This window comes from Pagrus pagrus (genome assembly GCF_965226575.1).
Source record: "Pagrus pagrus genome assembly, chromosome: 21".
In the NCBI taxonomy this organism is placed as follows: domain Eukaryota; kingdom Metazoa; phylum Chordata; class Actinopteri; order Spariformes; family Sparidae; genus Pagrus; species Pagrus pagrus.
Window position 1 is genome coordinate 20,625,199 of NC_140208.1, and position 58,698 is coordinate 20,683,896.

A 58,698-nucleotide genomic window follows, 5' to 3' on the forward strand; every position below is an offset into this window, starting at 1 on the left:
ACTAGACTTATTTTGATCATATATAAGGGTGATTATCATAAACAAAACAGATGCCATTACATACATCCAAAAGGGCATTGACCCTGTCTCCATCCTGATTGTCAGCAAGCTGGGTGTCATTTTCTTCAGCTTCCATGACCTGTTTGTTGTGAGAAAGATTATTATAATTAAAATCTCATACTGTCTGCAATTTCGTAATGATCTGCTGTAAATCTGGACCATAAACTGCAGAGATTGATGCCCTTTCCAAAGAATATAGAACATTCTAATTGTTGCATTTACATTTACATTTAGGGCATCTAGCAGACGCTTTTGTCCAAAGCGACTTACAATATGTTGCATGTAGGGCTGCACAATATTGGAAAAAAACTTGTGATACCTTTTCTTTCTGCAATATATATTGCTAGATACATGCAGTGTGATATTCATGTACAGATATAAAATTAACAATCATTTGGGTACTTTAAAAGTCTATCCTCTTCTTACAAAACAAAACAAACCCCTTCCTACTTCTACCACACTTGGTTCAACTCTCTGCCTCCACCTCCAGAATTCATCTTGGACTTTGGTTTCACTCTGGCGATTCTGACTCTTGCACTGACAAGTGGAGAAAGAATAGGTGGATAGGTATTTGGGGGAAAGACAGTTTATTAAGAAACATATGTTTCTTAATAAACTTTGCAAATAGACTTATGCGTCGTAGTTGTGTTATTTACAAGTAATCTACGGTAGATTACTTGTAAATAACACAACTACATTATCTACCATTTCTAACGATGTTCAAATGTATGCTTAATTGGCATTGTGGAATATAAATAGGCCTCCAAGCGTACATGGTATATATACATGGTATATGTAAACAGAAGGCGAGAGCAGCTGGAGAAGAAGTCTGCGGTCCTCCCGGCTCAGTGAGGCTGCAGCGACCTCGCGCGCCTCCTCTCTCGAACTGCAGCTCGTGGAGGCAGATTAGAGCGCGCGCTCCGTGCCTCCTGCCGCAGTTGAGGAGCGGATGAAGCCCGTGTCTCAGAGGGATGGCGGAGTACTAAACGACTGCGAGTTTGCTCGGAAACACCGCGGAGGAGCTGCACAAAGTTATCCGCTTTAAGGAAATTCTCCTATAACAAGGTCAGACTCAATTTTTTGTCCGTAAAACGCCAATTTTGACGGAGAAAATCGGTTGAACTATGCCGCCGCCTTGGGCGTAATTAAGTAACCTGAAATAGCCTAATTTGTGTGCCTGATAGTGATTGTTGTCCATTTTGGAAAACCTAGCCTCACGCTCACGATGGTAGTTGTATTTGTTAATTCGTGTCATAAACATTTAAAAATGCTCAATTTTGACGACGGAGGACAGTAGAGAATAACCCCTAAATTATGCAGTCATTTTATAGACGTTCTTTCAGTTATTATAAAACACTGCTTTTCCTATTATTTGACGGTTGTTGTGTGCGGTACACTATGTTTTGATGCTGACTGGCAGAGGTTGCTCTGTCAATGTCCCAATATAGAAAGTCACTACCTGCGTTTCTACAGCAATGGCACCGGTGATAATCCCTGGATTTCCTCTAATCTTCAAGCTCTTATCCAACACACACAGCTCCTCTACCACTTACACCCAGAGCTTTCACTACCACAAATAAACCTCCTGTACATCCAGGAGTGAACATATAAAGATTTCTATCCCAAATTTGATAGACAAGCCACGTAAAGGAGTATTTTTCCCTCTTATCTGAATGTATTTCAAATTGAGCAATAATGTATCCACTTAATTAGTTAACAGGCTCAGTGGCACATATCTGCATGTCCTCTTCCTTTCCAGCACGTGTGATGGCCTCAGTGGGTTTAAGTTAACGTGGACTGCATGTATTGACACAAGACTCATTGGGGCTTATTCAGTTAGGTGCTATGGTTCACAACAGTGTGCATTTTCAAGCAATTGTTTTAAGTGCTCATCATCATTAGCAAACAACCAACCAAAATGAGTTATGTTTTAGAAAATCATTCACTTCTGTATCATCTTTCCTCAAAGAAAAGTCTGTTGTGAATTAAATTAAAAGGCAAACTTTCAGTCCTGACTCTAAGCCCTGTATCTTCTTTGTCTAAGTCCTTACATATAACTACCATATATGTTGTTCAGTCCTTGGAAAGTCAGTACCAGCATCCTTTGACTCAGCTGCCACCCCTACATCACAGAAAGAACACCAAATCCCCTCGGTGCATCAAACTGGCGTGCAGGGGCGGACTGCTGAATCAACAGCAAACCGGTCCAACGCTCCCCCGCACCCTCCGCAGTGTTTTAAAAAGGGCTCTGCACTGCTGTCTCAGATCTCCTTGGGAATTAATTTCCTATTTCAAGGCCATGATCGAGATGCATTGAACTACACGCACCAGGAAATCCTGTTAGCTTGCAATATTTTTTGCCTGATTCTACATTGTTTCTCACTTTATGTCTGTGTGTGGGAGTGTTGAGTAGGTGGACTGTCTCTTTCCTCTCTTCTACCAATGTGTGGGTCCTTTTCCCCCTCCTCCTCACCTACTGATAGCTCAGAGTGCTTAATAATGGGCTCTCTGTGGACTTGCAGTGCAGAGCAGTGATGAAAGTTCTGCAGTGCTTTTCTCTCTCTTTACACACAGACATACCTTTTGCCACCTCTCATAAATTACCGATTTCTGCGTCCTCATCGATTTGTGTGGCTGATGGGAGCCCAGTCAGCTGCACTTCAGCTCCAGCTCTTGACAGAGTGAGTGCCAGCGCACTAAAGCTTTTTATTATTGTACCACAGGGCATCTCCCTCACTCTACAGCTGCCAGCATGATGAAGGACTGCCTGCAGTTCCTTATCGAGCCGGCCAAAAAGCTCAAGATTCGACTCAAGGTATGGGTATAAGACTGCTCTCCTCTGATAGCACAAGTTTGCTGCAAGTGCTACATTTTGTACACCTGGCTCCAATATCAAGTCATATTTTTCCCTATTTATCTTTTGTATCTTTGCTCCAGGAGTCTCGTAAGCGGGTGAAACTTGAGAAGAAGGAGCCGCTGGTGGAGAGTCAGTTATTTATTATGGAGCTGGCTCGAGAACTCAACAAAATTTGCCAAGTAAGCTCTCCTTCTATCCCCTCTTTCTCACACAGACAAACATGAATCTACTCTATATATCTCATCAATACTATTTATATATTTACACTAGAGGTCGAGCATTCTTGGCCATATCTGGACCAGTGAGGACATCTGGCCGGCCAGTGTGTGTCGGGATTTTATTGTGGAATGGGCTTCTGTGTTGGAGAAGAGAGTGCAGGTAGGTGCAGTCTAGAGCTCGGTTAGTCGGCAACTATGAAATTAAGCAGCATCTGTTTTGATATTTGATTAATAGTTTTTGAGTAAATTTTTTGGGGAAAATAAGTCAAAATTCTCTGATCCCAGCTTCTTCAATGTTCTCAAAACAAGACATTTGGGGATGTCACCTGGGCTTTTGGAATGATTTTTCACAATTTTCTGACATGTTATAAACCAAACAACTAATTGATTAATCAAGAAAATAAAAAAGATTAACAGACAATGAAAATAATCATTAGTTTCAGCCCAATACAATGCTTTCTGGATGTTGTGCTTTTGCTTTTTCATTGATTAATCAGCTGAACATTTTCTTATTTAGTCATTCAGTATACAAAATATCAGAAAATAGTGAAAATTGTCCAAGGTGACTTCGAGTCTTCGTCTTCAGATGTCTTATTTTGTCTGACAAATAGACCAGATGGATATTCAGTTAAATATGATATAAAACAGCACTTTACATTTTTGCATAAAAAATATTTTAACCAATTATTAAAACAGTCGCGGATTAAGTGCTTTTCGATTGATTAATTCTTGCACATCCACTTCTTTTTCAGCCAAGGATCATCCTGTCTGACTACCAGTATGACAAACCAGAGAAGAAAGACTGGAAGGGACACCTCCTTTGCATGCTGGAGGCAGGGGGTGAGTGCGACATGGGCCCCCACAAGAGAGTCATCATGGACTGGACACGGGAGATTAAAAGCAGACCTCAGGTGACTATAGGATGGTGGATGTTGTGGATAATGTGTGCCAGTTTTTTGTTTCGTGGCTACCAGGTGGCTGCTTGGTGATTAAAATCTGACCCAGTTCCCTCCTTGCATCTGATAAAGATGATTAAGATAAACCCTGCCCTTGACAATCATCCCATCATACTCAGAGCTGTGCTGGAGCTGTGATCACAAGAATGAGTTAACACCATGTTCATTGTTTCTTACTCATTTATTCCAGCCCACCGTCTGGCCAGGTGAGCCTGTGCTCATGATGCTGGACGACCTGGAGTTCCAGTGGAAGAGGGGTCGCCTGCCCAACCTGCTCCCAGCCATGGAGCTCGTCTTGCTGGCTGTGCTGAACGCTGATAGCCCCGTCAAGGTGTGGACATCTGTCATTATATTTCCTTGATTATATTGGGTTGAATCTTCATCACTTTCAAGGATCAAAGCTTTTTCTCTCCTTGAATCTATCACAAATGATGAGATAATCAGTATAAGCAGCTAATTGAATTTGATTTAAGAGTTAAAAGGATTGAAACATGATAAATTAGCATGATGTTGTCAGCTCAGTAGAGTAAACAATGGGAAGCATTATGTATATGTGCTGCATGACACCCAGTCAGGCTAATCTCTTCATGTTATTGTTAAACTCACCTCGGCCTGCTTTGTCTTTACTGTTGCTTTATGTATGTGTGTGTTTAGGAGGACGTGACAAAGCAATGGCTGTTGAGAAAGCAGCGGAGCCAGAAAATTGGTGAGTTCATTGAAAAACAGTATCTCATGTTAATTTTGTAAAAGTTTGAAAGATAACGAAACCTTAAAAAAAAGAATATGTGTATATATATATATATATATATATATATATATATATATATATATATATATATAAATTTTTTAAATATATATATATTTTATATATGAATTATATATATATATACTGTATATATATATATATATAAAGATGTTAGTCAGCATTTCAGATGATTACAAGCCATCCATAATGTGTTAATTGCTATTGATTAGAACAGCATGTCTGCTTACAGTAGTGCTATCGACTGCATCAACATCTTTAGTTGGAGTGAAAGTTGATTAGTCGTTTCTGTTAGAACTTATCAGGATCGATAAGTGATTACAGGATGATGCAGGTGGGGAAAGTAGCATGTGGAAGCAGTGTTGGAAGAAGTATTCAGATCCTTTACTTAAAGGAACAGTTCACCCAATAATGAAAATGCTGAAGGAAAGTCAGGTACAGTTTTGTAGTCCAGAAAACACTAAACCCAACCCCAACCCACAGCAGGAAAAACAGAAAAACGGCCTGCTTTCAGCCTACTTTAGCTTAAGAAGTAGGAGAATTTACTCAACACAAACGCTTCATCCTTTAGTTTAAATTAATGAGATAAAATAAATGAGATATGTGGTTTTCGATGGACATGAAGGGTATGACAATTTGTAAACTGAAAAGTAACTAGTAACTACATCTGTCAGACAAATGCCAAATTTGACTCTGATATGTAGTGGAGTTGTGGTATAAAATAGCATAAAATCGAAATACTTAAGCACACTGAATTTGTAACTGTACTTGAGTAAATCTACTTAGTTACATTCCACCACTGTGTGGAAGGATTTGGGTGATGAATGAAAACTTTTGATTTTCTCCTTGTAATCATAGTAATCACTTTCTTCTTTCAGATGCTGTCCGCTACATCCCCCACAGTGGTGAGTAGAGATCCTGACTGTCATTGAAATGCATTACAGTTTAATCATATGGAATTCTGAAAATGTATGGAAATCAGCATCAGTAGAAAATGTGGGTTGGTAGGAGATCCATCATGTCAATAATTTGATATCTTATTTTAGGGTCCAGTCCTACCATCATTTTTTAAAATGTTATTTATCAAATAAACTACAGATAAAAGCAGCACATCTTCACAACAGAGAAGCTGAAATGACTAATTGTTTGGCATAATTGGTTTAAAAGCAGTATTAATTTTAGTTGATTGACTAATTTCAGAACTAAAATTTTGATGGTTAAACCTGCGTTAAATTACTTTTTGGCCACTTGGGGGCAACAGAATAAAGGTTACACCTAAAGTTGATGTGGTGAACTTGCCAGCAATCATTTGCCTATTTACACATCCAGCAGACATGGAGTAACATTGTTATTCATTTGGAGTCGTGTTTGTGCGCAACTGATTAATTTAGGTTCAATATTCACTCTCATTTTAGTGCTGATTTTGGTCCTTGCTAAGTTCTGAAGTAAATGTCTGTCTCTTTAGCTGCTAAATGCTTCACCGTGTTCAGTAGCTAGTTTCTAACTGTGTCTTCTGTTTGCAGGTAGTGTACTTTTGGTTTAATGAGTGTCTCTTCTTTTTCTTTACAGTGTGGAATTGGATTTGTGATGCTGCAGGTATGAACACCAAATCCAATTAAATCATCTCGGTTCCTCATCATAATCTGTTACAGATTTTGTCATCTTTTCCTCCTGGTCTGTTTCTCCACAGAGGATGTGACTCTGGACTCAGACTCAGCCAACCGAGACCTGCTTATCTCTAGTGATGAAAAGCGCATGCGGTGTGGCCTGGAACATCGTGAAGTCCAGCAATGTCAGCAGCGCTTCAATGGCTGGTGGTGTGCCGTGGGCCAGGAGGGCTACACCTGCGGACGGCATTACTGGGAGGTGGAGGTGGGTGAGCGGGACTGGCGGCTTGGTGTGGCCAAGGCATCTGCGGTGCGGCAAGGCTTCCGCTCACTCAACACAGACACAGGCTACCTGACCCTCCGTCTGGAGAGGGGCACAGATCTGAAGGCCCTGACAGTTCCTCCCACCCTGCTGCCACAGAGCATGTTGCCCAGGAAAGTTGGGGTATACCTGGACTATGAGCAGGGCCAGCTGTCTTTCTACGATGTGGAGAAGCGCTCCCACCTGTACACCTACAACGAGAAGTTCACAGAGGAACTGTACCCCGTGTTTGGGACTGTGGAGGTGGTCAAAGACCTGGTGATCAGGCCTGCAGATTTCAGACAGCCGTGCCTCTGTCCCGGGCCCTGCCTCTGGAACTGAACTTGGTAGGGGGAGAGTTCACCCCAAAATCTAAAACATACATTTTTCCTCTTACCTAAATTGATGTTTACCTATCTAGATGGACAAACAGCACTACAGGTAAGAGGACAAATATGTATTTTTTGATTAAGGGTTGAACTGTCCCTTTAACAGACATCAATCACTCCTCAGTCCCGGTCCTCAGCAACCCTGAGTCTGTTCTTTTATTCTTGTCCATTGTTTAGTGAGTCTGACTCTTGTGTGCTGTTTCTAGAATAAAGGTCTGACTCTTTCTGCGGGTTGCCCTGTGAGATCAGGAGCAACAGAGGCCATCATTCTGCATTACACTTTGTGTTACTCTGCCTTCATGGAGACATACAGTGTTTGACTATTTGTATTGTAAATATGAATATTTTAAGGCTGTTGCGTCAAAACCAGCTTTGTTTTCAGCTGAGTGGAAATGCTTTATCCACTCTGTCCATTAAGGTTTCAGAGGGTTTAGAAGTTAAAACATAAAAACACTTGAAGTGGGGTTGCAGCAATATGGAAATTAATTTTTTTGATGACTTTTGATTACTTCGGGATGTAAAACCAAGTACAAAATGTACAAATGTTAAAAAAGCATGAAGGCACTGTGAAAGGATGTGCAACTAGCTACTCAGAGCCTCAGAGCAGTGAATCGGTGCAGCTGATGAGAGCTTGCTAACACACACAGGCAGATAATTACAGACTGGGCTGACACATGTGAAGAGTTAATTCTCACTCTGTTTGCTTCTTTGTCTCAAGCTTCCTGCAAACATTTGACAGGCATGAACTTGTTTTGCAGCTGTGTTTTTGTTTACGTGTGCAATATTGAGATATCGATGCTTTTTTTTCCTGCAAACATCAATAAATGAACTGTAAATGCTTCATCTTGTCTTCAGTGGTGACATATACAGATCTAGAAATTAATTCAACTGTAAAACAAATGTATTTATTTTAAATCTTTATTATTAAGTGCAACAATTGACATAACAAAAACAACAAACGATGCAAAAAAGTAAGTGATACATCAAACAATATAAGTACATCAATTCTTAACTGGGTCAGGTTTTGGTGAAAAGTTCATTAACTTATGAACTTTTCTGACAAAAATATCTTCTCAAAGTATTAAAAGCAAAAAATTGGGAAGTCAAAATACAGTAGGGCTTGCATTGAAGCAAATACAATCTTTCTGTCTTTCTCCAAAATATTGAGATCTCATTGTCTGAATCTTTACTCTATACCACATCTTTGAGCAAAAAACATCTTATGAAATGTAAAAAGGTGTAATAGAGTTTAGATCATTTGTCTGTATTGTAAAATCATGCCCCTTGCGTGTCAGCAGGAAATGTGTGTATAAATGAGCAACACAAGCGCTAACCTGTGTTTGTGGAAGTACCCCTGGGTCATTCCATGCCAACTCACACAGGCCCACCCAGTTCATTCATGTCATGTAGTCTTGAAAAAAGTCACGTAAAAACTTAATTTCATGGATCCTTGCAAAAATCCTTTTATCCTATATAAAAGTTTTCACATAATTTTTTTGTGAAAATCCATGACATGAACTGGGAAAAGTTCAGAATTCCGGGTGAGTTGACATGGAATGACCCCTCTATATTTGGTATTAAATATAATGTAAATCTGCATTAAGTAAAAACCTTAAAAGCATTAAATATGCTTCGAAAAAGCACTTTAATATAATACAAATCTATGAAAGTCCAAAGACACCCCTTCTATATTCTCAATCACTCAGGATAAGACCACTTTGGTGAAAATGATGGACATTTATCAAGAAAGACCCACAACAATGTCAAGCCAATCTCTCAAAGTCAGAGAGAGAGTTGAAATTTGGCCGGTCTAAGCTGAAGCAGTCATAACACCAGACACACATATCTCTAACAGAGAAGAGGAGGACAGGAGACAAGGGAAAAGGTGACTTTGGATTACTGTACTGCAGTCAGATTACTGCGCCATGCTGGCCTGATTTGAAGCCCCAGTGTGTCCTACCAGATCTGGGCCCACAGAGGGAGTTGAGTAACAATAAATGATTCTCTTAGTGGGCAGAAACTGGAATGAAACATTAGAGGCAAATATGTTAAAATTACCCTCATCTATGGAGGAAAGTGTCCAGATTTTGTAACAGGCACAAAAGAGCGTCCTCCCCTCTGACCATTTATTATATTTAATGGTTTTTGGCTGCAGAATCTCTCTCTCTCTCTCTCTCTCTCTCTCTCACACACACACACACACACACACACACACACACACACACACACACACACACACACAAACACACACACACACACACACACACACACACACACACACACACGTATAGGTATAAAAACAATGGTGTGTGAGTGCTCTGAGGATGACTCTTTTTATAAGAGAATCTTAGATATGATTCCTCATCACGTTGGCCCCGAGTAGATAATTAATTGACATAAGATCTTTAAGATTCGTAAAACATCTTCTTTGTGACAGTGGTTCCTCCCATGACGCTCCTCTGAACCACTTCCTTGGTGATTTGGGTCATCATGCCACTGGTCTCAGTGTGCTGCGAGGTCATCATCATCCCATCTGTTGTAAAGAAGCAGTTGTTATCTATGTGTAAATGTCTTTTATCAATGTTTTTAGGAGAACAGAAGAAGGAGAAGTGACACTGAAGCTACATTTGTACCTGAGAAGTAGGGGTCATTGAGCATGGTGTGGGAGACGTTGGTTCGCGTGCTGACCTCTGTTGGCATTTGGAAAACTTCTCTCCTCACCAGTGATTGGCTGTTGTACTGAGACAAAGCGCCTGCGAGGGGCAAGAAAGTAAAGAAATACAGACATCAGTACACTGCTGGAATTATTATTATTACAGCATATTAAAATCTAAAGGCCAGATTTCCATGAAATATTCATGAACACCAGGAGATCAACCTATATGTTTTCTTTAGTGCCAACATAAGGCCAGAATTTTGCACTTGCCTTGAAATTTACTGAGCACATTCATGCCCATTCACTGTACAAGTTTTGTTCTGGCATCCGCTGAGGCCAAAATGTCAACCTTATACAGAGAATGTCTCAAAGTTTAAAAGAAAGATTGGCATTTACGTTCATGCTCCCAGAGGATAAACTGTCTTGTTTTAGGATAATGATCTTTTCCCTCCACAAAGTTTGAAAGTTACTGTCATACTGCTGGGAAACAATTTATCATGTATCATGGCTTTTGTTCTTTCCCACTGTCGAATTGTGAGACATAATGAACATTTCAGAGTTTCATTCATCAGAAGGATTCATCTTACTTCCATCCTGAGACTCAATGGTGATGATGCCCTCCCTCTCAGGACCGAAGCCCTGTGTGGTTCGAGCCTGGACTTTAAACTTGTAGGGAACGTTCTCAGTCAGATTTGGGACGGTCAGACTGGTCTCAGCACTATCGCCATTCACCTGGAAGGAACGCACATCTCCTGGAGGAAAAACAAGAAACAGAGGTGAGAAAATATAATACTTTCACAACAAAGACTAGCAGGCTTCTGGGAAATGCACAAAACCAGCTGTATGAATATGTCGTAAAAGCCTTACCTCCACCATGCAACTGTTCACAGGTGACAACATAGCCCAGGATGTCTCCGTTGGGTTTACGAGGTTTATCCCAGCTGAGCTGCAGGGAATCAGGACTTAGTGCAGTGAAGACCAGGGGGCCTGGAGCACTGGGGGTGCTCAGAGTAAATGGTGAGCCTTCAGTGAAACATGAGACAGACAAAAGCATTAGAAGGGACATTGTATTTCTGGTAAAAACACGGTGATTGTGTCTGTGGGTTAAACGAAGAAGTTGTGAACCAAGAGCCACAGAATGAGTACCTGGCATGGGGCTGAGGGGACTCTTAGGGTCGACAGCAGACTCGATGGTGATGACTCCCTCTCTCTCTGGACCCCAGCCCTCCTGGCTCTGAGCCTTCACCTTAAATAGGTAGGAATGGTTGGGCAGCAAGTCCTGAATGATCACAGAGTTCTCCGCTGGGTTTGTTACATTAATACGCTTCACCTCACCTACAGGAGGGAACAGAGTTTGTTGAGTTTCAGCAATAAATCATCATAGAAGTGATGTTTTTAATTTCCTGTTTTTAGCTGTATGCAAAAGGCCCAATCTAAGAGCACCTTGATCAACTGCTTGCATGTACTACAATCCAGGACATGCACTTGTGATGTTTGTGTCTCAGCTTGATTTCTTTGACATGCTTGTTAAAAACGGTTTGTATTCTGATGTAACAGAATGTTCTTTAATACAGAAAAGATGAAAATAAAAACAATAACTGAAGCAGTAGTTAGTCCTTGGAGGCTTAACTTACCACCGTTGAGCAGCTGGTAGAGAACGCAGTAGCTCTGGATGTCCTTCTCACAGTGGGGCTCCTGCCAGCTGACTTTGAGTGCAGTTGGTCCCAGAGCAGAAAACACCAGTCTGCTGGGGGTGTCTGGAACACCGGGGGAGAGTCGAGCATCTGATGGGTGACACAGAGAGACAAGACTAAAAATACCGTTGGACATAATTTAATGCCAGGTCTATCTTGTTTTAGACAGAGTGTAAAGAGTGAAAAACACAGAGAAGGTTAGATATGAATTAATAAACAATTATTAATACATATTGCATATACATTACTTTGCAATATTTCTGACCATTTTTTAAAGTATATGATTTTTAAAGATTGTTTTATCAAAGTTTTGATTGTTCCCATTATGTTCAGACAGCCATTTATTTCCACTGATTATCATGTTTGACTCATTGTCAGTTACATTTTGATTGGTTACTAATGCAGTTGTGAGCAGAGACTGACTTGAAAACTCCTCTCGTCAGTAAGATCAAGGATGCTCTGAAATCTAAGAATTCTAAGGGCCCAGACACACCAAACCAACATCAACGATTCAGCTGCCACGAAAGGCCGCTGTTGTGTCACCTCACGTCGCCTGTGTCTCGGACAAGAAGCTGCACTTGAACACACCGCTAAGGCTACAGCCGCTGCCAACAAGCTTGTACATTCTGGGCCTGCATTAGAAGAAATAACTCTTCATACCAGCAGGTGGAGATAGTTTATGTTCATCAGTCAAAAAGGAAAACTGGAAGACAAATATACAAACCACTGTTATGATGAAGCAGCGTTTCTTTTTTTCACACCATTTTGCTAATATAGCCACTTCTAATCTACACATCCAGCAAAAAACAATAATAATAAATAATGCACAATGATAATGCAGTTGCATTTCTGTCACCTGTCGAATAAAAATCCATTGACTCCATTTTAGTTTTCGTTTTTTGGTCTCTACCAACTCCTATAAAAAATAACTCAATATTTAGCTGCTAAACACTTTACTACGTTCACCAGCTAGTTGCTAACTTTGTCACGCGTTTGGTGCTGAGCAGGTAGCATACAGTGATGTTATCAGAGCTTTTCTGATTAGTTGGTTAGCACTGTGAGACTGAACCAAACACTGAAGTTGTGAAATCTAAAACAATGAGCTGAAAGATGCTAAAATGCTCCATAGAGATGGACTGCAGAGTTTGCTGGTAATTTTCTGTGGGTTTTGTCATTACAACCCTAGTCTGAAAAATGGTCTCAAGTATTGTAATATGTAAGTGATTTGAAGTAGATAAAACACATAAAACAGCAGGTGAGGTCTTTAAGGAGATCAGTGAGGTAGATGAGGTATGAGACAAACATTAGGCACAAATACAGATGACAGAAGAGGGGTGCATCATGCATAATACCTAGCAAACCCATCCAGTGCCTTCATGCTTGGATGCCGCAGACTTACCCTGGAGCACCCTGTCCAGATTGTACAGGGCTTCATTGATGTCTGAAGACTGGCTCCTGGCCCTCGGAGAACGAGGCAGGTTGTAGCTGAACTGGCTGTGAGAGCTGCTCTGCATCCCAGTGTAGCCGAAACCACCTGATGGCGCATTGAGCAGGGGGGCAAAGGAGAAGGATGTAGGGAGGGTAATGAGGAGAGGTAAAGAAGATGATCGAAGTAGAACAGTGGGAGGGGGAAGTTGGCAGGGAAGGAGTTTGATAAAAAAGAGGCAAAATGAAACAAAAAGGGTAAAGTTGAGACAAGGGAGGGACAGAGAAACAGCGATAGTCAGCATAGCAACGCAGCCAACAGCCCCAAACCTGCTAAGCCAATGGCCTCATGCGCCTGCACAGTTTACCTGCTGAGGCATCTCAAACATTGCACTCCAAAGTGAAGTCACTGACCAGGAAGACAAAGCTATATCTTTTAACATTTACTTAGGAACAAATTAAAAAGACTGCTGAGGTCTAAAGCTTACTTAGATCTGGGAACTTGCTTGACACATCTCCCATGACGATAGAGTCCCGGATGTTTTCATCTGTGTAACCCCTGTTCTCTGAGCGCTTCCTCATGATCACTTCTGAGGTGTGCAGTCCTCCAACCATGTCCTGTCTACGAGAGCCTCCTACAAGAAGACAGAAAAATAAAGGATAATGAAAAATAATATCTTGATATCTTTTTATATGAATCAATATAATTACTGGCATCCATTTTACCTGGTCCGGACATGTAGGTGGTGGTTGTTTCTGTGGTGAATGAGCCGCCTGCCCCTCTGTAGTTGGAGCTCAGAGTGGACATAGGAGAGGACGATGCTGACATGTTGCGTGTCCCTGATCCACCTGGGAAAAGGAAGTTCTGCTCCCACTTCCCATTCATCGTGTAATCTGTGAAACACCAAAATAGGAGCCAGAATTGTCAACAGACAGATCATAGGAAACTTTGCAGTTACCATTCCAGCTTTCTGACATGGATTGGAACAACACAGTGCCATTGATTGATGTCAAGCTCCCAAAACTAGGCTCAGCCAATCTATAAAGGAAGCACCAGCAGTGTCAGACCTGTGACTCCAGTCCAATTTGAGCCATTTAGAGGTGATAGAAACAGCAACAACTGTTTAGACAGGCAGGTGTGCTCCATCTACAGGCAAGGAACATAATAGCTCCAGGAATTGGAGATTATGGGGACGGTCATGCATGTGCAAGATTAAAAGTGGTGCTTTGGTGAACTATGGTTGGCAAAGTCACAAACTTAACCAACAGCAAAGACTTGCATGTGGATAACATGGATAGCAAACCAGCAAACTTCCATCTGCCTCACATACAGCTTCGGCAAGTGATGGTCACTCGCCTGTATTCATATTTGTGTGACTCTACCCTTAAGCTGTTATTGCTGCTCTTTCTTTGGCAGATGGGAAACTGGGTAATACTGGCTGAACGGCTCCCCTTGTGGAAAATCTGCAGCTTGCTAAATGTGAAGAAGTGAGTTTTTACAAACCAGTTCATAAGGTGCTTCACATCTAAAAATGTACATCTGAAAATAAAAACAAACACAGCTGCAAGAGAAAACAATTAACCGCTACAAGGAAAGGTGTCATCAGTGAAATTGCCCTGCAGAGGTGAGACGGTATTTCATTAAGAAGCCACAATTTCCATATAGCTGCACAGTGACTCAGCCTTTACACACAGCCGACAAGCCTCCTCAAGATCGCTACCTCCGCAGTGGGATGGAGAGAGGACAGACAGAGACAGGCACCTGGAAAAGCCTGCCCCCGATCATCAACTGGAGGAGGAGCAGTTGATGCCAGTGCTCCTCTCTGGGCAGGTGGCGGGAGGAGAGCTGGGATAGGTGCCAGCTAGGGGCAAGGGGACAAGGACTGAAACCCGAAACTGAATGATCAGACAAATGTTGATATTTCTGACAGGACCAAATCGCGAAGGCAGAGAGAAACGTTTTGGTGGCTTGCAGGGCACCTGGCAGGCCGTGCATAATAGCTGGCATGCTAGCTTCCTGTCTGTCTATCTGTGGGTCTGATGGAGTGGTCTTCACCTGGCACGCGTGTTTGGGTGGAGCTGGGGCGGGGAGCCTCATCTGAACTCGCCTCTGTGTCTGTGCTGTGCCGACTGGGGATGATGTCCACTCGCTTTTTCCACGACACCTTACGGAGATCCAGGTTGGATCCCACCAACTTGACATGTTTCCATCCTTGTATTCAGGGTCATAGGGGAAAGCAAGCAGGCCATGGTAGGATTTGAAGCGAAGTGTGAAAGAACTGATTTTACTATACATAATGACCTAAAACTATTAAACACATAAATGGAATTACATCATGTATATAGTCCAAATTGTCTTGGAGGCGAGGAGCAACACTGGCTTTATCATCCAGTGAAATCGGAATAAGAGCACAGAAACGGCTGCAAAAAGAGAGTGACAGCAGATTGAATGAGGCCTTGCGGTTTGCAATCGCAAAGCACTTCTATTGCAGATCTGCATCTGGGGATGCATTGGAAGCACATTTTGTTGCTGCCTGGATGGGGCGTTGCCTGCAGGAGAATTTGCCCGACAGATGGAAGTGATCAAAAAAAGGCAGAGCCATGACAAAAATGCCAGCCATGAACTCTTACCCAAACCCTCACCCTTAATGTCACTCTTCTAAAATGAGGGAAAATATTAATGTCACAGAAAAAGTAAGAATTGGAAAGTTGCCAGAAAAGAGGAGGAGAAGCCGTCTTAATCTCACTAGCTGGGTGATTTTGTACAGCATATATCTGATCAACATTTCCAGCTCCTGTTGTCAAGTCTCTCTCCTTCTGACCAGGCAATGACACCACATCACACATCACATAAACACTTGGTTTAACACTTTGACTACAAAAACAAAACAAGATGCCTTGAAGCACTGACACTGTGGACTGAAATAATTGAATGTAAAGCAGGAGCACAATGAGTTTACACTGTAAGCTGTTGTGGGTTAGCTTGTGGTTTCGGCTCTGGGTACCCACCATCACCAGAGACGCTGGGTGTCTTGGAGCCTGCAGGGGACTTCATCACCTCATTGCTGTACATCAAGTAGCTGTCATACTCGTCTCCTGCCTCTGCATCCACAATAGGGACATCTGGAATGATAGGAACTAGGGGCAGAAAGAGAGGGAAATTAATTTACTTTCAGAACAGACCGGAGGTGTTCTACCAGTGTGTTGCCCCTGACTTACTTGACAGAGGTCTGGCAGGCTGTGATGCCAGATTGATGGTGGCATCTCTGAAGGGACCCCAGCCCACGCTGTTCTTGGCACGGACCTTGTACTGGTAGGTCTGTGCGCTCTGGAGGTTCTCGATCAACAGCATTCGCTTCTTGGGGTTGTCAATCTTTACTTTCTTAGCGGCGCCCACTGGCTCTGTCAGAGGAGAGTTGGGACATGATGACAACCACATAATGCAAATATTTGTACATTATTTCAGTTTTTAAGGTTGGCCTCTGCCTCTTACTCATTTCATCGTCGATGGGTGTGTAGATGACCTCATAAGCTGTAATGTTGCCATTGGTCTCTGCAGGCTCTGCCCAGCTGAGCTGAGTGACAGTTGGACTGATGACATTAAAGGCCAGACGTCCAGGTTCACCAGGAACTGGAGGAAAACAGAGCAGGAACTGTTAATTTCAAACTTAATGAAAAGATCACAAAAAAAGCATGCACATCCCAAAACCCAATGAGATTGGTTCATAAAATATGAAGCAGTCTGAGGAAGAGCCTTGTGCTCAAAACGCCATGTAGCAAACTGCTGAGTTCAAACTTAGCTTAGTTATAACAAAAGTTTTACTAAGTGGAGATGCATTACTAAAGTTAAACTGGTTGCAATAGGTGACCTGTACTTGTACCTAACGGAGGTTATATAGAATATGGTGGTTGGCACTAGGGCTGCAAAATTGATCGCAAAAACAGTGTTTTAATGAAATGTTGTAGTGCTGCAGAGATGCTCTGGCCTACAAAGCTTGTTCTCCAGATGTAATAAAACATGTTTGTTTGGTACAGACCGGGAGAAATGCCACATCATCATGATTTTACTAGTTTTTCAATGATGATGAAAATTGGGATGTAAAATGTATTATAATCATGAATTGTATGGCAATCGCAATCGCAATATCTGTCAAAATAATTGCAATGTCACTTTTTGACCATATCATGCAGCCCTAGTTGCCACATTGCTGTTTAATAATGAGGTAAACTGTGAGGTTTGTAAATTACATTTCACAAAAATTGACACAACAGAACTCAAAACACAAAACATTATGCTAAGTGTTCACTCCATAGCGAAATAACGTCAACTAGGTTAGCATAATCAGATATTTACCACTCATTCTTAATTGTATGAACACTTCTGATTCTGAAACACGTATTTCCCCATGTATGCATCATGTATGCATATTACAACAGATTGGCAGTTCACTTTAATATCCTTCTTGACACCCTCAAAATGCTACAGTTACTAGATGTCTAAATAGTCAGCACTACAGCAACTGATAGACATTACCAAAGTGTTTCCTACAGTAGCTAAGTACTTAACAGTTGGTGGTGCTGCCCAGATTAAATTAGTCAAAAACAAAAAACACATGAATTCTCTCTACAAGATAATAATGAAGTTCATTAACTGAACTCTCAGTAATTACCATCCTCCAGTGTTTGACAGGTAAGAACATCTGTATCGTAGCCGTCTCCCATTGCATTGTAGCCACACACTCGCATTTCATAGTCACAATAGGGGTACAGGTTGGTCAACTCAGCTTGAGGAGTCTTCACATCTAAGACCTGGGCATCTTTCTCTGGGTCACCATAGATCCAATACTTGACCTAAAATGCAGGACACAAAAAATCCAGCATTTGAGAAATACAGTTCCTATTGTAAATGGTTATTTTGTTGTTAATTCAAATTGAAGCTCCTCAAACATGTAAATTTTGTGTACCTTGTAACCCATGGGATTACCAGGTGGAGGGTCCCAGTTGAGGTGGATGTTTCTGGGTCCAGTGGCTTTGGCCTTAGGGTGTCCTGGGGCAGGAAGGTAACCACTTGGAGAGGAGGCTTTCTGGTTTATGTAACCCTTCTCCTGCATCTGGGCAATCTCTGGAGATTTTGTAACTGCAGGAAGTGGAAGAGGTTAGAAAATGAAACATTTACCAGATACCATGCCTTTGTTTTATGAATGATCCCTTCTCTCATCATATCAAATCTGAAACTCCAGAAACTTAGCAAATGCCATTTTACATTCTCCTCAGTTCCATGTTTTTGCGACAAATGACAGTTTGCCCATTGGGTCTTACCTCCATCAGTGACATTAACAAGGGTGGTCTTCCTGTCTCCGACAGAAGCGTTGCTACTTGGGTCAAACAGTTCCAGCTGGAAGGTCTCAGGTTGGATTGGGCCAGGATGGGACTTCGGGTCGATCACTATGTTCTTCTCTGTCTCCCCAGGGCCAAACTTCAGTGGGCCGGACAGCTCAAAGCGCTGGGCCTTCTTGGTGCGCCATTTCACTGTGGCGGGGCTGTCCTGGTTGCGAGTCCGGACCACTGGGATGGTGTAGGTTGGGTCAGATGTGGTGAAGTTCTGGGTGCCCTTTTTGAACATCATCACACTGGGCTCTGGATAAAATAAGATAATGGGGAGTAATCAGTGCAATCTGTGCTTTAGCTGGGAGCGAGGGGAAAGACACACTGATGTTAAAGCCTCTTGCATGCTTTCACCTGGTTGGTCTGCGATGGTAACAGTAGTTCTCGGGTACCGTCCCAGCTTTGCGCCCTGCCGTGGGTTACTGAGATCCATGACAAACTGCTTGACTTGTTTGTCTTCCAGGAGGCCATCTTTCTCGCCCAGCTCAAGCAGACGAACAGGCACTGTTTTCTGGGTCTCACCAGGACCATAAGTCAGGTCTCCTTCCACAGTCACATAGTCCTAAAATACAGGAAGAACAGGTTGGGACGATAGCCTTGCTTCAGACCTCTAGCCCTCCTACTAGTCAGTACAAATTGTCCTCTGAAGTCCCTTTCACCTCCACAAATGCATAAGCCATTTCATTGAGGGGACAAACATGTCAACATGTATTAAAGCTTTAGACTTAAAGTTTTGGACTTACTTCAATACACTGTGGTGCATTTTTTTTTTTACATACAATAAGAATATTAAAACTGCAAGCAGTGATGAATGGGCCTTGCACCCATTGCGCTCGGGGGTGCGGCAGCTGACTTTAACTGATTATTGGCATGTCGAAGTCTTCAGGCCAGGACATCCATCAAACGTGAAGTCCTGAGCAGATTCAACTATGTACAGTTATTGCAATTTCCTGCTTCATGGCGCCACATCAGCCTTCGTTATTCCACCACGGCCACGCCCTTCCACGAAACTCCCAATGTTTACAATTCAGCATCATCAAGGTCTTAGTATATTTAATAAGTATTTTCTCAGAATACGGTGTCATCTGGCTAGAAGCAGTACCTCACTGTTTAAAAAATGTCACTTCCACTGCCAGTAGGGGATGCTAAGACTGTAACAGATTATTGTAATGTAAATGTGTTCAGGCCAGGACTCTTACCAAATCCGTGAAGTTTGGTGCAGATTCAACCTTGCACAGTGGATTTACAGCAACTTGCTGTTTGCTGACTAAACATCGATATTCGCTAGCCTGCCACTGCAACGCCCTTCAACGCCCTTCAATGAAAACCCAAGCTTTTGATAACTTTTCACCACAAAATTACTAAGATTACCCTTACAAAATTTGTAGTTGATTGGGTTAAAGCTGTAGGACTACACACACTGAAGCACAACACATGCAAATCGCCAAAAATGAGCACTAAATTCACAACGGACGACTTCCTGTTGAGTTTAGGTCATGGCCTCAAGAGACCTTATTGTACTAGCAAGTCATTTTGCCACGCCCATGGCTGACACCCGCTCGGCCCTCATAATCTACACCAAATGTAGGCAACAACCCCAAATGTTTTTGTAGGTGTAAGGATATTGAGCTAAATACAGGGCAGGTATCGGTATACAGCAATCAGCTCACCTTCTTATCCTTGGCTGTGAGGTCCCGTGTACGGTAGGTGACCTGTGTGCGTCCATCTTCTATGATCTCTCTGCTGATCGGGATGTTGGCCACCCCGTCCTGCCTGCTGTAGGTGTAGGCTGGCTGGAGGAATGAGAACACGCTGGAGGCTGGGGAAGAGGAAGGGCAGAGTCCATTGGAGCAATCCAAAGTGAAGATCATACACTTTCCCATTAGTTCAGGTCACAGTAGCTCTGAGTCGATCATCTCGTGTTCTTTGATTGAACACTTTTCCATACAAAGTTAAAATCGGATTTTCAATTGTTAATCTATGAAATCTGAGATTTCTCACCATGCTCTTTGATGATGGTGATGTTGACCAAACGTTTTCCAATCTCAGCGATGCCCAGCGGCACGTCAGTGGCCTCCACCTGCAGCTGTTTCTTGTCATCGTCTTCATCCTTGACGAAGAGTGGCACGTGAACGTCTACTGACTCCACACCTTCTTGGAACTCTATGGCTCCCGTAGCCTCTGCAGCGGAAGAGCAGAGTCAAGATTTATGACAAGACTGACAGATATAAGCAGGCGATAAGAGAATGATTAGCTTAAAACTTCGCTTCAAACTGTACACTCTAATTTTCACACACGAACTGTTAAGACACACCTCGGTCTGTCGCCACAGTGTAGTAGCCGGGCACCACTTTGAGGTCACGTACGTTTCCAGACTGGACGTTTTTCTCAGTGAGTTTGACGATATCAGGGTAGCTGGCACGAGGAGCAGCCAAGACAGTGTCCATAATGGTGTAGTCCTGCCTGGGGAGCACAGGAGATTGATGTGCATGACCTTTGGGTCCTTCAAAAGACAATAACCTCTGGTGTTGTATTGTATTGATCAAAATGTTACCTTTTTCCAGCATTTCTTTGCATTCTGCAAGAACCAAAACAGGAGTTAAAGAGTGACAGAGCAGGCATTACATTTCCATTGTTCTTTTAATTATGAAAATCAGGTCTGTGAAGGAACATACTGTGAATAACTAGATATGTAGTTAAACACATCCTACCTAAATGAGGTCTTTTGCACCTTCTGTGCTCCGGGAATCTGCTTGTACACCTCATTTAGCTGGATGGAGGGAACGAACACAGTGCTCAGTGATACAGTCGTCATTCATACATTCATATGTGCGCCCAACAACAAACACAACAACACACTCACATTGTCAGCCACTTCCTTGCGGAGCAGTTCGGCATCTCTGGAATCAGGGCGAGATAGATTCTCAGAGAACAGCCTGTTTAGCCTGAGGGAGACCGGGAACTGGACTACAAGGCAAAAGAGGAACCATGAAAAGATGAATTGAGGTCATCATCTCTAATCCAACATTTGCATTGCATTGCTCCCAACTTCTTTAGCTTAAAGGTCAGTTTATTGTTGCTCAAACATTTGATCACTCACTCGTTTCTTTAGGGTTGGGCTTTATCAGAGCCTGGGGGTGATTGGGTGCTCGGTGCACATTATCTGTGACCTTCCAGCGAACCACATCAGTTCCTTTGGGTGGGCCAGTCCTCACCATCGGTGTGTCCAGATGGTCTGAGGTGAGCAGAGACTGGCGGAGCAAATACTCATCCTCCTTGAAGCCCACCATGCGACCTGAAGAAAATACAACATATGGTGACTCATATTCAACATGGTCCCAGGTCGGAGGACAATTGATTAAAAAAAGATACAAGTCACAAGTAATATATAAACTTCTTACCTCTCCTACAGCAAGGCAGCAGGGCCAGGCAGCTCTGTGACAAGAGAAGACAGAATAATCAGCATTACTTCCACTAATACTTAAAAATATAGATTATTTATGGCTATGACTGTGAGTGTGAGTATACCTGCCAGCAGGATTTGCAGCAGGCACAGTATTTCCAGCAGCATAGCAGCAGAAGTGCCAACAGTAACAGGAGGAACAAGAGGAGTGGGAGCAACCAAAGGAGGCTAGCAGGGGGACATTCTGAGGGTTTGTCACAAAGAGTAAATTAAGTTAGAATCACAACGGTCATACAGAACGCTGCTGCCAGATATTTAACTGGAATAAAGAAGAGTTCACATCACTCCCTGCCTCCGTTGTTTTCAGGCAGTGAGCAGTTGTGTACAGTTAGCATATTATGCTCACTTTCAGGTTCATACTTTTATTTTACAAAATATCGTCGTCTTTGAGCACTACAGCTCGATTTAGATGAAATATCTTCGAAGCATGAGAGCACAAAGCACGGGTGAGATATATGCAACCTGCAGCTCACCTTTCTTTTCCAGCACCTGAACATCCAAGTCTTTGACTGCCGGATCTTTAGGGTTATCGACAGTGTAGTGGTACGTACAGTCGTCATCTTCATCACGGAAAGTGCACAAATCCAGCACCTTCTCCCCTGAAACACATAGATACACACACATATGAGCTACTATCATGTGTTTTTTGTTTTTACTTCTACAGTGTCAGTGTTATTTGATAAAAAGCAAATCGCAGTCATTTTGCTCCTCTTATGCCCTTACGTTTTTTCAGTTCCTTCACCGTGTAACTTTTGAAGGGGCACGTTTTACACTCTTCATCCTTCTTTTTCTCTCCTGTCTTCCAGGTCTGACACTGAACACAACTCCTTGTAGCCTCACACACTTCAAACGTGGCCTAGACAAGACACACACACACACACAAAGGTCAGGCAGGACTGCACAGAAACATCAACCGAAACTAAGCCAAGCTAAAAGTATGTATGAAAAAATGGAGGTTTGATATGAGGTGTTGACTGTAGTTTAAAAAGCAAAAACACAACTTATGCCGGAACCGAGAATTTATATCGATACACACTCTACCTGAAATCCATTGAGGCAAAAGTATACACATTTATACATTATATCCACACACCAGGAACTGTGGCTCACAGGTTGAAGTCAATTCGAGACCGGACTTTTGACAATTACAGCGACCGCAGACACATGTCCCTCGACCATTGCAGATACCCTGGTACAGATAAAGACACAGTCAGGCATTAATTGAGATTTAAGGTGACATTATAACCTTATCTTCAAACGAAAACTGTTGGCTGCACTTACGCCCTTGCTGTCCTCGCAGGTCTTGTTGCTCTTGGGACACTCACAGGCTTTGCCCTCCCAGCCCTCATTACACGCACACTGACCCATAACACAAGAGCCACGTACTGATAGGAGAAGAAAGAATGAGATCCGTTCTCCATGTACAGCACACATTTTCTGCAAACCCTTCATACAAAATCACATGCATTTGTAAAGAGGACTTACTAGGACTAAGAGGACTAATAAGGCTCTTGTGGCAGGCCATTCCCAACTTGTTTTACACATACATACTACTTTGATCACCGACAATCACAAACTGTCATACCATTGCACAGGAAGCCTCCATATCTTGCACACTGGGTCTTGTCGTACTGACAGTAGGGTCCTTCATACTGCTCTGGGTTGTAGCACACACAGGTTCCACACATGCACTCTCCGCGGTCTGAACAAGGCTTAGTCCCGTCCGGAGCTATACACTGGCTTTCTGACTTAGCTGAATCAGCTTCTGAGCAGTTACAGAATGGACCCAGCCTGGAAAAGACCGATGGACAAAACAAAGAGAAAACAAAGACTTTTGAACCCAGAGGCCTGAAACAGTCCATCCTTGCCTGAGGTGCAAATATGGAATTTTTTAATTCATGATAAGAACTAAAAATTGAAGGTCTCACCAGCCATCATAGCACTGACACTTCCCGCACACCAGGTCTCCTTTGCCAAAGCATCTGGCTGCTTTCAGGCTGGGTGTCTGGAGGATAGATAAAAGAGACACTCAGATGAATTTACCACAAAGAGGTGCGAGTGCTCTCAATTTTTTGTGAACTTCAGTGTTAATCTGTGTTTCTACCTTCTCACATTCGCAGACTGGACATAAAACCGAAGCTGCAACGTTGACGCCAGCGTTAAAGGTTGTAGGTTTGACTTTCATCGTCCCTTCTTTTTCATCCCCAGCCATCTGACAGACAGGCTGCTCATCATTCATGCGCTTAGCTTTGAGCCTCATCTTGAACTTGCCCTGGAGGGATACACACACACACACACACACACATTTTTGTGACAATATATGTGAACATTTAATTTACATAAGCAAAATTTTCCACTGAGTCTTCCAAATCCAACCCTATGTTAGAACAATTTTACCATGTTTACATATTTAACAGACTTACTAAAAGGTATAATGAAAATGTGTATATCTGCTTATGACTGCAGGAGGTACCTGAAGTACTGGTTTTGGATATTTTTTCCATGTAATTAATTAAGGTGTACCTTAAATATGTGTCAGAGTACTGCACAGAAAATTCCTTAGAATGCATTGATTTCATGTGACAACAGAGTTTACTCTAGTGTAAAATTCAAGGATAAATAAGGGTTGAAATGGAAATTGTGATTAGATATTGTCTGTCTTTTTCCCCAGCGATTTTTTTTGTGTGTCAGAAATAGGGAGTGAAGTGTATAGACTATAAGTAACTCCCATTGCTGACAATATAAAAACATTTGCAGCTACGAGAAACTTTCATTTTTGTTGATAGTGGCCATAGGGGCTGCGAATAAATGTGATATGATCACCACTAACTCCTGTCATAAAGATCTTCTAAAGATGTCCTATTCGTGCCTATGTAATACTAATAACTGATGATCATGAAGAAACAAAGTGAACTTTGGAGAAATAGCTCATTTTATTGCTTATGTAGGTTGTATAGGGGCATCAGTAATAAATTGAGACTGTTTCATAGCCAGTTAAAAGTTCCTTGGAGTAGATTCAAGAAAAAAAATATTTAAAAAATTAGAATTTAGGTCAAAATATTAATCTAGGTAAAAACTACCCGTTTATATAGATCGAGTATTTGGGTCTAAATCCATGAATGTTTGTTTTTGAGTTGAATTAGCTGTTTCCATCTTGTTTTTCCTCTTACTGTTTCTCCTGGTTTGAAATTAAAATTCCCGAATTGAACCAATTCTCCGCTGGTCTTCAAGAACTCTGTCTCGAAAGCCTTGGGTTTTTCCTCTGCGCGAATGCTCATCTTAGAACGGATATTCTGAAAGGACATATGACAACATCAGTAAACACACGTTTGCACAGCCATTTGACTCAATTGTCTATGGAGTAACAGCAACTGCAAAAAACACGCAAAAAGAGATCTTTTTCCACCTGACAGGTGTTAGAAGAGGTGGTGTTTTACCTCGAAGGCAGTCTCCATGACTTGCAGGATATTGGATGAGTCTTCTTGCAGCAGACCAACCTCAGCGATGGGGAAATACTCTTGGAGTTTCTACCCAGACAAGCGCACATTGTACAAAAAATAAATCAATAACCTAGATTCTGACATAAAACTTGACACCATGGAGCGAGCAGCATAACAGTTGAATACCTTATAGTATGTGTAGGAGTGGTCGGTGACAGCAAAGATGGGAATGATGTTGTGTTTGCCCAGCACGCGGACCAGTGTGGGTATCGAAGGGTAATCCTGCTTTACATCCTTGGTGTATTTGTCATTTGAGTCCAGGTGGCATTTTTCGTCATTGCGTGGCAGGATGCCGGACAGCACGTTTGCGCCATCGGTCTCGTAGTGAAAGGCTGACTCGGTGGAGAAAACCAGGAGATGTGTGCTGTGGTTGCGCCAGCCGATCTCCTCCTAAAATCAGCATATCAAACAAATGGGAGCAGAAAACACAGTGGTAAGCAGAGAATAAGAAAAGACGAGAGAAGATGCACATTGCAAATGTTTTGTGAGTACCAGATAGTCTTGCCAGAAGTGACAATAATCATTAGTGGCATATTAAATTTCCCTGCACACCTAGTATTCTTCAAATTGCAATAATTAATGATTTGGTCACTTAGAGGCAGCATACATAAGCTATTATCATTACACAGATATAGTATCAAATTTAAGTTAACAAGGAGCAGTTTCCTACACATCCAGCAGATACAGGATTCAGTATATAGTGGCTTTTTAGAGCTTTATTGATAAAATGCTAAGAGAGCAATGGGAATGAACCAAACAGTCGCCGATCTTCTGCAAAATTTAGCCAGATAAGGCAGAGCAACATCTGATTTGTATTTAATATTCTTACTAACCTGACAAACTGCAGCCTGCAGTATAGCATCAAAACCTCCTTCAGGGGCATCCAGGTTGCCAGATATTCTCTCCTTCTGGAGCCTTTTGGTGAAGTCGTCCGAGTTGCTGGTCAGCTTGATAACGTTCTGGAAAGAGAACGGAGGGTCGCTGTTTGGCCAAGGCTGACTGAGTCTGAGAGGGTGGAAGGAGGATGGACAAAAGACAAGAGAGAAAACGTAAACGGCATGTGAAATTAGATTGTAGTACTGTATGTATGTGCTTGTCTTTTCAATGTGTTCATGTCACATTTTCTTTCTTACTTTTCGGGTCTCATGTCCGTCTGGGGCTCGATCACTTTGTCCACAAACTTTCCAAACCCAATGGTGTAGTCATTTGACAGCTTGTCCACCAATGAAGCTACAGGAAACACATTCACCATCAGTATTACTGTACCGCTAACACTTCCTCAACTGTCGTCACAATTGTCAGTACAAAGATGCTCACCCAGCTCTTTGCCCATCCTCTTCAAGTTGTCCAAATCGTCAGCCATGGAGTTGGAGAAGTCCATAAGAATATAAAGGTCCAGAGGGCCTTTGGTTGGAGCAAACACCTCCACATCCATCAGCCTCTCCTCTCCTGGCAGAAGGGCCATGGTCACCTTCTGCGGAGACACTTGAGACTTCTGAAGTGTCATGTCGATTTGTTGATTCTGAGCAGGAAAAACACAGACGTAAAGGTAAGACTTCCCATTTCTGATGAGAAACAACAACATGAATGTAAGCCTCAAGAATGGTGGAATGACTTGGAGAGAAATTAGGTTGATGAAGACTTACGCTGTTTACATTCATACTGCCCTTAGCTGTGATTACAGCCGCCTCACCACAGCCATGAGCAAGAATATTCTTGCGCAGGTCACAGCGAGGGCCATCAAAGGTCTGAGCAAACAAGAGGTTTGATTAGTTAGTTTTGATTAGTACAGATTTTAACCCTAACAAAATAGTTAAAATACTGGGTAGTTAAAAAGGGCAGCATCACTCCTTGGGGAATGCCTCAGCCCTCATGACTTATCTCAGGACTGACAGATTTGAATCCACTATTTTATACTGTTACTGTTTTGTACTCTCACCTCATCAGAGCAGTAGGCGCAGTCTTTCCCAGACTGGAGGCATTCTGTGCAGTTCTTGGCCCTGGAAGCGAAGCAGTAGTTCACTGTAGCAGAGGGCGGAGAGAGATCGAGGGGAGTGTCAGGAAGAGACGGGGTCACAGAGACGCAACACAGTGTGAATCAAACCCACGAAACATAGCTAGAATATCTGCGGTACCACCCAACACACTTTGGCAAAACATCTTATTTCCACCTGATAGTTCAAATGAAAGCAATACTGAAACCAACAGCTTCCTAACAGTGTAGTAAACGAAGAGGTGGAGAAAATAAAAATATACGAAGGTCCTGATCTTTAGGAGGTAAACCCTCACAAATACAAAGCCATCATATACTGTAAGTACTAGTCATCAGTAATATAATATTAGGTTAGTCTACAACAGTGGATCAACTGAGCTTGGTTAATTTAAGGAGTCTGACTATTCAGAGCATTTCAATTAAGGAATATGTGCGCTGATTAATCAAACATATAACTTATTTAGTTGATATAATGACAGAAATTAGTGAAAAAATCAAATCATAATTTTCCCAAGGTCCAAGATAACGTGATCACATTTCTTGTTTTTTCATTCAGCAGTAAAAAAAACCCAAATATTCAATGTTAAATGATACAAACAGTATCAGGAAAGTTTACTGTTCACTACATCTCTGTTTCACCATTTCAGTGACCCAATCAGTATTTACTGAAAAAAGGCAAACCACCCCTTATAACACTACAGAGAAATCCTTAAAACTAAAACTATGCTAAGATATTGATCGTGATCTATCCTATATAGGCTATTAACATACAAAATAATATGTCAATAAATGACTTGTAGTGAAACAGAATCATTAATTATGACTCTGGGCTTCCTCACCTTCAGCATAACAGCAGGTCAACAGGACGGCTAGAAGCCCAAGCCCCACTGAGAGATGCAACGCCCTTCTCCCCATCTCCTTCCTGTAAACACACACAGACACATTCATATATGCACATCATGTATAGTACAGCCAAAACTCACTGTTACAGAGAGAGAGAGAGAACGAGGGAGGAAAAAAAGGCAGCGAGAGAGACTTTTATCTCTGCAGACTTCATTGTAACTGGAACCACCTGTACTTTCCCTCGGTCAAGCCTCCAGGGAAAGTTAACAGGCCCGGCCACTCCCCTTACCATCACCTTAGTTTGTAAAAAGAGCAGCTAACCAAGAGTCATTCAGAGCAGGAAGAAACTTCTCGAAGGAACACAAACATCTTTTATACCTGATTGTAGGCATAAACAGTGAACATACACACAAAAGGGTCTGTTCAACCGAATTACATATGACATGTTTTCTCACACACCTCCGTTATCTCGCCATGCAAATTGTTTAGGTACATAGGTTTTGAGATACAATGGAGGTTAATGGATTTTTTTTCCTCCTGCCAAACGCTGTCTACAACACGACATATTAAAAGAACAGTTCATCCAAAAGAAGGATGGAAAGTCAGGTGTAGTTGCATAGTCTACGAAACATTTCTGGAGCTTCACAGCAAAACAGCGTTACAGCATTCTCCTAAACAACTGAAGTAAATGGAGACTTGTTTTAAAACACAAAAAAGCAACTGGAAAAAAACATAAAATGGCCCCATAGCTTGTCAGGTGTAATCCAAGTCTCAGTGAGCCCCAAGATCTGAAAGTGACTTGAAAAAACATTATTTACACCCTTGGCAGGCAGTCGAGCTCATGCACCCACTTCAGATGGTGTGTGCACTAAAAACTTTAGCTTAGCAGGGACAGTGAAGATTTTGGCTTGAAAAAATTGTGTAAATATTTTTTTCAAATCAAGTCCCAACTACTTCAGTTGATTAGGAGAATGCTGTGAAGCTCCAGAAATGTTTTGTAGACTACAAAACATCCCCCGACTTTACAACGGCACTGGGGTGTGTAGCTAATGACTCGAAAACTGTAAAGTTAAAATGGTTGGAAACCTCATATTTTTAACCCTTTCATTTCATTCCTCTTCTTAAATTATAACATAAACATGCTCTTTATACCTGAATATAGGTGAATAAGTTGTGCTTTTCATGAAGTTTGGAAGTGGTATACCACCTGCTATTCTCAGGTAGCCTAGGTCAGACAGAGCCATATAATATATAGCCAGCTAAGGCATGACAAAATGTGATAGAAGAATCACGAGCTGTGTAGATTTCACAATAAAACCACTTTATAATTCAACGCTGGAGTCTTGGACAGAAGACAATCTGATAAAGAGGAAGCTGCAAAAACAATCTCCACTAGAGACAGGAGGTGGAGAGTGAACAAAGGCCACTATGTGGCATGAAATGCTTCAGTAATTGTCATAGTGGGCAGTAAAACTGAATACTGCATGTGTCACCACAGTGCACAAAAAATGATGATTTGGCTTCTGAAGATTTACAGCTCCAAGAAAGAATTTCTCCATGAGGTGAGAGAATGACCTTTCCAAGCTAAAAACACAGCCTGAAAACACATGGGAAAGGCACCTTAGCACCTCGCTGTGAACTAAATGTGAATAAAGGTGTGTGTGCGAGTTCATGCCATGAGGCACACATAAATCACTGACCAGGAGAGGTCAGGGAAAAGACAGAACAGACCAGCTCTTATGCTCCAAACTTGATCATCAGTCAGGGCATATGAGCTGAGTGGGGAAAAAGCACTGTGTTTTTCTTCCGTCTCAGACGAAATCAAAGGCACGCAGGCGTTTATGACACTGACAGTAAACTGGGTGACACAAATTACAGCTTGAGAGACAGAAAATAGAACTGAGTCATTCGTGTTGCTCTTTCTTTTGTCTGAATGACACCGTGGCACGAAGAAGAAGGGACATTTCAACGGGGTTGAAAGCCACAGTTGTTGTCTCTACAGTGTGCCTGCCAGGTGAGCATACCACCGCTGGGTGTGGGTCTGACCCCTGTACTGACATCATCAGTAAGGGGATGGAGGTCTTTAGTAACAGATTTACGGGTCATGGCAGTGAACCTGTCTTTGACACTGAGTTAATTTGCAGCTTCACACACCTGGAAAATTCCAGCTTTTGACACTATCACCTCAAAAGCCCAAACAACACAAGGTCAGGGCCGCAGGGAATTCTATCTCCACTGCTTGTTCAGATCCAGTTTCTGTCACCTGTGCTGCATTGTAGTCTCTGCTTTGACGCGGGCAATCACGCAGAAACTAAGAAGAAAATAAGAGAACGAGTACTAAACCAAATCCAAATCTGTCCACAGCTCAATCTTCAGCCTCGCATGCAATTTTGAAACCAATGGTGAGATATAACGTTACATAACGCACACTATAGCTATTCACCTCGCTCAAAAGTCACACAAATACGAACCAGCAGAATAATCAGTCGATGTTGCCAGGCTGAGACGAACGGGTGAAGGGCATTGAAAACAATGGAGACGTTAGCCAATTTATGACTGGATACAAAGAGATTACTGATCAAACAAACCTCTTACTGTGATCTCGCCCAGTCCAAGTCCAAAAGTCCAACACTAAATAAGAAGAAAAAAAAAAATTCCCCTTTTGCTTTGTTTGGCCCAAGAGTTTTGGAAAAGTTTGTATCCACCTGCAAAAAGAGAAAAAAAAACTTCTTCCTCCTCGTGTCCAAGTTCAAAGTTCCAGAGAAGACTTCCACTTAGTCTCTTCTCTCCTTTGTTTCCTCCTTCCTGTACAGCTCAGTCTGGTCAAATATTGACTTATTTGCCCTCAAACTCTGTGTTGTGTGTGTGTGTCTCCGTGTGTGCAAGAGTTTTAAAGTGTGTACAGGAGAGAGATATGAGAGACAGTGAGGCTCAGAGCGACTGAGTGGATATGAATGCGTGTGCTGTGACTTGATCCCTCCTTTAGCTTCTGCACACACACTCTCTCTCTCTCTCTCACACACACACACACACACACACCCACACCCTCCCTTCCCTATCCAGGTGAGTAGCTGTGACGGAGAGGGTTAACTCCCTTCCTGTACCTCAAACTCTTCCCCACCCTGTTGGAAATTAAAAGCTCCACACCTCTATGTGTCAAGGCCCCCTCCCTGCTGCATTCCACCCCAACGAGAGTTCACCTGTGTGGGCTTGAGAGAGGGATGCCAGGCCCCTCCTTCCGTGGCCTCCTTCCAGGCTCCTGGGAGTGGCACTCAGAGCAGAACACTGCCTGGAGGCTATGGGAAACAGCTATGTGACTCTTGTGTTTGCACAATCGCGAGCTCACACTAACGGGCACATTTTTTTACTAGTCAAACATTTGATGTGAACATTATGATCACCACATGTATTTCTTCCTTTTCTGGAGGGGAAGCCACTTCCTTCACTCTGTAGAGGATGTAAAGTACCAATATGGGAGTCTGCATTCCTGAGCAGAAGAACCAGGGTGGCACAGTGACCCTGGCATTCAATCCTCATGCTCACTATGTTTAATTGTGTTTCCACAGTCTTTTACAAGGGAGCTTACAAAAGACTACATTGTGGAGAGCACAGGATCCACAGGTTTAAATACTATCTTACCACTGTGTATCCAACAAGTCCTTTGCAACGTATCATCGCCTTCCAAACAAATCCATGTACAGTGTGGTAAAAAGCACCAAAGAGGCATACTTAAATAAAAGTTTTTTAAAAATTAAATATCGGCCACTTATATGAATAGTAGAACTTGAGTAATAGTGTCTGATATTAAATGTTCTTAAGTATCAAAAGTAATTTTCTTGCAATAAATTTACTTATACGATTATAATCATTGGATCTGATATTCAGCATTTTTCTGATCGATGGAATCTGTTTGTTCTTTTTTTTTAAAATCCCATCACAATCACTCTGAAAGTAACTAGTAACTAAAGTTATCAAATAAATGTAGTAAAAGTACAGTATTTGCCTCCAAAATGTAATAGAGTAGATATAACATAGTAGAAAATGGAAATACTCAAGTAAAGTATAAGTACAGTATCTCAAAATTTTCCTTAAATGTACTTAGTTACATTCCATCACTACCGATATGTGAGTATTTTCTGATTTGGCCTCGTCAGTGCATGTTTTGTGAGCGTCTTACAAATCACCACTATAACTGTTACAAACGAAATTAGCGTTTTCTGATATGCCACCACAAGGTTTGGTTGAATTCAGACAACTAACTACAGACACTGAACCCCTACATTACAGCATCGTTGCTTGCTGTTGTCGATAGAGAAAATGTTCAGATAAGAAATTAAAAAACAGACGCCCTAAACCGGCATTCTTTCTTCTTAATCATATTCGTCTCAACATAGTTAGGTGGTGAATCATTTGCCCATTCATCATTTTCACTCTGGCTGTGATAGCTGCTATTTAGAAACTTCCTTTTGAATACATTACAATTTAAAGCCAATTTGATATAAAGCAAAACATAAAACAAGACAAACAAACAAAAAATGTTTGCTGTATGCCAGAATTATTCAAATCTGCTTCAGAGCTCATCACAGCATTAAGAAAACTGAAAATTAAATAACCCAGTTTTGATACATTTTGAGTGGCTTTGTGCATATTCTATACAAAGATGTTATGGCTTTTCTGACAGCGACAGATTTGTCTCCCTGTAAATGAACCAATAAATGTTTGGTAAGTTTGCATGAACATGTATTAAAACATTTACGCGATTATCCAAATAGTTGCTGATTGATTTTTATGTCTATTGACTAATAGATTAATCATTACAGCTCTTATTCTAATTTACCCAAGAAAACTGACAGGCAGCACTTACCCCTTATAAAACTCCAAGGAGAGAGCCTGTTATTCCTATTTACAAGTCCCATCATCCCAGGACATCTGTTTTGGACAACACATTCTCACTTTCAACTCGTCAAATATGGCAGCTTGGTCAGTGGCCTGAAGCTTCAAATTGTGATCGTGTACCCACTCCTCTGGTGTCAGTTTTGCACGTGTCCAGTCCAGTCTAGTCTAATTAGCAATGATAACTTATACAGAATGAAAAGTTTGTATATTACATATTATGACTTTATGATTGGTTGAGCTAGGCTACAAAACTAATTGGTTAAGGCCACACTTTAGGTTAAAATAAGTATGTTCAGTCTTCCAACTTATGTAAGTTACTACATTTAGGTTGTCAACTTACTTAAATTACACAACTTAAGAACAAATCACTCTTGAATCTTGGTCACAAATGGGACACAAACTTTGGTCTTTGGAGGGACAGTCCTGTGCATGACTCATCTCATCACCCCAACCACCCCCCCGACTCTGCAACCTTCAGGCCACTGGGAGCGAAACAAACAAGTTTGGAAAAAATGTTGTTTTTGGCCTTTGAAACCTTTTACAACCCTACATTCCTTTTCTTTGGCCCAGCAAATTCTAGACATTGGTTCAGGTCAGGTTTCACATTCATTATCAGACTGATTTTAATTTGTTTCATATTGTCTCCTCTAGTTATTCGCCCTGTTTCCTAACTGTAGCCCTTTTTTAAATTATTTATCATACCTTAAACAACAACTGTTGCATTGTGTTGCATGCTTTCTTTCCTGATAGGCACTGTTTGAATAGAGTTTCATAATGAGTGCAATAACATTTCCAAAGAAGTAGTAGGAGTTCCGCATAGGGCCAGTGTCAGTGTGAGCTGTCCTCTTGGCTCCAGCAGACCACACATCAGGTGTTAAAGGGTCATTTCAATCACGGCCTGTCGCACAGTTTATAACTGGACTTACACAGACTCACATGTCACACAAATCTGGGATTTAAGGAGTTAACATGACTCAGGAGAAAACAGCCTTTTCCTCTTCACTGTTCATACCACACCGGGCAGTCTTGAACTGAGACATACACAGTCATGTATTCGCAACCACATCAGATTTAATACAATGTCTAACTTCTCTCAAGGAGAACAAAACTCCTGCAGAAACAACTCTTCCCCCCTCTCTGCTTTCTTGGCTGACACTTTGGCAGTGATGCCAGTCTAAACAGCCCTTTCACTTTGTGGAGGAGGAGCTGGAAGGGAGTGGCCCACCTACTGAATCATTTTTGTGTAAGGTTTCCCTGAGTGCAAGAAATAAAGCACTTTTCATGCTTGATTTGAGCTTTCGGTGAAAATTAAAATTGAATTAAAGAAATTCTACAAAAGGCAACCACAGCGTTTGAAATGATAATGAGCAAATGCTGTCAGAATCGTAAGCTAACTTAAAAAAATGTCCTGTTTTCTACAGTTGTGTGTAGTTTTTCCGGTTTGTGTTGCCATAGTTAACTGTCCAAGGCAGCAGACCCATCGCACATGCGCTACTCAGATTGGGCAGCTCCTCCATTGGGGTAGTGACAGCAGTGTTCTTGGTCTGCAACAGTAATTGGGTGGGTGGTGCATCTCAAGTGGCACCCACATGAACAGGGCATTATATTATATCGAAATGATCAATGTTATTCATGACACCTGTCATCGGGAAGAGATGAAGAGAAGGTTGGGCAGCTGGAGGAGTTGAAGAAAGCATTTTTTTTTCTTGACTCTCTACACTACTACAATACTACTTTAAGATGTTTTCCTCATAACAAATAAATTATCTACTTTTCTTTGTCATCTTAAACCAGACTAGTTGTATGCATCGCAGTGAAGTAGTGATTTATTTAAAATAGCCTTAATGTGTTCCACATCCCCATTTAAAAGTATTCATTAACTTCTAAGTGCTGTATCGTAGGCAGCTGGACGTGTTCCAGTTTGTTGAAGACGTTTCACCTCTTATCTAAGAGGCTTCTTCAGTTCTAACTAACTGGAGGAGTTGGCAGGCTTTTAAACTGTGGGAGTGTCCTTACAGAGTCGTTAAGGACGCATGTGAGCTCTGAGTTTCAGAGTCGTTAGGGCCAATTATGGGTGGTTGACTTAACTGGCCTTCATGTGGGTAGTTAGTGCCAGGTGGGTCCAGGTGTGAATGGTTGTTAAGCTGTCTGGGGAGAGAACTCAGTACAGCATTGTAGGTGGGTGATAAGTAATGTCTTAGGCCTTCTCCTCTGTTCAAAGATGGTTGTTCCAGTTTGACATAGATCGATTTTTTTTTACTCCTCTTTCAAACCATCTGTCTTCTCTGGACAACACGTTAACATTGTTGTCCTCAAAGGAATGGTTTTTCTCCTTCAGATGTAGGTGGACAGCACAGTCTTGACCTGACCTGGATGACTGAGAACCATCATCTCTATTTATCTACCTTTATTTAACCAGGAAGTCCCTTGATTTTTGTTTTGAGAGATACCTGGCAAAGCCAACACACCATTACAAAGCTACAAAAATGATGAAATAGAGCATATCACGGCATGTCAAAAACCGTTGTTCCTCAGTTCTCATATCATTTTACAGTATTTTGGTAGGGAAGATGGTAGTAGGCAGGTACATAGGTAAAAAAAAACATCAGTGGGACATCAGTGCAAGTAAAGAACTCCCATACTGTATAAGACCACAGTTACCTGCTTACTGTACCAAATACACATTTAAAACAGTTGCTTCTTTCTTTCAACTAAACTACTACTCAACAAAATAATTAGTCTACACTTATAAACATGTCGAAAGTTAGATTAAACTGTTCACTGACAGCCTGAAACTCTTAGGTTGACCACCAAAACAAACACATTACTGTGCAGCTGTAGCATATTTTGCATTTATCTCATTACCAGTCCATCATTTGCAAAGATGTTAATTGTAACTGAGGACGTTACTTACTGTGAACAAGGTGCTGCCGTGGTGAACTGGACTCATTAGCAGAAAAGTCTGAGCTGCTCACTCCGCGCACTGTTGAGAAACCAAAACAATCCAAAAGAAGTAGAATTGCACACCCTTTAGACACAGAGGGAAAGCCAGACAAGAATGTCTCCACTTTCAGCTCCACTGTCCAGTCTGTGCCGAGCTGCTCGCCAATTTACATGACAAAAACTGCTCTTTTTGGATCAGTGAGTTCATTCAGTGCCTGCAGTATAATGGCGTCTCTCTTTTTTTCCACCAATAAATCTGCTGGAGTGATGCAGACCTCAGCACATCAGAGAACAGTGTCATATAGAGCAGTTCATATATGAATAATGATAAAGACATTTGACTTTGACAAGACAAGACTTTGATAACAAAAATGCCATTTAAGGTAACAGTGACAAGGTGTTTGTTGGTGTGGGTTGTGTGTGAAAATAATTACCCCATAACAACTGTAACCCTTTACCATGTGTTGGAATGCAACAGAATGCAATGCTAACTATCTCTAAGTTTAATGAGGTAACAATGATAACAAACATGTAATAACTTAAAGGTGATAATGACGACAGGTTATGAAGTTCTCATTAAGTACCTAGTTACAGTAGAGTTAACAATGCCATGGACTCAACCGACACACAAAGCGCCAACAGGTCTAATTCTATCTTTTTATTTTGTTCACATTTCTGATAAATGCTATATAAACACCAACTGAGTCAAGTCTGCGTGACGATAGCAGATGGATGGAGTCTGTTGAGGGGATTGTTGTGACCTGTTCAGCGCAAGATGAACATTGGGTGTGTCTCGAGCTCGCCTGCACGAATTGACGCACCCCTGCAGTGATGCGGATCTCATCACGATGAATCATCTCCATAACATTCCTCCAGGGACACAGTCGAGCACCGTTTACGGTTTATACAACATATGGTAGTTTTTGTATCATATTTCCATAGCAGCTGTTCTCCAGTGTGTAGAAACGAGAAATATAAAAAAAGTTACTATTACTCAACGCAGCACTCATCTTGTAGTTAGAGATGTATATAACTTTATATGCTGTCCAATTAATGTCTACAGCTTCTCCATTTCAGTTTTCAGAGTATCCTGAACATGCAGTAGCCAACTTGAGCATCTTCACATGGTTGTAATTCACATAAAAATTAGATAGGAAAATTATCTATTTTTATAGGCCAGTTCTTTATATGTTACCTAAACTAATAATGTTTTAAAGGAACCATGTAATGGCTGGCAATAATGTATGGATGCACACTCATCGTTCAGCAATGAGGATCTGTGAAACCAAATGTGAATGCCACCTGAGCATAACATGTAAGACAGGTGTCTTGAGGGAATGCACTTTTTTTTTAGTAGTCTATTTGAATTCCAGGCTCTGCAGAAACACGTTGAAATACAAGAACATGAACATTTGTTCATCTACTGTACCGAATGTATGACTACTGTAACCGCTCAGTGGCCAAATGTGTGTATTATTCAACTGAAATCATAAATGACCATGGGCTGTGCCATAATCTCTTCTCTAAATTTTTTTTTTTTTTGCGCAAACTCCTTAATCGTCTAAATAGCATCTTTTATAAAATGTCCAATTAACCAAGTCATAGCTATTTGCCGACCATCATGCATCTTTTACAGGACCTTAATCTCTGGGAATACAGGGTTTCATTTAGATAAATACAATGTGAGCATAAGGAAGAAATCCTCACATATTTTCAGTGCTTGGTTAAGACTGCACAAAAAATGTATAATCTTACAGTGTGAAAGGTAAGATAGAAATATTTATAGCCTGCAAAAGAAAACAGTGAGAAGGGGTATAATTTTCTTTCTTCAAGTCTTTTTACTTCAGGGACCTTTGGCCTACTCTACCCTGAGAGCTTCAGAAGTACGCCGAACTCCTGACGCAAACAGAAGTCAGATGTCAAGACTGAGCTGATGAAGAGCATCTGCCAAAACGCCACCTGGATAACACATGTATCCCAGATGCATGTGTTATCCAGGGCCTGTGTGTGTGTGAGGAAGAGAGAGAGGGATTATTCAGTCGAGATTAGGGCAATGTCTGCAGTCAACAGAGCAGTGTTCAACAAACGTTCCCATTCAAAGAGGAGTGTCCTTTCATTTCCATAGTAAAACAAAAGATGTAAAGGGGTGTTAAAACAGTGAAACAGTGGAAGCTATTCTGTCCTCATCTGAGCTGAACAGTAAAATGGATGCCATGACATGCACAGAAGAAGCCTTTGCTTTCAATATGAAGTGACCTCAGTGTGGTGGTTTGTGGAAATGACAAAAACAGATAATCCATCTGAAAAGGCAACATCTGATCCATTTATTCACCTTATCATCAATATGTATGTACAAGTGTAAAAAATCTTACCATGGAGACGTCAATTTGTCAAGGAAGGGAAAAAAAAAAAAGCTAAAAAAACTGATGTCGAGCTATTACACAACTGGAGGCGTGGACATACTGCACCAGGACTATGAATAGAAAAATAAACACATTTTCAGATATCTCTACCTTTTTCTTATTGACATCGCCATACACTTCTTTTCCTCAACTGTTCTGAACTACTGTTGCCAACATATAAAAAAAAATGAGTGACAGGCAGGTTTTATCAGCATGAGATCTGCAAGCATCACACATTCAGATTTTCAGAGGATCTACGAGTAATCTACCAAACTGTCAATTTGGCTTTATGATGCGATAGTGCAGATTCAATCCCAGAGAAAAAAAAGGCAGTAAAGTCTTTGGATCAGTCCATGATCCATGTGCAGCAGAGGACATTTTAGGTTGGTTCTAGAAAAAAAGTACAGTGTCCCCATCAGTTCATTTGTCCTCTATCTGCATCTTTTTACATGTATAATGACAGGACAGCACAGGTCTTCCAGCATCATGTCCGTCATGTTTCCATCACTCACTCTTACAAACATGATTGTGCCCACTCAGTGTTTACTGCTTCGCTTTCTTAAGGATGGTGCCCACTGCAGAGATGACAGTGGTCTTGGTGCCGCTGGCAGTGGTTGTCACGGAGACGACAGCAGGTAGGGTCGCGGTGGTAGTGATGATGGTGGGCTGGGCGAGGGTCACAGGGATAGCAGAGTCCCACTTGCTTTTCCTCTTCTGGGCCTCTGCTGATTAGAAAACAGGGCAGGAGTGAGGGATGTGAGCTCGGGACTTGATGCAAACACTTTTGTACTTTTACTTAAAATAAGATTTTGAATGCAGGACAGTATTTCTACACTACAGTGTTGAAATGAATGTAAAAGATCTGAGTACTTCCTCCACCGCAGACTGGAGGTGTCTCAGGAGTATTCAGACATAAACCAGGCATGTAAAATTGACATTAATGTAGCGAGGTGCATTTCTGAAAGGAGCTCAAGCTGTAAGATGTTGCAGTGGAAGATGTTTACCTGTGGCTGTGGTGGTGGTGGTGCTGCTGGTGGTGGAGGCAGCTGTGCTGGAGGGGTTGGTGCCCTTCTTAGTCCCCGTGACAAATTCAATCTATGAGACACACAGAATATCAAAGCACTCATTTAATTCCTGGGACTGCTTGATGTGTAATTGATGTTTAACAACCGCAATCTACAGCTGCAGGTCCCTCCTGAAGCTCTACTGGAGGATCTGGGGCATCTGGTGCTCAAGGGGGGGAAGAAAGTAACTCATTCTCTTTGTGTGGTTTCTTTCTCACACCAGAATCTTACTCCTGTTATTTTAACAGCTGTATACCATTGAAAACATATCACAGCAGAGAATCATAGAGCAGCTGTAAGGTACATGTTCATTCAAGTCCGGTTTCTAAGTCTAACTACTGGAATAATGCTGCTGACGACAGCAACGGGCATCACATTGTTTTCTAACTACATCTGCAGGTTTCTAGGAGACGACTATGACCTTTCAGTTCCGGCACTGACACACTACTTGCCTCCGAATGATTATTTCAGAGATAACTAGGAAAAGCGAAAATAGCTGGCAGAGATAGAAAGGAAGGTGTCGTGAAGCAAAATTCAACTGAAGATGTATTTACACGAATGGGCATGGCTGAGCTGTAAAGCTGCACTGGGCTGGGCCTGAGCTGTTACAAGAGCTGAACTTGGCAGTGTAAATTTCTGCGTGTCTGATGAAGGACGTGAAGTAGAAATGATCAACAACTGGTGGAGACTTGCCCCTGATGCAGACAGAGAACAGAACTGACTGTTGTATAATCCTCTTTTTTTGTTGTTGTTGTTGGGCTCACCTTTGTCCGCTCCTTCTTGGCTTTTTCCAGCTTGTCCATCTCTACTTTCTGGGCTTTGGCTGGAAGGATGAGACAGACACATTCATGAGTGTTGAGTTTTATTCACAGAGCTGTGAAGAAGAAGTGAGGAAGAAGTGAAGTAGCTTACCTAGAGATTCATAGTACGAGTCCTCTGACCAGCCATGAGGATCAAACATATCTTTTGGGTAGTTGGTTCCCAGTTCATCTATACTGCAGAACTGAATGAGCTTCTCATAAATGCTGAGGAAAAAAGAAAAAAAATTATATTAATATTTTTTAAAGAAATATATGAACTTGTAAGTGCTTACAGCAAAAGGTGTCATGTGTCAATAACACTATGCTGTGTGTTGGTTTGGGTGCATTCTTCGGCTGAGCTGCATACCTTGGGTTTCTAAATTCCTTCTTTTTCTGGATGTGGCTGTTTGTGTCAAAATCTCCATGGAGCTTCCTCTCATACAGCTTGTGGATCTTGTCCTGTTACAAAACAAACAAATCAATGGAGGACAGCAGGTCAGATCTCACTGTAAGATGAACACCTCTGCTTTGCTTCTTCCACACTCTGTATTTGGCAGGACACACTAAATAAATAAACAAAACCTATATACGATCAGCTCCAGCAAGGGCCAGTGTGAATGGACCTATTGTATATAAAGACTCTGATACCTTTAGGAAATATGTGACAACCACATTCAACTGAGCCACAAGGAGCTGGCAGATGTAGCCTACAGTGCTGAATGAGGGCTAACATGGAACAAGATGGAGGCAGGGAATGCTGCTAAAAATGATGAGCTATCACTCCTTTGTCCTTCCAAAACCACCCAACAAGTGTTTTCTGATCAGACACCTCTATTGGCTGGATGACAATATTTGTCAGCCCTCCTAAAACTATTAAAAATGACAGTACACAATTGTTGGCAATCAATTTTCTGCTGATTGACTGATCGGTTAAAGGGACACTTCACTGATTTTACACATCAAGTTCAGTTTAGTTATCATGGAAAGACTGCCTCTGTTACAAGAGCTGTATAATTCTGTGGGTCTGAAGGAGCTTAATGAAGCCTGAGAAAACCCTCCTGATGCTGTCCACACCATAACGATGATGTCATCAGAGTTATCTCAACTTGGGCGTGTAGAAATGTATAACAGACAGACTGTTTTACAAACTTTGGCAGATGTAGGCGTTTTTAAAACAGGAAGGGTATAAAGATAAAAGAATTGCATTGTGGGAAATGTAGAATACTGTGTTATTTAAGCTTGAGCCATAGTAAGGATTGAAAGTCAGAATATCTTGGCCTCTGCTGTTTCAATTGTGGCCATTCTTTGTTCAAATCTGTCTCATGTGGGCATCATTAGATAAGCTGATTACAGGTGCCTGTTTCAGCTCTGAAACCAATGTCGACTGTAAACAGGAAGTGAACAGAGGTCTCCCATGTCCTCTGCTGACCCAAGCATCCACCTGTACACCCATCCTAGGAGGTTTTTCCTATGCTGTTATTATGTCAAGCTACTTCATCATTTTCTTCTGACGGACAAGAGTCGCACACGGCAACCTGAGGTCCTTGAGGTGAGGTAAATATAAACATTGGTCATTTTTGGCGTTGAAACAAAAAGCCAGCGCTGTTGTTCGTCTACTGACACATTTGAGACTTGTGAAAGGCCTGAGCTAACTTCTGTTAGTCAGAACATCTCATGTTCTAATCTCAAGAACATGATTGCAAAAGGTGCTCTGGAAATTGTTCATAAAGTGGAGACATTCCAAGAGATGGTGAAATTATTTAACTGTAAGGAACCTTTTGAAAGCGCATTTGCTAAGATTGAATCTGTCTCTGCTCCTCCATGACCTCAAGGCAGGGATATCCAGCCAGTGTGTTTTAGTGAAGGTGAATCATTAGTTGTTCATATGATAGGTGAGGGAGTGTCAGCCCAGCGGGTATTACTGCTGAGCTGTTCACTTACCAAGTCAGGCTTGTGTCCTGACCTGCCTCAGCTCCTCTGAGAACAAACCTTACTGCAGTTGCATACAACAAATTCACAGCAGCAGCACAGAAAGAGAGCAGCGCTGGTGATAGTAAATTGATAGAAGATGACACTGTGTGCTGGTTTAATTACAAGGGGGAGAATTTATGTAGCCACCAGAATTCACTTCTAACCCCAGAGGGAAGGAGGGACTTCTAAATGATTCTTTTGGCATGGAGAACAGGTTATTTCGAATGCATCGAGATGAACACTCTGTGGATGAGAAACATTTTAGTCCTCCAAACTTTAACTCCTCGTCTCGAACTCTAGACTCTAACCCTTGTACACATGCCAAAGAGAAGGGTGTGTGCGTCTGTGTGTCTGCATATAAAACCAGCATCTTCCTCTAGGAGCCAATGACAAGACTTCATCTTTTAGCAGGATGACTTTACTACCTGGAAAATGTTTATCCAGCACATTAAACAAGCCTAAAGACATGCCACAACACAACTCACAGGACACCAGGACTTTCTGTTAAGCTCGTAGAAAACCCACAACTCCATACACCCTCTTCTCTGGTCTGATTAGCAGACATATCTGTGGCTTTAGTGGTGAAAAACTGCTTGCAGGAGACAATAGCAGGATATATTGTGTTGAGATAAGTAGTTTGCAACAAGGAAAGCTTTGCAGTGAAAGTGTAGTTAAATGATCATACAGTACAACATTGGAGGTGTGTCTACCTGTAGTTGGCTCGAGCAGCGTCCAGGGGGCTCAGGGGGGATCCTAATCTCATCAGGTGACATGTTCCTCACTTTCTCTGAGAATAGAGCTGGAAAGGAGACAGAAATGTAAACATGAGCCCTTGTAGGTTCTCCCCTCCGCTCCGTCTTGCAGGTCTTTACATGCCAAATAGAGAGCTCAAACTGTTTACTTGAGAGAAACCAAGTTCACAGCGGACTATTTTAACTTATTAATTGCCATTTTTCAAGCAAAAATGTCAAACATTTGCTGGTTCCAGTGTCTTAAATGTTAGTTTTTGCTGCTTTTCTTTTTCAATGATAATAGCAATTGAAGAGTGTTTGGGTTCTTCCACTGCTGGTTGGACACAAAAAGCAATTTGAAGACTGGGAAATTTGGCTCTAAGAAAAAGTGATCAGCATTTTTCACTTTTTTTTTTTTTTACATATATTTTATAGACTCACTCTGATTATTCGATAATGAAAATAATTGTCAGTTGCAGCCCTAATGAACAGAGGATAAGTTACAACGACAATGGGATGTGGCTATGCACTGGTGAACGACCTCCTCACATGAAACAAAGGCTTGCTGTGTGATAAGAAAACACTGCTGTTGAATTCCTGAGCATCCTGTTGTTCATCACAGTCCTACGTAGGTGCCAGTGCTTTTACAGGGCAGCGTGGTATGAGGAGTGCACATCCCGGGCAGGGAGTGGCTGTTGTCGGGGCTTGTAAGGAGAAGGGAGGCTCCTCTCCCCTCCCTCTGGACCCGTCCCTTGTTTTGCTCTCCATGCTTGACTTGTCTCTCTCTGCTTTCTCTGACTGCAGGCCAGGCATTCCTTCAGTGTCACTCTTATCCCCGTCAGACAGATAGTCTTTACAGCTCAGAGCTATCAATCACGCTCCGAATGCTGTGTGCTGTGTGCTGTGTGTATGTGCAAATGCAGGAGCTTGTCCGCTACGTCGACACGTAGAAACTTGACTGGACAGGAGAGGATCACTTTCTGTCTTTTAGCTGAGCTTTGCAGAACACTTTATCTTTCAAAACATAAGAGGAAAATTCCACAGTCACATAACTCACTGTTCTCACTGTTAGTATCAGCAATTTCAGATCTTTTTTGTTTTGTTTTGGTCTTTAACTACGTTATCCACTTTCACTTGAGTTTACAATTTTTCAATAAATCCCAACTTGTGTCAAAATTCAATATCCAAGCCTGACCAGTAATTTATTTTTCAGGCAGATACTGACATCAAGAATTGAGAACTTTATCAAATTAGTGTATTATTATTATTTTTTTTTTTTACAAACATTTACTCGACAAAAATACTCATACTCATAAACAACAAAAGATAGAAATTCAGTTTGTTACAAAGCTCAGTTTCACAAATCTGTCCTGAGTAAACATCTGTTTCAAACAAATCAGTAAAGGATGTTTGAAAAGAAAATACACCCCCAAGAACTCCAACACTGTCAGAGTCCCTCCTGGTCCAGTCAGTTTATCTCTGTGCACACAGTATAAGTGCAGCTGCAGTCTATTGCTATGCTAGCTGTGTGTGTCACCCTTGAAGTTTTTTGTTTTTTTCCCTTTCAGACGCGGAACTAGGCAGGAGTGGAGAGAATGAAAATAAAAATACATTGATATTGCTCTGGATTTCGTTGATTGAAACTGAGAGCACATTTCAATTTCCGATACTTTTTTTGTTATTGACTGAAATGTGGCTGTAGCAGCAAGGATTGTAAAAACTGTCAATCACTGGAGGCTGTCATCAAATGTCTTCACAAACTTATAATCTTGTTTATATTATAGATAGTTACTCATTTAAAATGAAATCTAAACTGATTTATTTGGGAAAGAGTTGTTGTGTGGCTGCCTGTGTTTCTGAAATATTGAGAAATTTGGCTTAATTTGAAATGATGAAAAAAGGACTAAATAGCAAGCACACATAATAACCAATGCAGTAAGTATAGTGAGGAAAACGCGTCGTTTTGGTCATCAGTGAACTGCATGTCCTTTAGTATTATGACTGGCTTACACTAGAGCTTACACTAGTTCACGTTGGGCTCTGGGAAATTTAAATAAGCATTTATCACGACTTCTTTAAATTTTAATTGTGAAATAATTTCAATAATAATTGAAAATTAAAATAATCATTAGATGCAGCTCTAACTGACACATACGTATCTGATTTCCCCCATATCTTTTTAATTCTGAAAACGTTGACTGTTGGAAATGTTGTCGTATACAGACACTCTTTCCAGAAGTACCTCCCTTCACCATCTTTGCTGTTTTCCTTGGTCTGCTGATCATGTGGGACAACAGATCCACACATGGACACCGACCTGCCACTTTCTCTGTGAAGTTCAAAGCAGGAGCAGCACCTCCCCCTCTATCGCTTATATGACTCTGGTTTACCTCCCCCACCACGTGAAAGAATGAGCAGGGCGTTGCCTTCGTCGGGTAGACCATAAATAAGCATGTATGTATGCAGGCTCACACACACTTTTTGTCAGCATGTAGTTTGCACACCTCCTATTTCAAAATACTGTAGCCTCCAACAATGAAAAACCTGACAAGGCAAGTCAGATGAGTCACAGTCACTTGGTATTTCACTTAACTCTCACAGACGCACACACTTACACACTGTCACAGACAATTACAGGTTGCAACAGCGGGTTAGCATTGTGGAAGCCTGCAAATCCTCTCTAGACAACAGGAGATTTAGTTGATAATTTTGTAGCCATGTTGGACAAACTGTGGAAGTGTGAATAAATGAAAGCCTGTGTAATAAATATCCCTGTTTGTAATTCATTATTGTGTGAAGAGTGTGAGAGGATATTCTCGTATAACAGCAGCACTGTCACAAAGGAGATGGAGACAGTAATGAGCAGACAGAGAGAAGATTATATTCTGCATCAAAATTAGCATCTGTTCTCCCGAAAAACAGACAGAAAGTCACAATCTGTGCCCTGAGGGTCTTTTTTGGACTGACAGACAATGTGTGTCCCTTCAGTGAACAGACAAAGAGCCGTCTTCAGCCTGCTGACGGAGGCCCTTTGCCAGACACGCCGTGACATTTACTGACAGACAAGACAGAGAAGCCGAGCTCCACTGCAGTAATGTCAAATGTCCAGGCCCGAGCTATGACTCACTCTGCCACTACAGCGCACTAATGGTGATGGTGGCTGTTCTGCTAACTAGAAAATGCTCCAATGCATTTCCTTTTCTAACTTTCTTTTGTGGCTACAACAAACAAAATAGTGGAAGTGGGGATGATGGAGGGAGCAAACCCGTTGTCAGAAGCCACCAAGTTTACTCTGCTGTCTCCTGAATGGAGCATGTCAGAGGAAGTCCAAAGAAAGGCTTCTTACTTTAGTACACGTATGGCAGGATGCAAGGATGCATAAAGGCCTGATCATTTCGTTTTCATTCAGTTTTAGAAGAAGCTTAAAAATCTCCCACTTGAATCTCCCATTGAAAGTGTTCTTTTGCATTCAAATGGTTATGGAGTGATGCATTGCATAATCTGAGCCATCATCTGCACCCACCTGTATCACTCACATCCTGTCTGATGCGCACTTACACACCTGTACTGGTCAGTCATTACTCACTCCCAGCTGCCTGGGATAAAGCCTCATAACCCATCTGTCACTATGGACAAAGAGGCCTTGATAACTCACTTGAGTCTAGTCAGTGAGTCATACATTTACTGCACCAACACCCAAGAAGCACAATGAAAAGTAAAAGTCTGATTTTTACACTGTATCCTAATGCATATTTGTTTGATGAAACAAGCATACACATCCAGAAGAGGGTGGTATATGTTTTCCTGTTGTCATTAAGACAAACTCTCTGACTTCTCTACATTGTAGTACTTCGCCCCAAACCTGCGGGTTGCTTCTAAAGATGGGTCAAAAATATATGGTTTAATTTTTTTAAGGCTCAGTAATTTACTAAAAAAAGCTGAGCACTGCATTTCTTGCTTAAGCAGGCAAAATTATTTATTCTTTGACTTTTTTTCTACAGTAGAAGCATGTTTTGTTATATTTGTAGAACAACTCTTAACATCCAGACAGCAATCATTTAAGTGAATGCTCTGATCAATAGATGAATACTTAAATAAATTTAAAAAAAATATTAATGATAACAATAAAACAAAATCAGTGCACATTCTTCTGATTTGGAGAAGTGGCTCTGAAGGGAGGCCTGGTGGGAGGGAATGGGATTTTTTTCAGTTGGATACTTTCAATATTTTGCTTGCTCTTGCTGGTTTCACCGATGTTACCGACTCCAGTTCTAAATGTATTCATGTGTTTGCCAAAACTGACACTTCCCAGCTGTTGTAGCTAGCAGCAGTGTTTTCTACTTGTCTGAAGGTCTCCTACTGATGCATGAATGCAGTACCTTGACAGTTAATTGGTGTGTAATGCTCCACTTTTCGTAACGTTAATTCATTTTATGGCCTTTTTTGAGCAGAGACTTTATAAGACCTGCACATACCCTGTATCTACTGTACTTGGGATTAATTTAATTAATTTGGTTTTGAATAGTTTTTGGACGACAATCGAGTTCACGCTTGTCAGGAGCATCAACTGGTTGTTGGTTTTGGTATTTTCGTTTGACAAGCGCCAGGCTTTTCCTTCTTTATCAAACATATGTGTGAACATAAAAGTATGTGAACTCACCAACTAGCTCATTGGGGTCCTTTCTTTCTGCTTCTGGGATCTGCAAAAACAAGAAGAAAAGGGAAGAGAGGGGGAGAAGAAAGAAAGAAAGAGAGAGACACATGGGATATTTAGGTCTCCTTTGAACAGGAGAATCTAATTATCAACCCCTGATGTAGGGAATCATTTACAGCACCAGTGGTGGGTCTTATATACCATGTTCCCAGCTTGGATGGAGTTAACTGCAGTGTATTGCGAGTGGGCTGGTGAGGTAAACTGGCAGTGGCGATATGTAGATGGCAAAATACATTTCATTCCATTCGTCCCCTAAACCTACAAATCAAACAGGTGCTTATGCTACAGTCTGCACAGAAAAGAAGTCGACCAGTTTCTAAGAAGTAATAGTAACCACAATAGTAAATCTTGGCAGTTTCTAGTGAATACTGGAGCACAGCAGGAGGAGGAGTCTTGTACAGCTTCTAAAATATGCCGCCTGTTGTGCCAGGACTGTGGGCATTACACAGGTTCAGCACAAAGGAACAGTGCTGTTATTCACATGAATCATGCTGTCACCTAGCAACTGCACAGGCACATCAAAGAATTGTCCTCAAGTTGGCCAAATCACAAGGCGGAGGAGGAGGGGGTGGACTGAAAGGCATGGAAGCACAGCAGAGCCCCCCGGCACCTGCTGTTTGAGACAGAACCAATAAAATGCTCTTCATTTCACTGATCCACATCAAGTTTCTTTCTCATCTGGCCACACTTCACAGGAAGCTTGTACTGTTTTATGAATAAACAATTTTCATTTGGTTCTAATCTAGTTCAAGTTGACTTTATTAAAATCCAACTCTGTCTTGGATAATTAAACCAAAAACATTGGGTTAATCACATAAACAACACAGGTGCTAAAAGCAGCAGCTAGCTTCCCTGTAAACTGCTGATGTTCATCCGAATGTGTTAGTGGTTAATGGCAGTGACAACTAATTTGTAGAACCAAGAAGCTAACATTTAGCTGTTACTAAAAAATGCCCAATTGCCATCAAAATGTCGACTCGAGAGAACCCTTTCAAAGCTTTCGCTCACATTTTGTTGTTGACAAAACAACTGTTTACTGGATTTGAGACCACCCTATAAAAATAACTAAGATTTCAAACCAAGGTAATAATCTTCATGTACCACCAAACCACTTCTCATGTCAGGCTCTGCATATACTGTACACATCTAACCATCTTCTGTCTTTCACAAACACCAGAGCCACATAGACTTGTAACCACTCTATCTAAGCACAAATCAACATTTACAAACAGGTCATTTTCTTAGCACTATTTGTCTATTTTGACAGTGAACAAATTATTATAAATGAAAACAAAATGTAATTCAGTCCAACTAACAGCACAAGAAATTATAGCCACCACAGACTGGAATAAGACTCGAACAGTCTTAACAAAAACAGAAGGCTTATTTACATCGTGGGACATTTAATTGCACTGCTGCTGTATTAGATTGCAACAGATTGCACAGCTGTTCAAATCTTCTCATTAGTATTTCATGTACATTTTCAGCACCACACCGTAAAAAAACTAAATCTGCTGGGGATGGATGGAGTTTTCTAAGTCTTCTTCACCAGCTGGAGGTGTGGGGACTGAAAGGTGTGCATTAAGTATGCAGTGAGGATTTAATGAAAAATGCTGTCCAACTGCATTATGGGCAATATAGGATCTGGAATGTTTGGAGCTTGACTTACACTAGGAACAGTCAGGATATCTCAGCCAATCACAATTACAATCACAACTGCATTGATTGGTCGAATAATTGAAACATTGAAAAGTGAAAATTATTGCGAAGTATTTTGATAATTGATTCATCATGTTGCAAGCAAAAATTACAAACATTTGCTGGTTCTGTAAGGATCTGACGCTTTTCTTTGTTATGTATGCCAGTAAATGAATCTTTGGGTTTTGGACTGCTGATTGGACAAAAGAAGCAATCTCAAGATCACATGTGTTTTTTGACATTTTATAGATTTAACAATTAATCAACTAATAGTGAAAATAAACAATGACTTAATCGATCATGGAAAATAATCATTAGTTGCAGCCCAAAATAAATACAGGATTCTACAGCTATGCTAGCAGCTCTGTAAGGTTGTACCTGGGCACCATGGGTGCTTTGAGCTAAATGCTAACATCATTGTGATAACATGCACAGAGTGACAATGCTAACATGCTGATGTTTTGCAAGTGTAATATTTACAGGGTTCACCATCATAGTTTAGCCCAATAGCATGCTAACAATTAGCACTAAACAAAAAGGAAAGCAGAGGCTGATAACGGTTTTGCAATCATCTGATCAAAGTATAGTTGCTGCCCAACTATATCAAAAAGACAAACACTTCACAAAGGTCTGCTAGCTTAAGCCCTGAGGTCACACCTCTGTCTGCAGTCCAGCAGACAATTTCATCAAAATCAATGTTTTGATCCAACTAAATAAGAAGGGCTCAACAATAGAGATTGCCTGGGGAAAGTTAAATGCCATGTTGGGATAGTAAAAACCAACAACTCACATGCCAGATTGGGTAAACGGTAAAAAGAAATTAAACACATCGTGTTTTCCGGAGCTGTTGATGGAAGTAAGCCATTTTTGCTTCCCTCTCATCTCTGTTGATGAGTTGCAGCACTGATCTGACACTCCTGAGAATTGCGACAGGTGAAGATGTTTACAGAAGCACAAGCAAATATTATATATATTATACTGGGAACAGGAATTTAGTTGGGTGGTGTTAGAAAATGTAGGCAAACACGAGTTTTGTAAGTTTGATAGCAAAGCAGATAGGCTTAAACATGACAATTAACTGTAGTCTTTGTTGTGATTTGATAACCACTAAGAAATAAAACACATATAGGGGTAAGTGAAAAAAACAAAACATTAATGTTGAACCCTAAAATAAGGCCCAAGTACTGTGTGGTGACCTTCTTTATCTCCAGTTAGCCTTAACTGTATCAGAACACCAACCAGCAGTTGCTTCAAAGCCAATAGATAACTATGAAGAATAATAATTAAGTAGGAGGAAGAATTGAGATCTAATATAAACATTCTTTCACAGTGCGTCAACTAATTTATCTGCAACTGATCCAACACTCAACATTAAGATTTAACATATGTCTATTGCTAATTCAGGCTACAGTACATATGACACATGTCAGTCAACCCCTGAGGGTAATGTAGTCAACGTAATAATTACTGAATATCATCTTACAAGTAAACAGCAGCGTTTCCATGACTTCCCTGGAAATGTTGCTGCTTCATGGGAAGAACGCTCCACATGTTGATATGTGCAATATTGGGAAATCACATCATGACTCACAGTGTTACAATCATCATATCATTAAATCTTTGCAGTGCCAGCACTGTTATCTCTGCTTCATGACTGAAGAGACAAAACTTAAAAAAATATCTTATCAGACTATGATCACTCAAAGACAGGTTGTAAAGCAAAGCCTCAGATAAGCACACATCTTCTGATTTGTATCGTTTCTGTTTGTTAGCTTTGTGACTCACTTTCACCTCATTGACTTGTATCAAAAAGCACAACAGGAAGCTGGCATGCTGTCTAGTGCACATAGCTTTGACACACACGCACACACACACACACACACACACACATTAGTGAAGCAGCTTGGGGCATACATACACAAGTGCAAGCCACTGACCTGATCTCACCTACATTAATTGCTTTGTTTGTTATTTGAGCGTTCATCTGAAAAACACAGACCCACAGCACCATCTAGTGAACATGCTCCTTCATAGCATGTGGTGGCAGCTTTAAAAGTGCCGTTCCTTTTGGTTAGTAACAAAACAAATGAGAAAAAATTAATCAGGCTTGACCCTTCTCCAAATCCAATCCATCCCACACCAGGTGGGTGTTGAAATACCTCAACATCATCTGCGTCCCTCCCCTCGTCAGATTCGTCCATTTCCTATAAAAACAAAAATGCAGAGGGTTAATACTGTAAGGATCAGAAAGAGGTTAGACCAGGAAGGGGGACCAAGCAGCAGTACAGACCCAGCTAACTGCAAAACTGTTCAACCCCAGAAACCTTAGATGGTTTACACTAGTTCTAGTACCACAAAGTCTTTATTTAAGGAACATTCCAAAGTGTTTGAGAAACGAGTTTCAATTACCTATTTGAACTGTTCAAAAGTAACTTAAAAGGGGCAATCCATCAACTTAACAGGTGACGGTCAGCTTACTCGTCATCAACATTAAAACTAAGTCTGTAAAACAGGTGGAGAAAATTTCTTCTGAAGAGTTTATTTTGGGAGGTTTCCTCAGTCTGAAAAAATAAGCCTAATAATGTCATCTGGGTCATCTTGGCTTGGAGTTGAGACTTCCAAGTTGATAGGGATCCAGGAGGCTGGATTGCCAAATAAAAACCATAGATTTATATGGAGGAACTAGATACCATATGAAAAGATGGCACCCATTCAAACCAATGAGAATTGCTTGCCTAGCGCATACGCCAAAAAAGTTTTCTGGTTTCCACGTTTACTTCCTGGTTATGTGGCCCATCGAATAGCAGCGGAGTGCGCGGTAGAGTTTCCCCCGCTGGCCTTGCCAACGGGCTCCTGCTCGGCCTATAGACTTTACATTGTGATGATGTCAGAGTTTTAAATCGCTTTTCTCAGCTTATTGAAAGTTTTACAATTATATACTTCCATGGATCAAAAATGCATAATAGAAAGAGTCATAATCAAACTCGATTGCAGTTCTTGATCTCCTGTCAACAGTTTTACAGAGGTCTCTTATTATACCGCTACAATACCACAAGTGGCCACAATGCCAGTTTGGAAGCAAATCTGAGCGGTCCCTCCTCCCTCCTCCCACGCTGGCATGCACTCACACCTGAGCACGGTTACCTCATGTACATACGTTGTACCCATGCTTGCGCTTGTGCATGAGCTACCGTACCGTGCCAAAGAACACCTCTTCCAACCGTGCCGGGGCCAAGTTATATGTTTAGGGGCAATTAGCAGACGTTTTTGTCCAAAGCGACTTACAGTTCATACATACACTGATGGCGGTGGCTGCCATGCAAGGTGCCGACCAGCACATCAGGAGCAGTTTTGGGGTTCAGTATCTCGGCCAAGGACACTCTGGAATCGAACCAGCGTCCTTCCAATAACAAGACACTGGCTCTACCCCTGAGCCACAATGATGCAATGTGCACATAATGTTATGATAAGTTAGAACGATGTACTGTACTGTGCCAGCATTATGAAAAGTTTAATTAAAAATGCTGTGTTAGGAGTTTTGGTACTTGGGCAAAAGTCTGCAACCTACCATTGTTTTGATCATCTATTACTCAGCAATTATTTGTTGGTTCTATGAGCATTAGTAAATTAAGACCTCAATGTTGAACCAAAAGTAAATCTATTTTAAATATTGTAGTACCCCTTGTTAAATGTAATAGCAGATGATTACTATTAGGGGTGACCGATATGTTTTTCAGGACTGATAATGAGACCAACAACCATTAATTGGAACTGATATACATTTGCAGTAAAAATTAAAATCTTAGTTTGAAGTCAGTTTAAATTAACCAGTGAAATGTAACTAACTACAATTTACTCAAGTACTGTCCTTAAGTACATTTTTGAGGTACTTTAGTCTAGTATTACCATTTTCTGCAACTTAATACTTCCACTCCACTATATTTATTTGATAACTTAATTTACAATTACATTTTGCATATTCAGATAATTCAGTGTTGATAGGCTGTTATTTGTGGTGTGTAACCAATCAGATAGTGATGTGGGCAGGACATTGAGTGAAACTAAGTAGTGCATTATTGATACAATTAATTGTATCAGCAAGTACACTCAAAAATCACAGGTACCGATAATCAGAAAAATGCTGAATATCAGCCCAGATAATCTGCCAGGCCGATAATCTGTCAACCCTCAATTACTATCAAGAATATCTTGAGCAAGAAAATAAAACCTAGTTCGCTTTCTAAAGACTTTGCAGTACTAGTACTAATCCCGGTCATCCTTCACCAGAACAACCATGTACTGATGCTGTTTTTACAAATACGATGCAGCTACTGTCACAATCACAAAACTGTGGTGAGAGTCTATCAGCCTCCTCATTTCCCAGAGTTCAGTGAAAGTCACAATAGATCCCATCATGAACATGTCAAAGACCACCACATCCCAATGCTCTGCTTAGTCTCTCACTTAAAACACTCAAACAAACGTCAGTGGAATCCAACTGAATGGTCAGTAGGAATAAAACCTGTCTAATGTCTAATTCCTCACAGCAACAAACACGTTTTCAAAACTTCAGAACTCAAATACTGACCGAGTTGCTTTCCCCGCTGTCTTCGTCTCCAGACACTTTGTCATCTGGATCCTCAATGCGGGTCAAGTCATCATCACCACCATAGCCATACACCAGACCTCCTCCACGCCCTGGTGACAGACAAGGAGAGACAGAGGGCCACAGGGACACCACACAGATGTCAGATAACTAGAGGAGGCAAACGGGATCACTAGCAAGCGGCACTGAAAGAAGAGGGAGTCAAAGTCTCTGTTTAGCATCAGCTTGAATGCATGTCAGTCCCAAACGTCTCTATAGCTAATATAATAATATCAAAAAGGCTTAAACACAACCAAGAAGATACTGCTGAAATAATGTTATATGCTTGCACTTTGTATGTTTGTGTTTTTTACGGACAAGTCTTGAATATCTTGGACTTTTTCTGTAAACTAACGTTAGCTTACTTAGCTACAAGCTAGCGTTAGCCAACACATGGAAATAAAGCTTAAGATTCGCAAAGCAGCAGTCAGCGTTTTTAGCCTACAAGAACCAAAAACATGATCAAATGTTATCATACCTGGCTCTTCTTGTTCGGGTTCAGAGTCGTCGGGCTCTGAATCGTCTCCATAGTCTGCCAAAGAGGAGAGAAGAGCACTCTTTTTACCGCTCGCCATTGCCGTGTACGTCGCATAAACGACTGGTCGCAGAGTGATAACGTCAGGAAAATTGTAGGCGCCAGTGTACCAGTGTAGTGCCGGGCGATGTAGTCTTTATGTTATTTTGCTTAAGGCCTACAGTCTGAGGTTTAAAACTTGACCCATATTTTTTTTTTTAAGTGAACTTCCTACAATTATAATTCCCACAATTTAAGTATTCATGTTCTCAATTTTAGACCTCTTTAGACACCCACAACACTACAATTATTCAAATAAAAAAAGATAATGCCTTGTCCCCCACCACCAGAAAGAGTAAAGAGAAGAAAAATGTCAAATTAAACAGCTTTCATATCTTAGAAAACATATTAACATTTTTTCTGTGCCTTGTTATGTCAACTGCATTTCACATGCATTCCTTCATCAACCCAGCTTCCACTTCAGATGCACTTGAAGATATGTGTGATGTGTCTTTAAAAATAAACCACAGGCAGTTTCCTGTTGAACAGACACTGATTTGATGATTTGCAGTTTATCTATATTCTAGAAGTACTTGTAAACTTTTCTCAACAGCAATTAACTTTGTTTTCTGATGTGAAGCAGTCGATATCTACACATTAAAACACATTATACAAGCACTTGGACTTCCTGCAACACCAGTGATTTGTAGCTTTTTCATAAGTACCTTTATTGTGTTTACGATTTAAAAAATATCCAAGATAATCACTTTTTTTGGACACTTTTTTGACAGAGAATGGCTGAGTGTTTAAAAGTCATATCAGGCACTACAAGTCAATGATTGAATCACATTTGAAAATAAGATTTTAAAAAAGGTGTTTGTTGTGGTGTCACACAGTACAAATATAGAAAGGGAACAGCCCCCCCCAAAAAGTCCAACATTACAAAAGTTTTGATATATAGCAGTGATCCATTACATCTGAAAAATGACCCTAAGATGGGCAGCTAAATGTATACAAATTCTCCATCATGTCAACATTCCTTTTACAGTATAAGTAGGAGTCAGTCGAGTTTATACATGCTTAGATCATCCCATTCTTCTCTTTCTTCTGTTCTTGTGGGCTGCAGCAGCATCCATACGACAGAGCGAAGACGACCAGAGACATAGTTGTCAGCATGAACAGTCCTATGACCACAATACCACCCAGTGCCAATGGCTCGTGATGCACCCGGTACAGGAACCATTCCACCCAGTCCTCAGGTGATCCAGTGGGTTTTTGCAGCTCTGGTATACTGCACATGGACAAATGAACCAGATGAAAGCTCAAAAGGAGAACTAATAATAAACTACAGAGATAATGTTAGTAGACACCTTTAGTTGTCACAAACAAGGCTTTCAGAAGCCGTGGAACCATTTTATCTGCTGATGATAAAGTCCTAAAACATTTTAAAAGCTAACATGCTTAATACGTACACATCATATAAATCTGCTGATGTTAAACTCCATTGTCATGCAACACATTCCCTTTCAGAAACTCACCTCACAGCGGCCATGTCCGAATTATCCTCTCACGGCTCAGTGACTCCCAACAGTGTGTGGTTATGTTGGAGTGTGTGAGAACAGATGGTTTCAGCTCCTGTTCTGATCCACTTACAACCCCGGAGCTATTTGACTACAGCCCAAACATTTCAGTTTACTTTCAGTATGTTCACAGAAGAGCCTTCCTGTAATTCCAGTGGCTCCTATTTTGCATTTCAGGTGACACTTTCAGTCGCTCTGTATGGGCGGGACAACAGAGAGGCAATGGCTCCTGGTCAATGTTTACTCAAAATATTGACTGCTGGAGGCAAAGGAGAGCTGGTGATAAGGTATGCAAACATTAGTGCAGTGTTTTACTGGTGCAAATGGAACCCTAACCCTGCTTTATTAAAATTATTTTTTAAACTCGAAAATCAAAATGCAATTCGAAAAACGCATTATAAGTAGTAATTAAATGTAATAATTTTGTAGTAGATGCAGTTTACATTTGATAAAATAACAAGAAATGTTTATTACATTTATTACATTTCAGGTACATCCACAAAGGAAATATGGCATTGCCTCTGTAAAAAGACAAAAAAAACACTTCTATGTTACAATATAAAGAGAATACATTTGTAACTCCAACGAGCAGCTCATATTTCTATTGGCACAATTTGCAAAAAAAAAAAGAAAAGAAAAGACAGAAATTGTCTACACCGAGCCAGCAGAGGGCGCTCTGTCTTTTTACACCAGCAAGTTTCTGCTGAAAACATGGAACTATATGAGTTCATTGCACACAAGTTGGAATGTTTGTACATTTTCCATGTTGTTTTTCACATTCCTGAAGAATAGCAACAGGATACCAAACCAGTTCACTGATAATAACGAGTCAATGTGACATTCAAACACAAATCAGCTTTCTTACTGTATCTTTAATTCTATTCCTCCACAGTAAGGTTTTTGTTGTTGGAAAAGGCTGCCACACAGTGTTTCATTGTCCTAGTCTGTAACGAATCTTGATGATGTGTGTCACTCTGCTGATTTATATGGATTCCACTGGCATGGCAGTCTGGATGTGGGTCCAGTCTTTATCTCATTACTGGAAATATCAAGGAAACATGTTGTCATCCTTTCCTTGATGATTCCCCTTTTATTATTCCCTCCAAGGATTCGATGATCCTGAAAAGGAAAATTCATGTTTAACTGTAAATAAAGACATTGTGTTTTGCATTCAGGTGATCACATGAAGACAGAGGATGGAGGTTTATTTACTAGTGGAGTCTGTTCTCTGTCTAAGCTTCAGACAGGTTGTAGAGGCTGCACTCTGGAGGCCTGGTATTTTGGCTTTCCACAGCAGCAGCAGTGGATGCAGGACAGCACGATCAGGAAGAGAAACGTGGCTGAAAGGAGATACAGGAGGGGCAGACAGAAGACACAGGGCGGAGGGGGGTGGGAGATGGATTAGCACATGCTGAGGGAAGAGTTCATATCTAAAGCAGCATTTAGCTATACGTTTATCTGAACAGTGGTTCAACTAACTGACCAGTGAAGAGATTTAACACCTGATCCTGCAGTTCCCCTCATTGTTTTGATTTTATAGCCCACAACTTGACTGTTTTGGTTCACTTTCACCGTTCTTCCAGCGGCAGCAGGTAGTTGGTTTCAGCCACAAAGCTCTGATAAGCCGACTATACTCTATTTTCCCCATTTCAATGACAGGCAACTAGCTAGTGAACATAGTGACACACTTAGCAGCTAAAGAGCCAGATATTTCCCTCAGGAATTGGTTTAGCTGTGTTTACAGCTTGTTCTGCTGCCCCCAAGAGGCTAAAAATCAATTGTTGCAGGTTTTAAAGTGACACTTGTCGGCCAGCAAAAAATAAATATAAAGGCTAGACCTTTATGTTGGCCAAATTTAAGTAAAGCGAGGAACTAACTGTTTGAATAAAACATGAAAAATCCAAATACAAGAGACCGTGATTTTGGTACGTGGTGAAAAGATTCTGAGGGTGATGGTGAGGCAGTGTTGAACTCATGCCCATAGTGCCTCTCCTGACTGATTCCCACATTATCCACGATGCAACTTAAGGTCCAAATGCACTGAATGCGTCTACCTATTGTTTTAAATGGCTGAACACGCTTCAAAAGCATTTTGAGGCACGTTTGCGATTTTGAAGCATCAAATGATGACCCAGTGAGCACAGCTGCTTTTCTGCAGCCGCGGTACTCGTTTGGGGAGAGCTAAAAGGAAACAAAAACATAAGTAGAGACAGAGAGAGGGAGAGAGAGACATCACAGCTGATGTGCTGCACGCTGCTGCCAAACCTCTTATCAGTAATGACCAAATTCAGCTGTTGTGAAAAACTTATCCTAGTTCGACAGTGTTGTGGCAACTTGTTAAAATCGTTCTTGCCACATCTTGCACAATGTAAAGGGTTCTGACTCATCTAGCCTGCCGTGTGCACTTCCCTTCAGTCCTTCTAGAGGCCAACAACTTTGCTTGGTTGAATATCCAGTAATGAGGCACAGGTTGAGTAAAAAACTGATGTTTATTACTCAACACGACAAAAAACAAAATTAACACAAAAAAGGTATCCATATGATGACTTTCCCACAACAAACAAAATATAGTCTAAAATCTACTGTCTACGGTCAGAAAAATTGTTGCTCCACATCCACATCCTGCCCTG

At 41.2% G+C, this 58,698-nt stretch overlaps 3 protein-coding genes and 1 long non-coding RNA gene across 8 annotated transcripts; 1 reads left to right on the forward strand and 3 right to left on the reverse strand.

The window, feature by feature from the left end:
• Positions 1-985: 985 nt before the first annotated feature.
• LOC311250589 (butyrophilin subfamily 1 member A1) lies at positions 986-7,992 on the forward strand. The gene is made up of 10 exons (XM_084342408.1): positions 986-1,125; positions 2,784-2,875; positions 2,998-3,096; positions 3,188-3,295; positions 3,888-4,046; positions 4,282-4,422; positions 4,746-4,797; positions 5,733-5,759; positions 6,424-6,450; positions 6,545-7,992. Exons 2-10 carry the CDS (start codon positions 2,813-2,815, stop codon positions 7,102-7,104), a joined length of 1,236 nt encoding a protein of 411 aa, XP_084198534.1. The 5' UTR covers positions 986-1,125; positions 2,784-2,812; the 3' UTR covers positions 7,105-7,992.
• Positions 7,993-8,053: 61 nt separating this feature from the next.
• Positions 8,054-36,064, reverse strand: itgb4 (integrin, beta 4). 4 transcript variants are annotated; one of them, XM_084342405.1, is made up of 42 exons: positions 35,921-36,064; positions 28,107-28,189; positions 27,214-27,296; positions 26,921-27,022; positions 26,592-26,796; positions 26,408-26,504; positions 26,108-26,279; positions 25,401-25,664; positions 25,212-25,301; positions 24,945-25,067; positions 23,879-24,046; positions 23,703-23,779; positions 23,360-23,565; positions 23,056-23,159; positions 22,868-22,963; positions 22,498-22,630; positions 22,248-22,373; positions 21,840-21,958; positions 21,713-21,746; positions 21,412-21,606; positions 21,175-21,278; positions 21,023-21,081; positions 20,866-20,889; positions 20,626-20,774; positions 20,313-20,492; positions 19,982-20,130; positions 18,666-18,873; positions 18,246-18,563; positions 17,891-18,063; positions 17,597-17,777; positions 16,420-16,557; positions 16,146-16,328; positions 15,936-16,064; positions 13,653-13,820; positions 13,415-13,561; positions 12,901-13,035; positions 11,442-11,591; positions 10,954-11,142; positions 10,675-10,830; positions 10,395-10,559; positions 9,785-9,904; positions 8,054-9,684 (listed from the first exon to the last, which is right to left on the reverse strand). In XM_084342405.1, the coding sequence occupies exons 2-42, from the start codon at positions 28,180-28,182 to the stop codon at positions 9,557-9,559; spliced, it is 5,823 nt and encodes a 1,940-aa protein (XP_084198531.1). In that variant the 5' UTR covers positions 28,183-28,189; positions 35,921-36,064; the 3' UTR covers positions 8,054-9,556. The 4 variants fall into 4 exon arrangements, with proteins under 4 accessions (XP_084198531.1, XP_084198530.1, XP_084198533.1 ...); XM_084342404.1 differs by lacking the exon at positions 35,921-36,064 and adding an exon at positions 30,699-31,051; XM_084342407.1 differs by lacking the exon at positions 35,921-36,064 and adding an exon at positions 30,706-30,865.
• Positions 36,065-38,250: 2,186 nt separating this feature from the next.
• Positions 38,251-54,586, reverse strand: sap30bp (SAP30 binding protein). Of its 2 annotated transcripts, none has more exons than XM_084342973.1 (10): positions 54,453-54,586; positions 53,918-54,027; positions 51,489-51,533; positions 47,578-47,617; positions 42,897-42,985; positions 40,583-40,674; positions 40,328-40,440; positions 40,180-40,238; positions 39,356-39,446; positions 38,251-39,073 (listed from the first exon to the last, which is right to left on the reverse strand). In XM_084342973.1, the coding sequence occupies exons 1-10, from the start codon at positions 54,547-54,549 to the stop codon at positions 38,895-38,897; spliced, it is 915 nt and encodes a 304-aa protein (XP_084199099.1). In that variant the 5' UTR covers positions 54,550-54,586; the 3' UTR covers positions 38,251-38,894. The 2 variants fall into 2 exon arrangements, with proteins under 2 accessions (XP_084199099.1, XP_084199098.1); XM_084342972.1 differs by having other exon boundaries at positions 38,251-39,076.
• A 751-nt stretch (positions 54,587-55,337) lies between these two features.
• Positions 55,338-57,181, reverse strand: LOC311250863. Its single transcript, XR_014621331.1, has 2 exons — positions 56,027-57,181; positions 55,338-55,779 (listed from the first exon to the last, which is right to left on the reverse strand). It is a non-coding gene; the product is annotated as an uncharacterized lncRNA (long non-coding RNA).
• Positions 57,182-58,698: the final 1,517 nt, after the last annotated feature.

Bases quoted from the DNA above. Each gene is read 5' to 3' on its own strand.
- LOC311250589 (XM_084342408.1), top strand. From the start codon at position 2,813: ATGATGAAGGACTGCCTGCAGTTCCTTATCGAGCCGGCCAAAAAGCTC. The intron at 4,423-4,745 runs GTGTGGACATCT...GTGTGTGTTTAG, and splicing joins ACGCTGATAGCCCCGTCAAG to GAGGACGTGACAAAGCAATG. The intron at 6,451-6,544 runs GTATGAACACCA...GTTTCTCCACAG, and splicing joins TTGGATTTGTGATGCTGCAG to AGGATGTGACTCTGGACTCA.
- itgb4 (XM_084342405.1), bottom strand. From the start codon at position 28,182: ATGGGGAGAAGGGCGTTGCATCTCTCAGTGGGGCTTGGGCTTCTAGCC. The intron at 21,607-21,712 runs GTAAGAAGTTTA...TATTTTCTTCAG, and splicing joins GCTGCCTTGCTGTAGGAGAG to GTCGCATGGTGGGCTTCAAG. The intron at 20,493-20,625 runs GTGTGTCTTAAC...CTTCCGCTGCAG, and splicing joins CACTGTGGCGACAGACCGAG to AGGCTACGGGAGCCATAGAG.
- sap30bp (XM_084342972.1), bottom strand. From the start codon at position 54,549: ATGGCGAGCGGTAAAAAGAGTGCTCTTCTCTCCTCTTTGGCAGACTAT. The intron at 54,028-54,452 runs GTATGATAACAT...GTCTGTCACCAG, and splicing joins ACCCGAACAAGAAGAGCCAG to GGCGTGGAGGAGGTCTGGTG. The intron at 40,239-40,327 runs GTAAGCTACTTC...TCATCCTTCCAG, and splicing joins CTCGTACTATGAATCTCTAG to CCAAAGCCCAGAAAGTAGAG.